Raw genomic sequence first — 64,598 nt, forward strand, 5'->3', positions numbered from 1 at the left:
CCACAACTGGTCTCACATTGTGAAAATTTAGAGAAGCGGGGCCCAATAAGCATTTGGCAACACTTCAACGGATTTTCAACAGGACAAACGTTGACTAACAAGCTATCTGCACGAATTGAACGTCTCAATCCGCGGCTCGCAGAAAGTTGGCTTCGCGGTTGGACTTGCAAGTCAGCGCCCAGCGATCGGTGCAGCTAAGCTGTCACTTTCAACGTGTCCTGCTAGAAAAACATTCATCTGCATGCACATCGTGCTGGATAATCTTGTAACATTCCTAGCAGGGGTCAATCGAACTGATAATTTAATTAAAGATTCGTTCATTCAGTGCCTATATCAGATCAATGTAGTGAGGAAGGGTAGATGTGTCCAAAATTAGGAGCATGCATCGAAGCAGCTACGATGGCAAAGTCTACAAACACAAGTTCGAGGGTATGGTCAGTCGATTTGCCAGAGCCAGCCCATTCTTTCGAACTTACCAGCCAAGTTGAAAGTCATTTGACCTTTGTCAACAACGTTGAGGCATTTTATTTGTCAGGCCTAGACCCAGGAGAGCCAAGGGTCCAGGTGGGGCGTGCCACTCGACCCGCTCTCCACCCCTAACTCTTGAAATTTCTTATTTCAACGTTGATAAACAGCCTCAACGGCCAGCGAAAATGCGACCGCCCTGTGCGAATGTCGAGTGGAAATCTCTGGGTCCGGCAAAATGTACGCAAGTGGTCGCTGCCGAAGGACGTATCCGAAATGACATAAAAGACGCTCTTTTCCCGTCGAAAAGAAAAGCAGGACTTTCCTCCTCACACTCCCGGGCAGTCGGGTTTTCTTCGCAGGATAAGCTCTACGTCACCAAGTGTTCTTCGCAGGATAAGCTCTGCGTTATCAAGTGTTCTTCGCAGGATAAGCTCTGCGTTACCAAGTGTGCTTCGCAGGATAAGCTCTGCGATATCAAGTGTTCTTCGCAGGATAAGCTCTGCGTTACCAAGTGTGCTTCGCAGGATAAGCTCTGCGATATCAAGTGTTCTTCGCAGGATAAGCTCTGCGTTACCAAGTGTGCTTCGCAGGATAAGCTCTGCGTTACCAAGTGTTCTTCGCAGGATAAGCTCTGCGATATCAAGTGTTCTTCGCAGGATAAGCTCTGCGTTATCAAGTGTTCTTCGCAGGATAAGCTCTGCGTTACCAAGTGTGCTTCGCAGGATAAGCTCTGCGATATCAAGTGTTCTTCGCAGGATAAGCTCTGCGTTACCAAGTGTGCTTCGCAGGATAAGCTCTGCGATATCAAGTGTTCTTCGCAGGATAAGCTCTGCGTTACCAAGTGTGCTTCGCAGGATAAGCTCTGCGATATCAAGTGTGCTTCGCAGGATAAGCTCTGCGATATCAAGTGTGCTTCGCAGGATAAGCTCTGCGTTACCAAGTGTGCTTCGCAGGATAAGCTCTGCGTTACCAAGTGTGCTTCGCAGGATAAGCTCTGCGATATCAAGTGTTCTTCGCAGGATAAGCTCTGCGTTACCAAAAATTCTTCACGGGAAAGGCCCCGCGTCAACAAGTTTGCCTCGCAGGGGGACGCTGCGTTACCAAGGGAGACCCGCAGGAGAGTGCTGCGTCAACAAGTTCTCCCTCGCAGCAATGAGCCCTGCGATTGTAAGAGTGCGCTCCCTCATAGCCAATGAGCCCTGTGTTGTATAAATGCGCTCCCTCACAGCCAATGAGCCCTGTGTTGTATAAGTCCGCTCCCTCACAGCCAATGAGCCCTGTGTTGTAGAAACGTGCTCCCTCGCAGCAATGAGCCCTGCGTTGTAAGAGTGTGCTCCGCAGGGACGCCTGCGTTACCAAGAACCCCCGCAGGAGACCGCTGCGACACCAAGTTCTCCCTCACAGCCTTGAGCCCCGTGATTGTATAATCTTGAGCTTCCATGCAGCCTTGAGCCCTGCGTTATCAAATTTGTGCTTGTTAGGCGACCCGTGGCGCCGCGGTCCTCGTCCTGATCCTCTAGCGATTGCAGGCACCACTTCGTGGTGTCAGAGACTAGTATTCGAGGGTACTCGAAGAAGCCAAGACCTGCCTCAAATAATCGATAGAATCAAGAATCCTTCGGGATACTTTGTGTGTTATGCCATTCAGCCTGTTTGTAGATTTCAATATCCATGTTCCGTGTTCGCGTAAAGTTTTATGCGGCCTTGAATCACGCCCTGTCTTTCGATAATGGGCATTTTCTTCACCATACTGCGAAGTAGAGCACTGAGTCATCGGGCCAGTGGGGATCTCAGTGTATGATAGCTTAGTGGCCGATCTGGGCGATGGGTGCAATCTGAAGTAGTCTCCATTTGTGTGAATGCTTGTCTCTGCTGGCTACCAGGGGTGGCAGAAGTTGTGTCGACGTGGTGAGATGCGGGTTTTCGACAGTGAGTAGGTATTGTGCTGGCGTGCTGATGGTGAAGGCGTGTTAATGGTGAGGACGCGTTGATGGTGAGGGCCAGATATGAGGGACAGATGAGTAACGGTTGAGGATTGGCGATGATCATGATCGATGGGAACCAGTGAGTCAACATGTTGATGTGCGGCGCGGCGTAACTGCCGAGCGGTGAAGTGGCTGCCAACGGTGACTACTCATCGCCCTTATAGTGGGATCTTCGTTAGCTCACCAATGATGTAAAAGATGATAGACGGTGAAAAAGGATGCAGTTCATTAAGTAGACCCTGTCATTACAGCAGATCGCAATGTAGTTATCTGCGGATAATCTTTTCTGAAAAAAACTCGACTCTGGGCTTGGAGTTGCGTGATGGTGCAATCAACATTGGTTACCAATTCAAAAACTATATTGGTGGGTAGGGCTCCGAAAAGAAATATCATTATTCGGGAATATTCTTGAATATTTGCGAATATGAATAATATGAATTAAATTGTTGAGTATCACGGTGGTCAAAGCTTATCGTAGGACTAGCGATGGACATTTAAATAGACGGCGTTCCCACTTTTGATAGTAACCTCAACAAGAACATTACAACTACCTATCGCAACAATACTGTCAGGCCTCATTCGTTTCCAGGTAAAAACTCGCTTAGTACAAGCTGGTCTGGCAATCTTACGTCTAGATATAATGAACATATGGAAGTGCAAGTGCCTTGGAGATTCAGATATCAGTTTAGCTAGGGTATCCCATATCCAGCTTTTTATCTATCATTGCCCATCCCCAAGCCCTACCTGCCTCGCCCCAGAGCAAGCCGTATGGGTCTTCGCCTGCAACGAAACCCCCGTGTTCGATACCCTTTCGAATTTTCTGAGCCGTTGCATGAGCCATAAAATGCTCTTTCTGTTCCCAATCTTGAAGTGCAAGCATGTTTCCTACAATGCCATGGCATAAGTTCGGTTCTTTCCTCAGTATCCCTTTCTCCCAGATTTCTTTTCTTCCTCGTTCAATGGCGACACAGATCCGAGCTTTCAGTACTTCGCTGACGAAAGGACATACTGCATCCAGAGAGATGACGAATCCTGGCGATCCATGACAGTAATGTACCAGGTCCGGCTCACCCAAATTGGGATCATCTGTAATGAACCAATGTCCATCATCCATCTGTAGATCTAACTGTTCAGAAATCAGGTACTCAATGGCTGCATCTCGACCCATAGCTGGTCTAGAAAGAATGATCTGTGTCAATATCCCAATGACGCCGTGTGCAGCTCCGATATAATTGTGCCCATGAAATTTCCAAGGTACGGCATTAACTAACTGCTCCACCAGGATGCTGGTACAGTCTTCGACTTGCTCGGAGGCTGAAGGGCACCATCATTTAATAATGCGCAGCAGACTCAATGTACCTGCTCGGCCAGATAGGTGTTCATTGTCCACGACTGGACAGTCAAAGTCTTTTTTAATGGCTTTAATGACCTTTGAAACATAGCGGTCGTCTTGAGTCACGGCAGCCTTCACAGTGTTGTAGGCAAGATACTCGTTTTTAATGCCCCAGCCGTTCAGCCCTTGCGCACTAGAGAGTACATCAGATCCGCAGTCAAGGTATCCATGGCACCAATCAATTGGGAGACGGTCGTTGATACTGAGATTAGGATGTGTCTCCGCCAGCCACAAGAAAAGATAGGCAATTGACGTAGAGCCCGTCCAGAGACCCTGAAGCTGATCTTTGAACTTACTCGTCCAAGGCTTTCCGGGTGGACATTCAGAGACAATTTTCATGACACAGTGGATCAGTTGCTCCCTAGGTTGCGAGACCGACATCAGGACGGGATATACATTAGGGATGTAGCGTGACTGTGTCATGGTGTCCAAACGAGAACGTGGTATAGTACTGCAGATAAAGGGTTCTGGACGGGGTCCTTCAATTTGATTCTGTCAAGTAAACTGCTCATTCAGCGGTTGGGGGAAAAAAAGGAATGTATGTTTGTGCACCGGAAGTTGATTGCGCTGGAAATGACGAGGCTTGTTCGGCTTGGCCGTGACGTGTCACCGCCGACCGACGTTCCTGCGCACGGATGCTTGTTCACTAGGAGAGAGTTTTCCGGATGTTTTCAATTCGATAGCAGCTGAGCAGCCCCGCTAAGCCATACATTTATCTTAGCAGATGATAAGCCACGCCTAGTTAGCTTACCGCTCAGGTCCCATCGGAGATACAGAAAATAGGGTGAGAATATAGAGAAGAAAGAGTCGAATATCGTAATACCTTGATCGTAGAGCTCCGAAATAGAAAAATGTCGCAAATAGTGTGGCGCAGCCCATTTCAACTATGCCATTCTAACTTCATCCTGTAAACAGTGGCACAAGTACCAAAACAGAACTAGCATCTCCACGAATAGTTTCAACCGTGGACGCCCAACTGGGTGGCAAAAGCGATTGATATTTTCGCTTATCATCCAGTGAATTGGAGCTGGATAAATCGGAAAAAGGAGTCCGGTTCTCAATCCGTACCGATGATCTATGGATGAACCGAAGATCCCCCGGGAAATCACCGACATACAAGATTACCTACACTGTACATCTTATTTTTTTTTCCTAGACTAGTTATATAGTACTGATATTGAGATGTGGAGGAAGCTCAGTATTATTTTGATTAAATATCTGCCTAACTAATGTGATCGAGTGATCCTCTCCTGTTGGTCCTCACACGCGCCTCGGGGCGGGTCGCTTATCACAGTCGCCACGGATTGTTTTACTTCGGTCAGTTCTCTCCGTATCTCTATCAGGGCTCCTTGGTGCTCCCTTTCCATCCGCGTGATGTCTTCCGTGTGTTGATCATTATTCACCCGTAGTTTATTGCGAAGTCCCTTGATTTCCTGCCGCAACCTCAAAGTTTCGACATGCTTAGCTTCAATCTCCTGTTGGAGGTATTTGTTGAGATTCTCGCTCTTAATGACCGTGTCTAGAATCGCCTGCCTGTGTCGGCTGTTCCCTTGGATAGGTTGCCACGTCTCCCGTTGTCGAGCTGCCTCGGAGGCTTGTTTCGGGGGAGTTCCTTCGGTGACGTTTCTCGAGCTTCCCAACTGCTTCCTTATTCTGTTCTTGAGCGTATGTCGTTGGCGCTTTCGTGCTTCGGCCCGACGTGCGTGCTGGGTTGGGTGGTGCTGGAGGAACGATCAACATTCCTATCGGTTCGGGTGTTGCCGCCCGCTCCGCTATCTCCGCCCCTGGGGGCATCTTGCCCTCGCAGGGTGGTGGCAATCCTACCAATGCACAACAATCGAGCGACTCCTCGGTATAAATCCTAATAGACCAGAAAAGGTCTACGAAAAGCGTCCGCGGGTCGCGGGTTGCCTAAATTACCCATAAATATGCATAAATTGTGGATAAATCTAATTAGTCACCTAGTGAAATTTTGGTAATTTATCTTTTAGGTGTATGTTACGTCGAAACAATGCATGCTGTCAGCTTGGAGATATATATCGCCAGCAAAGGGACCACCCTCTTCAACACGAACACTTCTACATCCTACATTATCAGGGGCCACACCGATGAATCCACGTGGATTCAATGAGTTCTAGCTTTGTGACCTACCTCGGGATGATTATTTGGAAATTAATAAATTAGTTAAATCGGCGACACGCGCTTACTCACCGCCCATACAAAGTCATGTCCATTTCTAATAAAAGTGAGCTCAGATTCTCTCTGATGGTTTGTCAATATAAACGGAGCATTGATAAAAATAGATTAGATCATTGGCTGCTTTTTTCAACGCAAGCCCACAACGGCGACATGCCTCTTTGTGTCTCCAACCAAGTGGTACTCGGCCATTCCCATTGCATGATGTTCAAAATGGTAGATTATCCTTTTTCGAGAAGACCAAAGTTTTTAGGGGGAAATGATTCCCAGTATGCCAAAGAGAGCAGGTTGTTTCTTCTGTTATTGGTCCAATCACCAAGTATACAGGAATCGTAGACAATCAAACAATTAATACTGCAAAAATTTACCGAACTAAGGATGAATCATTTGAAGTGGTATATGTCACTGTTAACTATATATAACACAAAATGGGTCTAATCTAGGACCTTAGAATTAGGGCTCCGAAAGGAATAATGGAATGCGAATTGTTGAGTATCGCGGTGGTCAAAGCTTATGGCGGGACTAGCGATGGAGAGTTAAATAGATGGGATTCCCACTTTTGATAGTAACCTCAACAAGAACATTACAACTACCTATCTCAACATGAATAAGGCGTTTATTCGCGCGAATATGAATATGTCGTATATTCGTGTTGAGATAGGTAGTTGTAAATTGTTGAATATCACGGTGGTCAAAGCATGTAGTGGGGATCATCAAGAGACAGATAAATAGATGAGGAGCCCCACCTCCAACAAGATAGTGAACTTAACCAATCCAACATACCTATCTCAACAATTGCGAATATGAATGAAGGGCTTATTCCTATTCCTATTATTTGTTGAGATAGGTAGTTGTAATGTTCTTGTTGAGGTTAGCATCAAAAGTGGGAATCCCATCTATTTAAATCTCCATCGCTAGTCCCGCCATAAGCTTTGACCACCGCGATACTCAACATTATTCAATTCATATTATTCATATTCGCAAATATTCATGAATAATCATATTCCTTTCGGATCCCTACGTTTCCCCAATCGTCGTAAAGATGGACTTCTCCGATATTTCATGGAAAAGGCTAGATCACACGTTCCTCTGTAAGAGACACCCTCTTGATAGTAAGATAATGCAACTTGCCAGTTATTCGCCATATACATCTAGTGACTCACCAGTATATCCTCGAAATATATCTGGACTCAAGCACCGGGACAATAGGAATGTTATACCATCAGCAACTTCTGTCCCGGCTAAGTATATCATTAAATTTCACGACCACGATAGGCCGCTAGTTGTCATTTTGGTAATAGTACTGCAGTTGCATGAAAGTCTTGTTTATTCAATAATAGGGCCAATAGCTATTTAACAAAGGTTACTGCTTTGGTAAGCAGGCTAATGACTAATTGCCAAGTAATAGGCAATGTATCCGACTAGTACCAGTGACTTTGTCGCGACATTAAATAACCTTAAACCCCGATCATACCCCGAAGCTCATATGAAAGTTTCGTGCATGCGAATGCCCACACACACATCTGCATTGCACATTTTACTATACTCCCATGCCCTTTTCATCATATTTGCTCTGCGACGGTATTGTTTTTGGCGTTGCAATTTTCTGTCCGAATCATACTTGGCTGAGGAGTCCTTTGTTGGAGCCATTGACAGCCGCTGTCGTATGTTTAGAGTGTGCCTTATTTGCGATTCGGACAAGCTGCCTTTATAGCGGGAAAGTCTGATGTCCTGCGTGCTAGTCAAGATGTCCAAATCGAGCGTCTAATTGATCACTTGGATTGGAATATCACTGGCTGTTTTGGCCTCGTGGACAGCCATCAAAAACACAAGCAATGCCAAAAATTGCTTTCCCTACAGGGTTTAAGGTGTGTGGGGCAACTACAACGTATTGCCCGTTCTACGACTCATGGTTGACAAATTCAAGCAGAAACTTCGCTTGCCCTTTGAATCGAATTCTCTTTTGATCCTTCTCCGCATAATTGTTGGTGTTGAACGATCAGAGCCTTCTCGCGACTCCATTCAAGGCGAAGTCGAACTCTAAGAATTCAGCATGTTTTCTGTGAATTTGAACACATTCGTGGACTCATTTTGAATTGAATTAAATTTGGGTCTAGGGACGTTGCTCAAACGGATGACCAGTTGTGTTCAATCAAGGTGTCAAATTCCGTGTAAGTGGATTCGTTCAGCGAGACGGGCAACGGAATACTAAAAGGTGCTCGTCAATTAGTGAACAGGTTCAAATTTAGAACTTTAGTGTTGCACGAGCAGCCACTCTCCACTAGGGCCCGTGCGTTCCCTAACACCTAGCAGCCCCATATTAGGAGAGTAAGTTTTTTCTCACCTCCAGGCAGAAGAAACTGGTTAAATCGGCGTGGCTTGGCAATTAAATCGCGATCATTCCTGCGGGAAAAGAGTGGAGAAACGACCTCCATTCAGAGATGGCGTCGGGTAGATCTATTCATTCGACAGATCTTGTGCACGCCCTGCCCATAGGGAGTTCACACCGGACATTACGTGAAGGTATGAATCCAGTATCAAGATATTATACGCCCCTACTCAGTCACTTACTGTTCGTGGATATTCTAAGTGATAATTATTCAGGTAACCCGTCAACTCCAAGTATACGCGAGCGTCTTTGAGGAGATACGTGGCAAGGGTTTGGAGTAGTATCTTTGTAAAGCATGGACTTCTCGAATATAGACGACTAGGTATTTCATTTATAAATAAGTTTAGTTATGAGATTCCGAAACAACCCAATATATTGACTTTTTAAATGGGCACCAATAGTGAGCTACGACGCGAACAAGAGATTCAAAAGGTTTTATAGGCGCAATGACTTCCCACAAATACTTTCCAAGAAGTGCAACTCTCTGTCCCAATTTCATCATCGATGGTTTCCCATTGAAGGCGCACGTTTGCGGAACCATCAGGTTCTGCGAACAGCATTTGGTTCATAGTGCCGGTGAGTTGTGAGTAATCGAGCCACAGATTTTCGACTGGACCTGGGATGACACTCAAGTCCTCGGAAAAGCGATTCTTACGAGGAAATATTCCTTATGGCTTAGGGGTTAGGGGTTAGAGGGTCTCACATATCCGTAGATGTAAATATCTAGCTCCTGATGAATGATCAGTATAAGGAGGCTGTATGATCTCAATTTCCAAAATCTCAGACCTGCCCAGTGCTATCAGGCAGTCACGAATGGAAGGAGAAGTGCAATCTTCATGATATCCCGATCCAAGGAACAGAAATTAATCGCCGAAGGCCAAATGGTCAAGGACAGAGAACTTGATGCCTGCCCGAGCTTTGGACCAGACAGAAGCTGCACTACAGTCAGTATAGCCTAGGTCGTCATGAATCGCGAGAGAGCGTTCCTAAAGCAAATGCGAAACTGCGTAGCATAGCATGGGAGTTTATGGGAAACAGGAGCTATGTCGTTCGGTGACAGCCATCTTGGGATATGCATAGAAATGGGAGTGGATTCGTGGGTGGGAACTGGAAATGGGGATACTGTAAGATGAGTGAAGTCGTGTGAATGCCATAATAAAAGCATAACCTTGGGTGAATAGTCCTATGAGAGGTCCTCCCCTGGGAGAATGTTCGTGGTAAACCAGTCCCAGTATGGCCCATTGAAGAGCACAGACGGCATAAAAAGAGTGCGGTTCCGGTGCGCTGTAGTGTTTACGATTCTGGGACTCGAGGCCAGTTCTGGAACTCAAGGCTGGTTCTGGAACTCGAGATTGGTTCTCGAGGTCGGTTCTATATAAGGCGTGTGTCGATATTTATCACGTATCTGATAATGAAGGCTTGAACGTTCTTTTCCATCTCAACGCTCGTCAAGAGATGGGGTAATCTCCGCATTTGATCGCAAACCTACACCTCCTGAGATGGTTCAGAGCTTCAATTAAGGGTGGTGAGGCCTGTTCAAGTTTAGCAACATCCAAAGTGAATAATAGATCGTAATTTTGTTCGTGACATTGAGACCAGAACTGGAGGGAAGTTCTCAGAATGAAGAATGTTCAAAATGGAGTGCTCAAAATCATCTGTGTCGACGCCGAGTTGTCACTTGCGCTGGAGATCGCTGCCAAGCTGAAGGCCGACAAGGGCATTACTGCTCGTATGGTCAGTTTCCCCTCCCAGCGTCTGTTCGAGAAGCGGTCGCTCGAGTACAAGCGCGACACTCTGTGTCGTCACCGTGGCATTCCTGCTGTTGTTATTGAGCCCTTCAGTCCGAATGGCTGGGAGCGCTATGCTGAAGCTGGTTTCTGTATGACACAATTCGGTCACAGTTTGCCTGGCAAGGCTGCATACAAGCATTTCGGTTACGAGGCGGAGCCCTTGGCGACTAAGGTAGCAGGCTACCTAGATCAACTCAAGGCTGACGAGCATCTTCGTAGTGAGTTTGTTGAGCTGTGATAGATTTAATTTAGGTGGTTGGGAATGCATTAATGTATATAGACGGGTTGGAAAGTTTGGAATGAATTGCAATGCCTTGACAGAATATCTTCTCGGAACATCCTCTTCGTTATCATAGTCTCTCTATCTGTACATAGGGCAAGCTACATCGGACACATGGCTTCATCACCATCACCATTATTGCTCTCTTCCGGCTCCAGCTTCTCCATTCTCAAGATAGACGAGCGTAACTCCATAAACAAGTCAAGTTTGCGAACAGGTCAAATTGTTGAAAGGAGTCAGCAGTGGCGTCGGGTTGCCGTTGCCGTCGAGCAAATAAGAGGCACCCACGTTTGTATCACAATGCGTGACAATTTCGTTACCCGAGTTCCAAAAGATCTTTTCGATCCATTCGATCGGTTGTCCCCAGGCGAAGAGTTCGTTCATAAATTCTGTCGAATTGGCCCACGAGCTACTCGTCGGAGCGTCACAGTTCAGCTGCCTCGGTGCAATTTCGGTGATCCATAAAGGCTTGTCGTTGTACTTGTTGTGAAAGGTGTTGATAGCAGTTTTGGCGTCATCGATGGTGTGGTTATAGATATGGACGCTGTGTGCATAGAAACGGTCTCTGCATTTGCATTTTTCATAGAACTCAGGAAGCCAGTTACTCATTTGAAAGGCTGACACTGGCGCGATGAACTTGGTATGCTTTGCAGTCGCGTTCAACAATGGTTCAATAAGTTCAGCAGCAGCTTGAGGAGTCAATTTCGTCTTTTCTGTTTTATAATCCCAGTCGGGCTCATTGAATGTGAGCAGAAATTCTGGCGGGTTTGCCCCGGTGACCATTTTAATGGCGTCCTGAACAGCATCTTTGTTGTCACCCAGCACGGGGATTTTCTTCTCGTATTCATGCTCATTAAAAGTTATCCAATTCTTGGCGGCTGGCATCTTGGAAAACCAAGAAAATAACTGAGAGTCGGGGTGCGATCCAGGCCCAATTTTATCGCCAGGCCCATTGAAAACAATATTGACAAGTCCCGCTGAGCACTTTGCTGCTACCCCTGGAGCAGTCAATATGCCATATATGGCTATTGGTAGGAGCGACGTTGGTGATGTTAATTTCATCTTGAAATTGTTGAAAAATGATCTTTCTTGTCGTTTAGTTCTAGCTGATGAGCGGTTGTGAAGACAGGTGGTGGGTAGAGACGTCAGAGTTTATATAAAAACCAGCAAGAGTGAATCATCACCCAAAATAATCTCTGGTAGCCTTAAAGTATATCCTTTCTTCTGTCAGAGCCCGTCAGCTCCATTGAAATGCTCATATCCATCCATCATAGGACACAATTTGTGTTTCCCGGGTCGCCTTAGGCCTACGAGGACCCAACGTTGCATTTCAGTTTAGATCAACGGTACTAATCACCATTTACCGCGGATGAAGGGCGGGATGAATACTCGAACCAGCCAATCCATGAATGGCCAGGTCAGGCGGAGGTCGGCTCGGGGATCAGCCCCGCAACAGTGGAGATTTGTCATTGACGCTTCTACGCTGGAGATCATTCTGCCGTCGTCGCGGTAGGTTGATGAAACTTTTTAGAAGGAAACTTTATAATCCACGGCCAGTCTGGGTTTCTTTAAGTTTTCTCCATGCATTAGAGTAAAGCCAAAGTCAAGAGGACAAGGAAGGAGCGGGAATCAGACCTTCCATTCTCTATATTTTTTGTCCACTATTCTATTATAGAAACTACAAATTCGAATCGTTGATACATTCAGTACACTGTCCCTTTTATCGCCATGATAATTCTGGGACATTTGGTACAGGAAAGAAGAGGCAATCGATAAGGCTGATTCTGAGTCCTGGGACAATTTACCTCATAATCCGCGACACCTTTTGCTGTCGGCAGGGCACGAGTAGCTACCGAAAATGAAATAGCTTGAGCGAGGCTGACTTGGCGGGTGCATCTTTGCCAACATGTCGCCATGTTTTCTCCGTTGACTGGGTCAGTCATTTGCGGTTTTGGTTTTGGTTTTCTAAGGTCTTTGTGGTTCTTGCCGCAGCCTAATCGTCACTCCGTGTGGGCGAGAATGTCGTTTCTCCTTGTCCAGAAACGACGGGCTGCGAGATATTGTTACTTGACTACGCGTTTGCTCTTGCACTTGTTTGTCCCTGTCGGTTTCATTCGTTAAGTCATGTGGGTGGTATGTTTGAGATGGTTGCACCATCGGGACGATGAAGATGATTCGCTTTATCGACAAACAGATTATGCAGTTTTGCTCGTAATTTTTAGGTATTTAGCACGAAATTAGTTACACATTGATACTATGATCTTGTCTCGAACGCTTTTGGTTTGTAATCCTTGGTCTTAGACTCTTGATTATTGGTAGATCGGGGGCCTGATAGATCGGGGGCCTGATAGATTGGGGGCCTGAACGTGGAACTTAATTCTAATTGGCGACGAACACCAACCAACCATGGAAGCCTATAGGGACCTCCTATAAAGTGATGTGCTGGGTGGCCTAGTAAAAATTAACTATAAAATGTGTTATTCATCCCTTATGATTCCTCACGTTCTCCAGAATACCCTTTTCTTACAAAAACCATCCGCATATTGAGAGGCCATCTTTTCGGTATGTCTTTCTATAATATTCTGTCCGATGACAAACACTAACCTTGAATGGAAGTTGAAACCATGCCTTCTATCCGCGCACTCTCTACTGGCCTTATTATTTTGGTTTCGAATATCGGTATTGGTTCCGCTTTTAAATTTGATTTGGCGAATGATGTTTTGGGGGGGGTGTAATGTTGGGGTCACAGACGTTTGCGGTTGTAACGCTCAGGTCACTATAACGGACAAGAGTTGCACACAGGCTTCCGGGATTGACAAATTTGATGATATTACCGGTGAGGGTGGTTGTGGGGGTACACTTGAGATGAACTGGGCAGCTCCATATTATCAGGTCTCTTACATTACAGATGATGGTCACTGTGCTCAAGGCTGCGATTTGAATAGCCAGAACCCGGGCGCTTCATGCCCCTAAGCTTAGCGGTTCTACCCCATAGGTGGCGTTATAGTCTCCAAGGAGCCGCAGACGAAGCAAACAGGATAAATCAAATCGACAGGGGTACCTGGATAGTTCAAGTTAGAGGAGCTTACATGATGAAGGACTGATACGTGGAACGCATCATGCAATAAGTTCAGAACTTGAATGTATCGGACAATGAGAAGGGACAAGATATGTAAGGACACTCATTTAGCAACATGTATTTAGTTCCTCACGTTCAATCCTAGTTTCCGCAGGTATAATTTATTTGGTTCCAGTATATTATTAGAGATATCTTTGAAATGAGACACATGAATTCAAATACACCGAGTACAATCCGCTTGTTAGATGCATTCATAGGATACATGATGGAGCAGCAAGTCAGACAGTCCCTGTGAGAGATGTGATTCCCAGCAGATCCACTGTGCCATTCACGCCAGCCGATCAAAGATACGAGATTTGGGTTAGCTGGTCAAAGTGTCTATGCGAAGATCTCTCCGCTATAGCAGCCGACTGAGCTGATCTACTGTCCCGCCTCTGGATGTACCCTCAAAGTTGAAGCGCGACTGCTCATTCTGTAGGTATGTGAAAGTCTGCCCAATTCTGTTTGAAACTGCAGTGACCTGAAAGACGCGGGACAACCAGATCCGTGGATATTCGACGACAATGCACCAGGGCAAGGACCACAGCTCTTTGCTGTCTCTTCGTTCCTGGTCTTGACCACCAGAACATGTAAGTCATGAAAGTTCTCGCCGATCTACTAGCTAATTATGGGCAGTGAACCGGTGACAGCGCATCAGAGTGAGCCCCCGAGGATCTCAGGACCCCCGTCAGAGCTCCGCGCAAAGCCATGGCTTACACAATATTCCTGGCCCCATTGGTTCAAATAATGTAGCATACCATAGGTGGAATATTGCGAGTCAGGGTAGTAGGCGAACAACACGGTGCGGACGTGCAATTGTGAAATTCGTTTCGGGGTGAGTGAGTTATCGCGCCGTCTGATGCGCTGGATCCGATTGTTTGTGCCAAGTCTTGTGCCCCAAAACACAAATATCGTTACTGATTGTCATGCAATTGTAGGAGCAACCCATCGACACCCGTGGAAAATCTTGTGACGAGTGACCAAGTATCGCCTGATCGGAGATAAAAGACCAAGGCACTACGACGCGCGTGCGTGCTCCATCGCGTCTTCGTTCTCACCGCCTTCACTCCATGAACGGCGGAGCCTCTGGTCGTCCGCATCATGATTGCTTATCCCTGGTGAGTTCGTCACGCCCTATGCTGCCTGGGGAAAACGCCCGGTGCACCCCAGCGGGGCTTTTTTTTTTTGAAGCGACACCCCGAGAGTACGACGAAACTGAACACAACATGGCATGAATGGTGATTGTGTTGCCGCAGAGATTGTAAGCAAGCTCTACGGAACAGCCAATTACAGGCGTTAATCTGGCTCAAGACTTTTAAGAAAAACACCAACGACTTGTTTTACTGGGTTATACCAAATAGGAGTTCAAATTGGAAGGGAGTGGAGAGAAGTGGGCCTTTTCGATCACATATTATGCGCACACTTCATCGAGAAGCAACGCAAAGATCAATCGACCTTTCCCTTCAAAGCAAATTGTTTGGCGCACCTTGCGCCTAAGGGCCTTTCCTCACACTCTAATTTCCCTTGAATGTTAGAGATTCCGTGTGATTTTCTTTACTGCTGGATCTTTTATACCATCAAGTTATTGAAACCAATTAGACTCAGGAGAGCCTACCGAGCAAGCAGACCTCTGTGTACGGCTCATAGCGTACGATCTGTCACCCACCGAGAACCAACGCGTTAAGTAGAATAAAGTACCGATAATCTCCGGCATCAACCGCAGAATAAAGGAGATCATAAATCTGACGACTTTGCGCTCTAAAATATAGCACCTCGATGATCCGAGGGTATTCTCAATATACCCTTTTTTTATCGCACAGTTTCATTAAAAATGAGCTAATCTCAGAGAAGCAAAGTACCCGTGGAAACTTGACAGACTTTGTGATATCTCGACCCGAGATCGGATGGGCCCATGAAAAAGGTCATCCCGGTCGGAGTCATCGTTGATTGGCAGGTTTCGGCTGAACTAACCACGATTCCAGTGCAAATTTCATTATCTGATCCCGGACCAACCCGCCATGGCTCGGGCGCATCCCAGCAGACGAATGAGACTGCAGATGTGGAGACTCGAACCACTAAATGTCCGCTCACCCAAGTTAAGCGCGACCAGAGGCCGGTTTCGCTGTCTTTTTTTTTCCTCCTCATCTAGAAGAGATAATTCAATGTCTGACTGACAAGGCGAACGCTTCATAAGGTTGACGATTCGTCAAGGGTGGGTCGACATTGGCCATCTCCAAGCCGATAGAGGATGCGGAAGGTTCGGTGCCGCCCGACAGATTGAGACCAAAAACGCCTCTTTACTGTCAATGGGTGGATTATCGCTGTCAATAAGTCGTTGTCTTTTTGAGAAACGGCGTAATTAATATCGACGTTATATGTGTGAACTCTAGTAGCGGAAGGCAGTAAATTCCGTAATTTCTGTGAGTTTTGGGACGTTGCGGTAAGCTGCACAGGTGCTGAAAATCGATGAGGTGGCGACGGTGAGAATGCTTTCGCTTAATCGAAAATTTGTGCGGAGGATTAAACGCGCAAGGGCAGGTTACACCGCAATAGCGATACAGTAGGCGCTACCCGACCGTGACATAAGAGTTGAGATCGAATGGACATCACGTTCGGTCGCTGGAGAAGCCGCTCGGCGCATTGTCGCCAGGATTATGATCATACGCGTGAGTCCCATCTTGATACTGGCTCACGGCATAGTACACATTGCCATAGGAAGGCGGATTTGCTGGCTGACGGGGAGGGTGTGGTTCGTAGTTCTGAGGCGCTCTATGCTTACTGTTGCCATTAACAACACCAATCGAACCCTGGAAGTAATCGGCTGAGGCAGCATAGCCTAAACCTCCAATTCAGTCAACGACCGAGTTTATAGTGATCCAATCATGCGGGAAGTACGATTCTTCATAAGATCAAATACTTGGTGCACAGCCTCCAACCCCAAGAGAGCAACGCAATGCCACACGGCTAAAGGTTCCAGAGATAGGGCGGAGGAATCAGGAGACTAAACTTTCTGATTCCTAGGGAATATCATAACTGGATGCTTCATGTCCATTTCGGGAGATTGAATCTCCGAGTCGTTCACATGAGTCTTGACATGTTTCTTTAAATCCTGGGGGCGCTTGTAAGAGTCATCACAGACATGGCATTTGTGAGGCTTGAAGGGCACATGGATTCGAACATGGGAGGTAATGTGGTACCGCTTGGCGGCAATAGCATTGCAGCTGTCCCATTGGCATGCCAAGCTGAGGTTGTTAGTAGCCTTTCGGCCAATATGCCACTCGCAGATGTGTTCCTGTGTCGCAACAACTGTCAGAAATTTCGGGGACCACTGATCTGTCGACGAGCTTACATATAAGGCCTCTGCAGTGAAAAAAGTTTCACTGCATCCAACCCATTGGCAGGGCAGTTCACGAAACGTATCTGTGGACGTGCCATTGACAGCCGCAGTGGCGGCCACAGTACAAACGGCGGTCGAGGGGATAGATATTGCAGTTGTCTGGATAGATGTGGCATGCTCAGTGTCCACGACAAAGGCGGAAGTCATCGAGGTCTGCCGCGTGTTACTAGAAAAGCTGATATTGCTTTCCGTCATGGTGCCAAATAGAGCGATGCTAACAGAAAGCCTCAGCACAAGTTCAGATGAGTAAAGACATTGGGACCAAACCAACCAGCCTCTAAGAGTGGAAAGGAAACGAATCGAGGTCACTTATTCTTGACAATGCGCTAGGAAAGGAAATATATTTCCAGCATACGTGGTCCAGAGGTGAATGAAGGAAGTAAGGTGAGAATCTAGGGAGAAGGAGAAAGGGAGCATGTCAGGCGGAGTTAGCATCCGCAGGTCTTGAAATTGGGAGTCATCAGGGAACTCCGCCGAGCGTGTCGCGACCCGCGGGGAGGATAAGGCGGTGAATTTACGCGGTGTAACGTGTCGTTCCCTTAGTCGCGTTGGACGCATCGGCAGAAGTCAACAAAACGTCTCCTCCATCTGGTATGTATCAAAAACAACCTTGCTTCTTTGGGATTAGCAACGGATAATTATGACCTTCGCGGCAACTGACTGACCTTGAGCATCGCAAGTCTACTTCTGCCGGCGAGTCCGTGCCCCTCGGTGGTGACATTGATGAAAAGTGAGTGTTCGGTCGGCTTTCGGGTGCATTGTGCATAGCATAGTTCGGAGGGAAACGGTCATTTTCATATCAGCGATTTGACAACATGGTTAGTTTGCTTCCAAAATGTCTGAGGGATGAGAACATAATTTGTCAGCTTTGTTTCACGAAGTAGGTTATAGTGGCAGCTTTCGATCGTCGTCTGCATTGGGAAACTGCCAAGGCAGTTCTTTGCCGGTCATACTCGAACTATCACTAATGATCAGAGCAGATGGCTCAATATGTTCGTTTGCAACTCACCGTGCTAGCGGTCTCAATGAGATCCCCATGCCAGCCATCATACAGTATCTCAATTGGATTGGTGGGAACGGCCAGAACAGGCTGAAGTTCAATTCATCTCACGTCAGCATGATTTCCTCTAACCAAGGGCTACACTTACTTGCTATGAGTGTAGCTTGACTTCGAGCACGGGCAAAACTAGTGACAAGACAGCAGGCGTCAGCTCGATCACGTACCCGAGGGTCCAGGATTAGTCCGTACCAGAGGAAATAGATGTGGGCACAGGCTCATATTCTTCAATGTATAGCTGTATGCTTTTGCTGTTTGCGTGGACACAGGCAGTGGCCAAGCAGATGTTCAATCATGCCAGGACAAAGAACCACTTAGTGGCTAGTGAACAGAAATTTTTGATGTTTCGTCCAGGGCAGGCTAGGATTTCAGCTGGTAGCGACTGCTCTCGCAGCGAGAGCTCTAGGGTAGATACAGGGCTGCGGCCTGCCTTGTCACTTGCTCAGCTGCAACCGCACCCTGACAGAGCTATTCCTCAGAATGTGGCCGGTAAGTTGACCCATTACTGGTTGATGATGCTTTCGGGGGCACCGTGGTTTCCCCCGTTGTTGTCGATGCTAGACTTCTCTTCGTTGTCGTCGGATGCTGCGATGGCTCACTCAGTCTAGTATGGGACTGGATCATGCCGTCCTCGAGGCTTCGAATCATACATGGGACAAGAGGTGCAGAGCCGTCGGAACACGGAAACCTCCTATCACAGTGACAGTTAACCTTCGATCGGACAGGGCAATGCTGAAGAGATGAAAACACTTTGGAATGTTACCGTATGGCTAACCGGAGGGCATTAAGCCTTCCTGAATTGGGCCCGCTAATAACGCCAGGCGAAGTGGCCGTGTCAACCACGTCTTCAGAAACAACAAAGGCGCAAGCATACTGGGAGTCAGTGGCTGGCCCATCAGGCTGGTGCACCTGGCTTAGTTTCAAGGACGATGGGGGAATATAGCTCGGTCGTGTCGAGTGCAATTTTGACATTCGCCCTATGACGAGAAAGAGACTTCAGCAATATTTTCTGAAGAACAGAGAGCCACAAACAGATAGACATCGCACTGAGATTCAAAATGTAGTCCCTGGCGTTGGGAATAGGCAGTGGCAACGCATGGGGCAACTTACAAGACATGGGCTGGCTCATGGTAAAACAATCGGCTTCCTTTACAGAGAGTCGTCAGCACAGGCTGTTAACTACTCTCGAAGCTGCCATAGTGATCGAAACTTACTTTGCCAGCTACTGCTGCGCGCGGCATTTTAGTTCGGTCAAGTCAGCCTGGTAGTCGATGATGTCAATCTATGATAAACCATCAGTAGGTAGCTTATGGGGGCTCTTCATAACTCACTGTCTCCGCAACCTGAGTTTATTATCGAGGCCATTCCAGTTGCGTTGATTGAATTACCAGAGGAACAGCCGAGACGGAACTGATATTAAACATCTTCCACGTTAGCATGGTCTCAAATGATCGGGTAACTAAACTTACCTACGTACCGTTAACAGATTCCAGTGTCGAGCATAGACAGACTAGGGGCGATACAACAGGTCAGTTCGATCACAAGTGCATGACAGTTCGGGGTCGGGTCAGTCCATACTGGAGGAGAGCAGCTGGCGAAGTCGAGAAGTGTTCGATATTCTTTGCTCCAGGATGACAAGGGAATGCTTGAGAACGACCGTTCTGCTGGCGAGAGTTCGGGTATTTATAGCATTGCAGCCAGCCATTCTACTTGCGTTGATCGTTGCGAATTGTGAGGGCGCCAACACAGTCGATCCTCCAGTTGCAGCTGGTTCAACATTTATCTATTGATCTGACGCAGTATTCGGAGGCATCGCAGCTTTTTGATGATTGAATATATCAAAAACCCTTCCTCACTGTTGGCACCGTTTCAACACTCCCGGCGGTCCGCAGAAAAGCGCCGACGACACGTTTCAACATTCATCAACTTGGGTCTCTAATTTATCGCTACAGGAGGTGGCACAACAGCGGTCACCTCATTCAATTATATTCACTGATCATGAGATATTTGTTTCGCTGATCAAACGTTGAAGGGTGTTTACGTCGTCGTCTTTTTTTTTGGGCCTCCGCGCGAGATCGAGGTCTGAGTTGCATTTATGTGAGTGACTATGCGCAGTGACGTATCCGCCCATTTTGACAGATTTCTTTTCTTTTCTTTTCTTTTTCTTTTTTTTTCCCCTCTGGCTTCTGCTATCGCTATCGCTACTGAGCAAAGCTTGCTGCTATCCGCATTCCTTTTTGATGTTGCTATCTGTTTCTTCAAGACCCGCAAAATACCTGCTTCGCTCAGTTATATTTCTGAGCGATAGAGGAGGGGCCCAATTTTATTACTATCCGAGGATGATGTTCTAGGTAGCACTTTGTCAGACTGGGCGAGCCATGGCCGGAGGGAATATCTCACGATCCCGTAACCCGTTTCGGGGCCATTTTGGACGCGAAGATGTGCTCGTTTCCCGCAAGTTAATCATGTCGGGATCTCAGCTCGAGTTTGAAGTGCTGACTAGTGCTGAATAGTGTTCAATCGAAAACACTGAGTTCGGTATTTGAGACAAGACCTATTGCAAAGTGCTAACCGATATTCTTCTACACTTAGCGCCTCCCCATCGTCGAAGAAATGTGGGTAATCTGTCATGGTATAATGTGTGCCTTGTTATGACCGGGGTTTCTCAAGATTTAGAGCATCTCAGGACGGTCATCTCAGAACGAGAACTCTCTCAAAACAAGTCTCTCATTCCAGTCCTTCTCCCAGGTACGGGCCATTCATGTGAAGACTGATCATTGTTCTGCATGCACGACTGTTAAGTTTTCTTCATCTTTTCACTGCCCCAGCTAAAACTCGAGAAGCCATTGAAATCAGCTGCTTCTCCTTACCAAGTCTTCCTTCGGCCGCGATCTGGTTCTCTTCTTGCGCGGAAATGAAGAAATTGGCATTGCTGCCATCGGCTGTGGCTGCACGGTAACAGTGGTCTAGACGGAGGCTGTATAGGTTCACATCGTAGAGTGCACAGGTTTTGCATGAGTACCTCAGTGCGACTCGCTCGACGGGTGATGGATCCGACCGGTCTATGAGGAGACAGTCTGATAGATTCCACTCACCTTATTCGAGTGACCAGAACTTGACTTCAACACACTGTTCGAGTGGTTGGTCTGGCACACCCTGTATTGGAGGCTGGGGATTATTGGTTCGACCACTCTGTGTTGGTATGTGGTCGGTGTCTCTGTGTATTGCTTGCGCTGGCTGGTCACCAGAGGCTGGCAGTGACCAAATTTTCAAATTTTCTGGTCGATACAATTCCTCGGGCGGAGGCCGATGATGAAGCAGATTGAGCTCTTCGTTGAGCCGTTTCTGCACTTCCAGGCTGACAAGCTCTTCTCCTGAGCAATCAAAAAGACCTGGGCAATCCGAGGGATCTGAGCAGTCAGTTTTTTTGGAATCGGTATATTCCCGACTGACTTCGCAACAGCTGACTGAAGTCCAGCGCACCGGCGAACGCCTTCATTCACATAACCTCGCTGCCTTTTTAGAAAAGTACTCCTGTACCTGGAAGGTCTCTGGTTTCTGGAGCGGCCCTTCCTGGAATGACTCAGGCTCCTCGAATACCGCTCCAAGGCCCAACCGTGCCAGTCTTATGACCTATCTAATGAGCCTGCATAATGAGAATGACGTACATTATGTCAAGCTACGTGTTGCTCGATACTCTTTGTTTCTGTTTTTTTGTCAGAGAAATCGAGTGTGAACGTCAACGGGGTACAGCAGAGACTGCTTTGAAACAAAATGTCGTTAGCACGCTATGCAACTCGAGCGGCCTGACGCCGGTCGATAAAAGAAAACTTCACAAATCATTCCACAATGAAAAGAAAATCGGTGAGTATTGGTGGTGGTGTGTGTACTACTTCGGCCCCAGCTTCCTTATTCGGTGCAGCAAAGAAGCAGGCAAAAGAATTTGTGTATCCTACCTCCAGTACAGTAAGTACCATTCCCCCTCAACTAACGAGTATATAGAAATAATTCCCGTTTCCCGCTGGATGCTCTTTCTGGTCCAAGGCTCGAGCTACCAGCCATAAAAGGGAAGAGGCCATAAGATCTCAGAAAGCGTTGGGTGCCCAGCCACATTTTTGATAGCTCCAGGATCGCAAGTACCGTCTCTAGGATCACGCTCTCTATTCCTGGGAGCTACGAGTACCCTAGGAGCCCAGGATAGAGCTCCTGGGAGCAAGCATCTTCGTGTCTAGGAGCTGCGGGAGCTCCCACCTCGTGCCGCAGTTTAGGACGGTCAAGTACTGCGACCCCAGATTGCTGCTGAGCCTTGGGATCGATTGCCTGTCAAACCTCAACGTCAGATGAGACACATGATAAATTATCGCTCTCTGCGTTAACTGAAGTACGATGCAGCTGAGAATCACAGTTCAGGCGTAGGTACGAGGTTTGGAATCTAGCATGGTCGGGTAGGGGAAGCAAGATGGGGGACAATTGGTTGCAGCCACGATGGCCGATCTCCTATCTAATCAGCTGGCACCTACGCTGTGTGTGAAACGACATTGTTCCACGTCGACCCTGCGGTGGGGCCAATTGACTTATCGTGGAATGCGATCGCCGTAACTACAGAAAAACAGAAACAGAATGAGCAACATCAAGTAGGAAAAGATGAAAATATTGTTTGTTCATTATGAGAGTTGGCGCGGATCAGCTCTTGCTCCTTCCGAGGCATACGTAAGTGGCGTCAGTACGCTTTGTCAATCCTGCCTAAATCAGTTTTGGCTGTTCAGAACCGCGAGCTTGCGATTTCGAACCGCGAAGCTTGTCCTTTGATTACGAGGGAATTGGTGCTAACGGTACCCAAGGAAATTCCAACCCAGAAGCAAGTACTGAAGGACAAACTCTGGAACAGTCAAAAAGGGCTGGTCAATTCCATCCTGAGCAAACGCCAAATAAAATTGTCCCACCTATGTCCGCCTCTCCCACTCCTTTGTGAGTTCAGCTGAAGCTTCCACAATCTATATCCTTTCCTAACTTAATAGGGGATTTATTGGTTACTGTTTAAGCCTGAGCCCCCTTTCAATACAACTCATGGGGTGGCGTGGAGCGGGGGGAATGGGTGCCGCAACCACGTTTGTGCATCCTCCTACGTGATTGGAGTGTGATAATGCTAATTCAAAGCCAAGGGGAGTCTTTTTCTTCGCTGGCGGCCTTCTTCTGATCATCACAGCGGTCTTTGAATTCATCCAGTCAAATACATTCAAATATGTGGTGTTTGGCACTTATGGTTGGTTGCTCGGCCTCTCCAGAATGCTGACCCAATTCTAACTAACGGCTAGGAGCGTTTTTCCTATCATATGGTGCGACTTTAACACCATTTTATAATACAGCCACGGCTTATGACCCTCAAAATCCGCTAAATCCGGGGTTTCATGCATCCTTCGGTACGAGACCTGCCCTAGCTTTCCTGCAGCATTTAAAAACTGATTGACCCTATGATATTAGCGTTTTACTTGCTGTTTGTGGGAATAATCAGTTTCTATTTTCTTCTCGCAAGTGTCCGAATTAATGTGGTATTTATGTCGCTTTTTCTCTGCCTCTCAGTTGCCTTGGAGCTACTAGCTGGCGCTTATTGGCAGCTTGCAAATGGACAGCCACAACTTGCGCATCGATTACAGATTGTAAGTTGATTATATTCTTCTCAACAGGATTATCAATGATAATCACCCTTGTTGTACAAAGGGTATGTGACTAATAGTTCGACTAGGCCGGGGGTGCCTTTGCATTTGTGTCAAGTCTAGCTGGTTGGTATCTAATCTTGGCCGAGGTCCTAATGGGTGTTGAATTTCCTGTCTCTCTGCCGATGGGAAACCTGAGTCATATCCAGTTCAAACACCACAAGGCCAACTGATTAAACCTCGTTTTGGTGAAATAGTCCTTACTATTGTGACACTCCACGTCAAAACATTAATTTGTGATACTATCCAGGTGTCACCTACTATAGTTGCACAGAGGCCCGTGTCTTCCCCTTTGCTTTCTTTTCTTTCTTTGGTTTCTTCGTTCCTTTCTACCTGGATAGTGCAATAGAGTTAAGAGATTTCACGCATCCGAACTGGACGCCTGACAACTATCATCTCAGTCTAGAGAGGCCAAGTCGTATTATTTGGTATCAGTGAATGGGCAGTATTCAGCATTGAGAGGTGAAATATTGGGCTGCCTCTCTACCGGCAACGTTATTACACAGCTTTTGCCCCATTTCAATTGCAGACGTTAATGATTAGGTGAGTGCTACTCGTGCTATCACTGGCTTTCAGCGTGTGGGTGCTCCACAGCCCAACGTAAATTTGAATATATTTCACCGTTTTACCTTCTACCAAGACTCCAAATATCCAAATATCACACGTTTTGCGCGTGAATTTGACGCCCCAGCATTGCGGCTTCGGGCGCGTGTTCAAGATCACCGATCAAGATCAGATCGTACGATCACCACTAAGTGTCTTACCGAAGCCCAGGAAGCAGCGCTTATTCAGTGGACTCGGAATCTTGATTCGCTATACTGTCCGCCAACCGTAGGCATGATTGGAAGGCTACAATCCAGATTCTTGTGATATGAGGCGTGTGCAGATCAGGAACAAAGTCGCACCGTCAGAAATAATTCCTGCACTATCTATACGAAGAACCAAGTTGATTTAGATTCAACTTGGATTTTATGTTGTATACATAGCCACATGTATCCCATCTGAAATAAAAACAACCAACCCTTCCTCTGAATAACAACACAGATTATCCGGCGGCACACGAGCACCATGCTACAGTACCGCCGGTTATCAACAAAAACTGGGTCTACCAGTTCATCGAATGCCTACTAAGCGAATTTAGCTTCGCCAAACAGAAACCAATCGATCGAAAGCGCTTCGAAGCAGACGATATTGCCGTAATCGCCACTAGTTCGATATGGGTTCGCAACATCAATTGTTCAACAAGGCGCAATTTCTCGGTGTTCTGCCGCCATTGGGGCTTCTCCCGCCCAGTGATCCGTTCATTTCTCGGGAACAAATGCCAGATCAGCTCCAAGTCCAATTGTTCCGGCGCGAACGCGGTCTGTGGCATTCACTAGCCGAGCAATAAGTTACCCACATGAAGAGCCATTAGCTTTTTTGATTTGGGGGCCAATTGAGACTGCAGATTTTTGATGATGCTTTCCAATCTGTTTGGAATTCGTCCAGCACGCAACTGTGAAGTTTTCTATCGCTAAGAGGAAATGACCAAGTTTTAAAATCTCCAGTGTCAAACATGATACCGAGGCTTATTGTTGGACCCTGGATTATTGGACACGCATTGCGAGAGGAAGAAGAATGCTCGTGTGCCTTTCTTTTTCGACGCTAACTCGAGATTAACCACCCTTCTGTGATCCTTGACGAGCCTGCGCCGTGGCGGGCTCCCGGATCGAGTATAAGGGAAACCAGCATTTGGTAGCCGACCGAGACACGAAAAATGCTACGCTACCTTCGCCACTGAACTGAATCAGTCCGCCATTGCTTTGCACGAACTGGCACTGGCGGTCGATGCACTCACTACGAGTCTTCCGGGAACTTCCGCGGCGATAGCGGCTCTGAAACAGAGACTTCAACGCGCTCGCTCCGACAATGCCAATGTGCTTGACTTTTTCCAGGCTCGTCTGTAGGATTAAATCATGAGAATATGGGAAGCAAGCCAGTAATTCAGCGGCCCAGTGAATTGCGAAGCAGGTTGACATTGTATGAAGTGACTATTACCTGTTCAACGTCTATCTTTCATTGTAGCGGTAATCCAAGTCACACAAGCACGACAATGTCCGAAACACTTGAACGGATTGTTGAGATATAAGGCTGGTGCAGATCAGGAACAAAATCGCACCATCGGAAATAATTCCTGAAGTGTCTATACGAAGAACCAAGTTGATTGAAAATCAATTTGGAGTCTGTCTTGTATATATAGCATTCTGTTCTCCCTCGGAAATGACAACAATGAACCTTCCTCTGAATTACAACACGGATTTGTGTTGAGAGGGGTGTTCTATTCAACGCATATTGCAACCTCCTGACGGGTCAACTTCTTGTGTATCCGACTTCGATTCATATCGAGCAAGTCATATCTTTTTGAAACACGGCCCGTCAGGTTCGGCCGTGCGAGTGTCACATTGGATGACATGATCCTCATCCAAACCGTTCGTTGAACGGCCAAATAGCAAACATAACAAACAGCTGGTCCACTATGCTACGTATGTCCCATCCCGACTGGTGAATATTGGGAACCTTTGGTTTGATCCTTTCCACGCTTCGAAACCAGCCAAATAATATCGCCGCCCTTGAACCGTGGCCAGAGCTAATGCTCACCGGTACTGCTATTACTTCTCCATTCTTTTGGCTGTGCAAGGTCCGCAGGCTGCAACAAGATGTAAAACTCGTCGCCTTTGGTTCCATCGTTGAGCGGGGTCTGGAAAGGTCATATTATCGCGGTTTCCGAGGCAGTACCGGTTGATTTGATTTGGAATGAGATACTGCAATGCATTGTGAGAAGTCAGGCTCCAGAACCCGGTTTGGACTAGAACCGGCTGACGGGAGAAGCGTAGCAGAACTGCCCCATTGGGTCCGATTCTGAGAGCACTGGAGAGAGATGCGTAGATTGCATGGTGGCTCGTCAAGGCCAAGTAGCCCCGTTTAGAGATGGAATATCTCCCCGCATATAATTTCCGAGACAATTTGGGCATGCAGAGCTCTAGTCATTCCCATGATCGAGTCTACCATTGGGGGACTCAAGAAGAGCTCGTGCTTCCTTCTCTCCAGCTTCATACACACGTTAAATATCAGTTCCTCGGAATAATTAAAGAGGCAATTTCCAATGCCACTTGCTTGAACATGAGGTAAATACAATGTCTGTCTTGCAATACAGATAAATATTTTTAAGGTGCGAGTGCCACAGTTAAGTGCAGGACGCTTCTGCGGTAAGGACCCTTTCTGAAGCTTGATGCTCAGGGACTGTAAACACGGATAACTGGAATGGAGGATGCACGTAATGCCGACCCTATTCTGATATTTATTCACAAGGTTTGATCTGGGATTGATTGATTCGTCGCAAAACGTACGACGCACATGCCATAGGATGTAGGAAGATTGACGTATCCCACATAGTCAATCTCTAATGATGAAACGTTGTGAATGTCAAAATCCGTACTGGCGAACTGGCTCAAGTATTTCCCTGTCCGATGACCCTGAGGGCTGCTAGTATTGTCGATATCATTGCCATAACTGGTGGAAGATAAGCCCTTAGCCGAGTGAGGCTTGGAGAAACTTGTCGGCTACGTACAGATCATAGAACGGGAAAAGCCAGTAACTGTCTTCAATAGTGGGTATTTCAACTTGCAAATAATTTAATGAGAGATCCATGAATATGGTCGAATACAATGTGTCAGAGTTGGGCCGAATTACTTGCAGATCGCTTAAAGCCGCCGGTCATAGTAGAGGCAGTTGAGAAACAAATTTGCCATACTCAAGCAAAGGATAACTGTACAGTACTTTAAAAAAGCTTGTCAGTAATTCATAATATACTGTATAAAATGTGAGAATTTGAATCCGTCCGAGCATGTACGCAAAGTTCAACGCACTTTGGTTTTCCGAGCTAAGAGGTGACGAGCCGGCCATATTGTTTTGACTTGCTAGTAAAATGTTAGCTTGCGGTAAGAAGAGATGAAGAAATGTTGCATTCAAATTGCTGATGGGAATCGAAATCACAAAATATTCAATCATCTTTTACACACTATACCTTGAATCATCCTGAGGATTATCAAGACGATGTTCCATGTTCGGTGTCCGGTATCTTCTTTACCGAGCGATCTCGGCAGACGGACAGTTGCCCATTAATGCTTACCGAAGTCCACCCTAGGATAAAGCAGTAGCCGAAGAGGGGAGTTTCGCTAATAGAAAAAGTTGAGGGCAAAGGGTTTTTTAGAAAATGGCGAGAGAAGCCGACACACGGATATTATTTGCCTGCTATAGAGCCACGAACTACGAATCATTTAAACGTATCAACATAACAACCCCCACTCAGAAACATATAGCACCTCCAAAGTCCAAGGTACAAACCTAGAGGAGTCAGATTTCCAATAGCCCTAGTTATCGCCTGCTATACTTCTTGAACATATTCGTCAATATGACAATTAACGTAATTCAAAATTCCCCCTTTTTTGGATTTCTACCTTTTCTGGTCACTTCAAATTGCCATAATTAAAATGCCGTTGGGATAAGGCGAGAGACTTATTGTTAGTTAAAGCGAATTATGAGTCAAAGCGAGGCCGGTGAAAGCATTCTTGCCACTGTAGATGGCGGTCTTGTTATGGCCGTCGAGATCGGAGCGGTAGACCGATCCGCCCATATCGACAAAGTAGATGTGCTTGTTCACGTTATCCAAGGAGATACCAATAGCCTACAGCACAGCACGTTAATGATCCATAGATCCATAATACATATAATAATATATATCACGTTCAAGGTGATGGCAATTTGGGACATACCTCATGCAGATGCCGGGTCAAAACCTCGAATTTAGGATTAGCGGGCAACTTGCTATCGTTGCCGCTACCGACGTAGGCTCGGTTAACCGAGTTGCCGACCGGATATTCACCGCGGTCCGTCCAGTAGAGGAGTTCAGTGACCGGGTCGATTTCCAGATCGATGGGTTCGGGCAAGTTCTCAAGGAGCAATTCGATGTCCGATCGGGTGGCAGCGGTTGCTCCGGCAGGGGTATTAATATTGGCGCGGAAGATTCTTCCTTGGCCTGCTTTGCTGGCGCCCTTTTGCGTCCAGTAGAACTTGCCGTGCTTGGGGTCGACGGCGATTCCGACGCACTGTAACTTGAGTTAAATAAAAGAACACTTCATAAAAGGCGCATAGGCTGAGACATACATGGTTTGTCTGATCACTCTTCTGGGCAGGGCTATTAAAGTTCCCAGTCTGAACCAGAACTTCATGGCCACTTCCATCAAAGTTGACGCGGTGTACGCGCATGCCTTCCCGATCAGAGAAGTAGACCTTCTCATAAACATGATCGATGGTCAGTTGCTTAGGGGTGTGCACAACACCCGCTGGGACAATAACCTTACGGTCCGAGCCATCGAGGCCTGCAGACTCGATGGTTCCATCGTTTGCAGCCGGATTGCCCATGTTGCTCCAGAACATGCGACCCTGGGACACACTGATATCGATGCCATCTGGAAAGGGTAGGTTATCGGCCAGCTTCCGCACGTTCTCGCCATTGGCGGACGCAGCGTAAATCTTTCCAGACGAGAAGAAGTTGCTGGTCACGTTTTCGCCAATCCCTACATCTAGCAGGTATAGGGTTGGAGCAGCCAGATTGTCATGCTGGCTGGCAGCACCCTTCTTCGTGGTGTAACCCGCAGGATAGAGACCGCCGTTTCCACTCTTGGCTCCAAGTTTGCCTTGGCTAACATAATTCTTTCGCAGCCACTCGACGGGGTAGCTGGGCAGGCCTCGCTCCTTGATGTAGTTTTCTTCAATCAAAGCAACAGTGTCAAGACCCACTCCATCCATCGCAGCGCAGGGGCCAGTTTTGGCACCAAACATCTCAACCTAAAATCATTTTCAGTTAGCACTCTGCTCTGGTTCTGTGAGATGGATGAGGACGCTATACAAAGAGTTCGTCAATTTTCTTCGGATCAGTGACTCCCTCCGCCAGAATCATCAAAGTCTCTCGCTTCATGGCCGCCCACAGACGGTTAATAATGAAACTGCAACATGGTCAGTATCGAACATAATCCTACCTATGTATATATTAGACGGGAAAATAGACATACCCAGTCGATTCCTTGCGTGCTGTAGCAGGAAGTAATCCCACTTCCCGATGTTTCTCCTCAAGGAAGGGAAAAATGGCAGGATCGGTAAATGTGCTGGTCATAAATTCGGTGACTCGGACGGGGGGCATGGTATAGTGGACGTTCAGGACGCGCTTCTTGTCCTCGTCATTCAGTTTTTCCACCATAAACCGCGACTTGAACGAGGAGGAGTTGGAACCCAGGATACAGTCCTTGGGGGCTTTCACGGCCAGTTCAGCAAAGGTGCTGATCTTGAGGTCGAGTTTTTCAGGAACGGCCTCGACGACAAACCAGGCATCTTTGACGGCCGAATCCATGTCTTCGTACGCGGCATACTGGCCCATTTTGGTATTAGTGTTCCCAAAGGTCTTGTAAAAGTTGGCGATGTTGTTGTCGATGAAATTAAGGGCTGAGGTCCGTTGGTCCGCACTCGGGTCCCGAATCGCGACATTGTATCCTCCTGCAGCCCACACGCAGGCAATTCGACGACCTATATATATTATGAGCGGGATTGACTGGTTTTCAAAGGGGACGGGATTCGTACCAAGTACACCGGCGCCCAGAATGGCCACCGTGCGATTGCCGATCGTAGGTGGTTTCCAGGGCATCTTTGTCTTCCTAATAGAGTATATCTGGAAAGATTCACAAGCTTCGTTGGTGGAAGAGAAGGAAATGGGAAGAGGTGTGGAGGGACAACGTTAGATTTAAGAGTGTACTTGGATGTCCTATTTATATGTTCCTAACCACGACATAAAATAATGGCTCAAACCGGATGAACTAAGTCCCAAAACAGTTGACAGCTTGCGAGTCCTGCATCTGGTGGTTACGTCAACACCCGACATCTTAAGGCCCCATTTGTTTGAAGTTTAATAGATACCACCTTCTCAAAAATGTGATACCATCACTAACACGAACAGCGAGAACCGCCAAGGGCTTTGACTGTTGAACAAAAAGGGGGGCGCCCCGTGTCATGGACACGGTCAAACAGAGGTATGAAGTGCAGGACTATTCAGGTGCTCCAACACTAACCTATCGCATCGAACTCGAACTCAGAGAAGATAATACTCCTCTGATTGGCTGTAGCTGGGTTGGGTCTATAAATACTAAGCGAGGGCGATGATGACGTAAGTGATCTGTTTCCGGAAACCAATTTGTTGCCGAGGGCCTCAGAAGAGATCGATGCTGGCATTCGGTTTAATCTACCTACGTGCTCCATCCACGGATCCAACCTAATCGAGGTGAAACGTATATAGTCGACGGAGAACTTTCTCGATGCCAAACTTCACTGTGGAGGTCGGTCGCCTTACAAATTGACATCATTGAATCTGGCATTCTTTTATGGCTCTGTGTCTTGACCTCTTCGAATGCGACCGTTCCATTTTTAACCATGAATTGATTCTCAAGGCATGTCAATCGAGTCCACGACGTAAGTTTCTCTCAGGGTTTTCCCTTATCCGGAGATTGTATTCTCATAATGAAGCAGAGTCTTGTTCCAGACCGGTCACTGGTCTGGTTAGCGACACTTCCTCCCAGGGCAAGTAGCATAAAAGGCAGACTTCCCCGGGGACAGCAAAATCCTTCCCTACTTCACCTACAAATTTACTAATTCTACACCAATTTACCCCCTTTTCGGTTACATTTTACATTTATTCTTATTATCTGCCCGTGATCAGAGACATGACCCCCAAACAGACGATCGCGATCATCGGCAGTGGCTGGGGAGGATATAACCTGGCGCATACGCTGGATACCAGCAAATATAACGTGGTGGTGATTTCGCCAGAGGCAACCTCAGCCATCACCCCGCTTCTGGCCAGTGCAGCCTGCGGTCTGTTTTACTCGCAACTAGCTCAGGAGCCTATCCGACGCAAGCACCTCGATGTGCAATACGTCAAGGCCTGCGTTCAGGACATTCAGTTCAAGGAGAAGACCCTGATCTGTCAGCCTGCATTTCATTCACTCAAAGACGAGCAATTCAAGATTTCCTACGACAAGGTGGTGGTCGCTCCTGGCTGCTCGACCAACACTTTCAATACCCCTGGGGTGGACGAACACGCCTTCATGGTGAAAAACGTCAACGACGCCAACGCCATCCGCGACAAGATCAATGAAAACCTCGAGATTGCCTCGCTGCCCTGCACCACGGAGAACCAGCAGAGGCAGCTCCTGCATATTGCCATCGTCGGCGGCGGACCAACAGGTATCGAAATCGCCGCCGAATTGACTGACCTGTTTGCGGGCGATCTAATGAAGCTATACCCACATCTACGGGGGAAGGCGTCCGTGACGGTCCACGACGTGGCGCCGAATATCCTTGCACCATTTGACCAAAAGCTCTCCGAATACGCCCAGAAGTCCCTGGAGAAGCACAAGGTCGAGATAAAAGTCAACTCGCATATCATCAACGTCACGAATGATACTATTGAGACCCGAGAAGACGGCAAGATCGCCTACGGCATCCTGATCTGGGCCACGGGGAACAAACAGCGACCCATCGTCGACCAGCTCAACGTTATGAAATCCAACCACGGCCTTAAGCGCATCCTCACCGACGACCGTCTCCAGGTTCTCGCCCTTGACGGCACCATTATCCCCGGTTCCTATGCCATGGGCGATGCTGCTGACATCGACGGCGCCAGTCTACCAACCACCGCTGAAGTCGCCGTCCAGAAAGCGGCCTATCTGGCTCATTCGATCAATGCCGCCGCTGTCGGCAGAACAATTGAGCCCTTTAAGTACCAGCAGCGTGCCCTGGTCACGTACACTGGTGCCGGTGATGGTGTGATCATGGGAAGGCGCGGCCACGAATATACCGGGTATGGAGCCTGGTTGAGCTGGCGATCGGGTAATTTCTTCTGGACTCGTTCCTGGAAGCGGAAGTTTATGATGACTTTGGCTTGGATCATGGATTGGGTCGATGGACGGGAGATGGCTCGTTTTTAAGCAAGGTCATCTATGATCACAAACATTTACATACAAAGTACTGAGTGCTTTTGTGTGTTTTTAGCATAAGGGGGGGATTTTGGGAAGTTGTAAAATAAGTTTCCTTCGCAAAAAGAGAAAAAGAAAAAAATCCCATATGCGTTAATATACGGAGAATCCATGAAGATGGACGTTGCCGAACTTCTAGAAACGAAATAATTTGATTTGCTCTGGCTTTTTGGTTCGATGTGATCAGCTCTTTGCCGGAATTATAAAGCACCGAACGCAGTAGAGTTAGGGGGTGAGTGTGCTTATCAGTTTAATAGGGTACGTATTCGATTCCGCCGTTTGCGGCTGGTGCGGGAAAATACAACAAGCCGAAGCCAAAAGACCTGACTGATTGAGTTTGTTCCTTTGGAGTCATCAGATTCGATCGCTGCTATTACCGTTTTGGGATTGATCATTTACAGAGAGGGAATTTGACTAAACTGGTAAGCTACGTTAGAAACCGCGTCAATTGTGCCATAAAAATAAGACTAACCGAACTTATGCCGAACTAAACTTGCCCAGGTCGACCAGCAATTCGTCTATCAAGGATAAAATAATTAAAGTTTTGGCGGGATATTTCAGATATTTTAATTTCGTTCGATTCCCGTGTACATACCCGACCGAAAAAGTCTTAATGGAAGTTTACAGCGGGGTCTTAGTCTGATATCACAAAAGCTTTTAGGGCCAAGCCATTATGATGAGGGTCCACGGGTATGGGTCCGGATGAACACGAGGTTCGTGCAAAGCCTAATTGGGTAATGGCATTCAACCAATCGGACCACCAATCGACGTGACTCCGATGTTTCTGTCTTCGGGAAGTTAACGCAACAGATCGCTGGTATCTGAGTTGCATTCTGTTACCTGTACCACATGGATGATACCTCGGCCCCGAGTTTTGGGCATCAACAACTACCAACGCATCAAAATTTGGACCGACTTGCGTCAACTCGTGACGCCTGGGACCATGCTTGTCTCATCTTCCTGCATGGGGGTCGACGGTACGGGAAACCGGTGACGCGATGTGGAGTTGAAAGGATACCTTAACTTTTGAAAGCCCGGTTTTGTAGAAACAAAATTGTCCTCTGAAAGAAAGAGAGCAGGTGGAGAAGGAACAGGGCGCAACCCCGATCAATGCCGGGACTAGTCATCACGATGGCAATGTTTGTCTACCCTTACGCCGAGATGCGACTAGTAGCATATTTTTGGCCAGCAGTTAGTTGATCCCATGTGTACCATGGGTTCCTGGTATATGTTTAGGTCACGTGTAATTTCTAATACCTAGGCGTTCCCCAGGTCAAAACGATTGACCCATTTGCTGGAATCAAATGTGGCCAGGCCTTGCAAGCTGATAAAACAGCGTATCCGTCATTAAAAAAGACTCAATTATTGTCCCACCATTTTCATTTTTGATTTCCATCCCCTTGTCTTGAGTTATGTCAGCTACTGTAACTAGTTATTGGTTCAGTACAAATAAACAACCTTCACGGGCCGGGTAAATGGCAATTCAGGGTTATCAGCACACTTCATTCTGAGAGTTGGTTTGAATTTAACCATGCTCGAGCAGGATCATATATGGCAAATTAGGAGTTCATCAACAAATATATTGGCCTCAATGAGGCCATAGGATATCTCCCCTTCCCTCAATTTTAACAACCCTCGCCCAGTGTTGGAGACTTTTCAGTCCCCAAGGAAACGTAAAATATTCACAGGTTGGTTATAAACATACTTTGTGATGTTTTTGCAATAAAATTGCATGTTACGACTATAATTAGAGGACCGAAATAAAACGTCTGAATAATTGGCGCAACTGGAGTTTATTACTGCCGATTGACAGAAAACCGTTATTTCTATCCAAGTAAAGACATTAATGTTCTTGGATATTCACCACGGTCGGGCCAACCGGTCTTAAAAAAACGCTGGTCGGGTGGCGATGGGTGTTTTGCACACTGACCTCTTGAACATCGTCTCCTGGATCTGTTGGTATGTTGCAGCATTCCATAAAGGTCAACGAAAACCCCTTCTCTTTTCGTCTTGGCGAAAATTAATTCATGTTTATTGCAAAATACGGTAATGTACCTTACTCGCTCACTATGCATGATGGTGGAATCGCTAAATAAATACTTCTGGAAGTAAAACCATTCTCAAAGGACCTGTACACCATTACGTTGAATCGACGACCCTCTCCGAAACTGGATGCCAAATTGACCACAACCAGGCTACAGGAAATGTTATCGTCAAGAAGTCACATCAGTGGCTCCGCAAACTGGAATTCAAATTAGGAGAGAAGGAAACTCGATTTTTGGGTAGTGGTGTCGAAATGACCTTGAGATTCATATCTGGGAAACGATCTGAAAAAACAATATCAATCGCCAGTTTCCAGACAGGAAGCCTATTTGTCAAATCCGTACGCTATTTCAAACCTCTCTCGCCAAGAGGTTCGTCATACTTTATACGGAATCATTAGACTTGTCTTTAATCAAGGCTAGCATGGAGTTGTCTCGTTTTCTCTCCTCAGTCTCCACGTCAACTTTCGACACCCATTCCTGCACGCTCCCATTCAGTGCATCGAGACTTTCAGAATTAAAGTCGAATTCATGGTTGCGCATGTCTTCTGTCCAAGCTCTCGACGCTGGCCCTAGGTGTTCAAGGAGATGCCTAAAGTCGCCGCCCCCGCCTAGAACGTTTGTCATAATAGGCCCAGTAAATGCCCAGCGGAGGCCAATGCCTGAAGTCACAGTTTTGTCTGTATGGATCCCCAGTCAGTCAGCTGATATACTTGAAAGGGAAAGGGCCACCTACCAAGGTCTTGAGCCGAGATAATTCCCCTTGAAATAAGACTATATGCTTCACCACAAACGGCAGCTTGGAGCCTATTGGCGATAAAGCCCGGAACTTCCTGTTTGACGAGCACTGTGTCCTTGCCCATGCTCTGATAAAATCCCATGGCACCCGTCACATACTGAGCACCAGTTCTAGGGTGTGGAACCACCTCTACCAATGGGACCAGGTGAGGTGGGTTGAATGGATGACCGATCAGAATACGGGCTGGATTTTTCTGGCAATCGGTTATGAATTCTGAGGAGGGAAGACCAGAAGAAGACGATGCGAGAATGATATGCTCGCGGGTATTTGCGTCCAAGTGAGCGAATAGACTGCGCTTAAAGTCCAGCCTCTCAGGTCCATTCTATATATTCAACGTTGTTAGTGTGCTCTTAGAAACGGACAGCTGGGCAAATTAATTAGAACTTCGTTATAATTACTCACCTCTTGTATGAAATCAAGGCGCCCGAGATGATCACTGATATCATCGACGAATTCATAATTCTTCAAAGATGCACCAGGGCTGAGCCCGACTTTGGACATCGTTGGCCATTCTTTCTCCAGATAGCTGCGAAGCCTTTCTTCCGCTCTCGGAGCTGGGTCCGATACAATTACCTGAAGGCCCTTGGCCAGGAACAGGGCGGTCCAACTGGCGCCAATAACACCAGTTCCGATGACGCCGACGGTCTTAATTGGAAGAGTGGCCATTTTTATGAAGTTGTAAACGTGGAGGCTGGTGTCGGTTACAATATAGGCTGGCTTAAAGACCAGTTAATTAGTTGGGATAGAGGGACTATTTTATACCCGACCGGAGGTGAAAAGCAGAACTAGAATAGATGGCAGCTGGGTCTCCTTGATGCTCTCGTACTTTAGTAGTCAATGACGCACTCCACAATATGATCATTACACGCAGGTGCAAAAGTGGACCTTTTGTAAAAACTGCCACATACAGTATGACTTGAATGTTCCTCGCAGAATCTCCTGAGTACTTCCAATGACGTTAATTGCCGAAGCTTTCCGAAAACGGTACGTGTTCTGAAATCTCTCGGACCTAGACGGAACGAAAGGTAGTGTTTTCCTAAAAGGGTATTCCGAATCCGCCTCCGACTAAAGTGGATCTCTGTATGTCAAGTCGACCCATATCTTTTAGCCCAAACGAAATGTGAGTGGAAATTGGCTGGAAGCAGGATAAAGTGATTTAGTGATATCTAGCATGATTACAGGATAAGTCTCTTCCTGAGAGATGCAGTTATTAGTAAATAGTGTAGTATTCATCCTGCCGCTCTGCATAGAGAATCGGTCTTTGCCTGGGACTCCAAATAGGGTGTTTAGCTACCAGAAAACCCAATGTACATTGTACTAGACGACGAGCAAGAAACAAGGACATATAGGAAGGAAAAGTGTTTTATCAAGACTGTGAGAAGTGAGAAGGTGAGGTCGCGCTGTTGGAATGCAGGAGGCTGCGAAATGGCGCCCGGGAAGACGATCAATTGCCTCCTTGCCGGGATGACATAACGTATTTTCCAAGCGAGCTGCGCACCCGAAAACCCAGAGTAAATATGATATATATTGCTATTTATACTGTCAATTCACATATTTGAAAAAATAAATAGGAATTTCGTTTTCGTTGAGATTTGAGGTTGACAAATATCGCTTTTATCATGGGGTTTGGGGTGCGCGGCTCGCTTGGGTGCGCGATGCTAAGGGGGGTGTTCAGTTTTCTTCTCTAGTATTCTTCTCCTTTAAATGATAGTAGACAACATGGTTGTTGTGGTAAATAGGTAATTTGAGGTTGAACATAAGTTCCAACATAGACCTTTTGTGGCGAGAACCGATGCCGATGCCAGACCGTTGTGATTGGACAATTCAGTCCGTCACTCGGCACATTCCAACTTTCCTCTCTTCCGTCTCCGTCTCGCATCACTGTGCATCCGACCGTTATGGCGAGCAGCGACAATCCACTCGGATACAATTTTATCATGGAACCCAAGGCGAAGCGGCAGAAGGTCGGAGTTGCTTGTAATTTCTGCAAACGAAGGAAAACGAAGTGTGATGGGGCCAAGCCAGGTGAACTTCTGTCTTGTCTTTACACTCTACGATTCACCATGGCTGACTGAATGACTACAACTCGCTCAGTCTGCGGACCTTGCTCCAAAAGGGGGAATGTATCGAATGAATGTGTTTATCGACTTGAGCCGAGCTCTACAACCGCTCATCGAGAAGCGTATGTATCCCAGGTGTTCACGGAGACCAATCGGGACCCTAGTGCTGACTCGCACATTAGGAATACCGAATTAGAAAATGATAGGGGAGTAGGTTGCTCAGTTCTTACATCGCACTTGAGTCCTTTCTCATCCGATTATCCAGCTAGCAAGAGATCGTCCGTCCAGCTCCTTTGGCCGCACCGGACCTCAAGTGACCGCCTCTGTAAGGCCTTCGGCAGTTGCGCAGCCAATTTTGACTCATGGGACTCCCACGGGAAGTAGATCCGCTACAGCTGCGGATACAGATACAACAACAACCGAAGCATGTCATCTCATGCCAAGTGAGAACCTCATTGACGCATCGACTGGTGCCCAGTTCGTGCGTCAAATTCAGAGCGCAGCAGCAGGCACACCGCCGACCCGCCAAGAGACTAGGAGATGGTCAACGGGAAATGGGCATGGGACGCTACCCAGGCTGCCTCCGCTGACCGAAAACAAAGAGTTCTACGAGGCCCTTTTTGTTCTCCCCACCAGGAAAGTGGCCGATGATTTATTTCAAGATTATTGGGAACACGTGGATCCCATCTTCCCATGGTTGGATCGGGAAACAATCACCGCTGGCTATTATAGCCTTTGGTCTACAGGAACCGACATGACGATGAACGAGAAGGCTCTCCACTGTCTTCTAAATTTGATCTTTGCTACTGCTTGCAAAATTGGGTCCCCTGATGAAGCGAACGCCCATACCCAGTCCGCCAGTCTCTTCTATGGGAGAGCAAAACTGCTCATGTCCTTCAATCTGATGGAAATGCGCCACCTAGAAATCATTCAGATACTTTTGCTGTCTGCAGTGTATCTTCAGCATACGAACTTCTCCGAGGCGTTCTTGCAAAATATTAGCTTGGCTATTCACATTGCTCAGACTCTAGATTTACACTCCCGGGAGTTCACGGAGCTTCTCGCAGATTCAAATGATCGAGAGCTCGCCAGGCGATTGTGGTTTGGATGCATTATTTTGGACAGGTCTGAAGACTGTGCGACGGAATTCGGTAACATATGCTGACGTTCGCAGAATTGCCGCCATGACCTTCGGGTCCAAGCCCAAAATATCACAAGATGTGGCCAACCACGCCTCAATTCCACTGTCAGCCGCGCAGCAACCACAAGCGTCCCATCAGTCACTCGAAGCGACCAAGGCCGACTTTTACAGCGCATTTTGCCACTTACACGTTGTGCTTGGGGATATACTAGAGTCATTTTATGCCCCGAATAGCACTCATTCAACGTCACCGGAACTGAAGTCATCTACCGCAGCCAGGAACAATGACCTTCTTTCTCCTGAAACGCTGGCAAACTTATTTCGACTCGAGTCGGATCTCTGCACTTGGCATTCTACCCTAAAACCCTACCTCCAGGTGAACATGAACCGTGAGAACACGCGACCGGCCAACGTTCTTCATGCTCGGTGAGTCCTCATTTTCGAAATTTGTATATGTAGGACTAATATTTCTTCAGGTATCTCTCTGTACGATTACTCCTATTCCGGCCGTTATTTTTCCAAAGCTGGAAGCCAGGAAACATACTACAAGCTACCAGCGGTAGTCGTCTCGGGGAGCAAATTGTCGAATCAGTCGTGAATGGTTGTCGGCTAAATTGCATTAGTGCCGAGCGAGATATCATCGAGTTCTTCAATTATCTAAGCAACCAGTCTCTCATATCTGGTCCGAGTATCCTCCCATCACATTGGTACATCATCTCATGTAAGCCAAGTCGCTCTCGCTGGCCAGAACCTGGCCAGAAAGCACCCAGGAATCAGCTCATACTTCTAGACATCTACATGGCGGCGACTGCTCTCATTGCCGAACAACTTTTCCCAAATACTCAAGGTCATATTCCCATCTCCAAATTGAATGATTTACTAGACCAGGTGGATCGCATCCTCCAGAGCTGCGAACCGTGTACGAATGTTGCTCAGAAATGCCGAGTGACTCTCAATTTACTGCATGAAAAAGTCAAATCATCATCTAGCGCCAACGAGAGGCAAGTTCCGAGAGTGCAAATACAAGCACCTGACTCTCCTAGGTCTGGAGACGAGCTACTCCAGGATCAGATTGATTATGACTTTGGGCCTACGGGCTTCAACATGAACACTGTTGATGAATATCCTTTCAGGTGGAACGTATGGCCCGTTTCATATGGAGACTTAGGGAGCGGGGGATTCGAAGGGGACACATTGTGGGCAGCTTTCTAGGCCGTCCACCCTATAGATTGGTCGTTTGAGGTGCATTTTCAACGTTATTGAAGTTTACCAATATTACATTCATACTCTTCTATCGATTCATCATCTTAAAAATGCAAGACCTGGCTTTCTAATCGCTAAACGCCCTATTTGAAGTCCTATACAAAGACCGATTCTCGATACAGAGCCGCAGGATGAACAATACAATATTTAATATTAATTTCGCCTCTCATAGGGCTGGGCACGAATAAGGATTTTGCTTATTCGTATTCGTACATAACTAGAGGAGGCTTAAGTTTTCTGAATATTAATTGAGCTCGGCTCGACCTTGACGTTGCCAACCGACTGTGCTGAGTGGGAAGCGCTGAGAACTACCGCCAAAAATATATGTCAACGAAAATTCGCGATATAGAAGGCTTGAAAGGGAACGGAAATAGTTAACTAGTCTTACGAATATTTATAAGCAAGAAATTCATCATTTATTCGTATTCGTGTGCAGCCCTAATCTCTCAGCAAGAAACTTGATGTGTCGCGTGATCATGCTAGATATCACCAAATCACTTCATCTCGCTTCTAGCCAATTTCCACTCACATTTTGTGTGGGCCGAAAGCTATGGATCGGATTGACATGCAGAGACCCACTTCAGTCGGAGGCGGGTTCGGAATACCATTTTAGGAAAACGCGTCCCCCCCCCCCTCCGTTTCGTCTCGGCTCGCCGAGACCAAATTCTGAATTACAGTTTCCTCGGAAGGCCGATCGTCTCGGATCGATATGGCTGGGATGAAGCAGGGTTCGGATAGGGCATTCGAGGCCACTTCGGCCTGCCGGCTGTGCCGGGTCGGAAGGGGCCTTTTTGGTATTCGCTGATTCTATATAATGAGCGTCTTCGTTGAGAGTTATCTGCTTCACTGCAATCAACCAAGACACTCCCACGGTATACCGACAAACTACAAACCCCAAGCCTAATTCATTCTTCTTTGCTTATCTCTTCCAACAATGCAACTGCCCTGGATTGCCCCAAATATTGGATCTCGACCTCTGGCCCTCCTCGGTGCCGGAGTTCTAGGTCGTCGAATCGCCTGCGTCTTCGCAGCGGCCGGATACAATGTTCAACTGCGAGATCCATCAGCCGATGCAAGACAAGCGGCCCTTGATTATGTGGCGGAAAACATCAAGTCTTATTCAAAATATGCAAAGGGCAATCGTGTTTTCGGCCAGTGCCAAGCATTCCCCGACCTCGAGAGTACGGTACACAACGCATGGCTGGTGATCGAGGCAGTCCCGGAGAATCTACAAATCAAAATCGACACAATGGGTGAACTCGACAAGTTCACTCCACCAGATTGCATCCTTGCCTCCAACTCCTCCTCCTTCAAGTCCCGTTTCATGCTGGAGAAAGTTAGCGCCCAGCGTCGCCAGTTGATCTGCAATATGCACTTCTTCATGCCACCCGAACTTCGCTGTGTGGAGCTCATGACAGACGGTGAAACCAATCCCGAGGTATTCCCGTATTTGACGAAAATTCTTGATGATGCTGGCATGGTTTCGGTGACTGCACGAAAGGAATCCACAGGGTGAGTAGCTGTCAATTTTCATAAGGGTCTTGTAGACACTAAAGACTAACTATATGTTTAGATTCGTTTTCAATCGCTTGTGGGCCGCGGTCAAGCGTGAGATCATGACAATCCTGGCTGAAGAGGTCTCGGAGCCCAAAGAAATCGACAAGATCTGGCAGGAAATGTTGCACAGTGAAATTGGACCTTGCGCAATGATGGATCAGGTCGGCCTTGATACAGTGGCGTATATTGAAGACAACTATATCAACGAGCGCCAGCTGAACCCCCTGGTGACTGTTGACTGGCTGCGCAAAAATTACATCGAGCAAGGCAAATTGGGCAACAAGAGCGACAAAGGTGGCCTATATCCTCCATCCACCGCCAAAGCCACTCGGACCAATGGCCAGACTCTAAAGCTTCCCATAGCCTATTTCCTAGATGCTGGACTAGGCTTCAATGTCCAGGACCTTGCACTAGTCGGCCAGTGTGGTCAAATTTTACGCCGAACAGGCGATGGCCGGTGCATGACAGTTGTCTCTGGATTGAAATGCCCCGATGGCATTGATTTCTCACCCTCCACAGAGCGCATGTTTTGGACCAACATGGGTCTTAAACCATCCACGAACGATGGCTCCGTAATGTCAGCGTGCCTTGATGGGGCCGATGTGCAGACCGTGCTTCCCGAAGGCGCAGTCCATACTCCAAAGCAGCTGGTCGTTGATGAGACCAACCACAAACTGTATTTCTGCGATCGTGAGGGCCTGAGTGTTCATCGCTGCGATTTTGATGGCCAGAACCACGAGGTCTTGATTCGCACGGGGGGATCCTCAGACCGCTGACCAGGCCGATTCCACGCGATGGTGCGTTGGCATCGCCGTGGATCCAAAACGCGGGAAGTTCTATTGGACCCAGAAGGGACCGTCCAAGGGAAGCCAGGGTCGAATTTTCCGGGCTAACATCGACATGCCTGTGGGGCAAACGGTGTCTAACCGGACGGACATCGAAACCCTGTTTGAGGGCTTACCCGAACCGATCGACCTCGAGATCGATTTGCAGATGGAGACTCTCTACTGGACCGACCGCGGAGAGCATCCTATTGGCAACACCTTGAACCGGGCGTCTGTGGGGGAGAAGAAGTCTCAGGTGCTGATTTTGGCCCGGCATTTCCATGAACTGATTGGGATGAAGATCGATTGGGACAACCAGCACATTTACCTGACCGATCTTGGAGGATCTGTGTATCGGGTCAATCTAGATGGAAGCAACAAGACTGTCCTCCATAACGATGGGGGTTCTTATACGGGAATCACTCTAGTCTGATGGTATCATATCCTCAGGTCAGTATTGAACATGGTGTATAATACATTTATGTTGGATCATTGCATATGTGTCGTTGGAAAGCTGGCTGAATAAAGTCCATAAGCCGGCCGCCGTAAATCATGGTCCACTTCAGGAGCGTGCACACATAATGCGACCAGTATTTTGTTTCGGAATTCAGAGGGGTATATAGGCTGGCTTGGGAGGACTTTAAGGGTTGTTTATTTCAAAGTATGCAAACTTGCAATTTCGTGAATGGATTAAGATAGATCCTGATAAAAGTAAAATATATTATCCCAAACTATTAGGAGAGCAGGCAACATTCTGGTTGGCATTGTACAATAGACGGAAGACACGGACTACAAGGATTATTGTGACCTGGAATATTCTTCATGCAAAGAGAATAGATATTAATTAACCCTTTAGAGAAATCTGAAGACAGACATATACGTTGGTGCTACTTAGCGAAGGAGCTAGTACAGCGACCGAGCGGGCTGTGGTTAATTCCCCCCAGTTTTCTCACCCTGTAGAAATGTAGATTACTAAAATCAATCACTTCTAGTACGAGATACACTACAGCCGCTTCCCGTGGTGAACGCTTCCATAGTCATATTCGGAGTCTTTTTCATAACACCTTAATAAGACTTACACTATTACATAGTATTTATAGTAAGCCTTGAAAAGGAATAAGTGAAGAATATATAGTTTAAAGGTCTACAGGTGTACTATCTCTATTCCTGTACAGTCATATAGTAAATAACCAATCTTTCTGTCAGGCAAAAACCCCTGTTCGCGCCCATGCCCCTGGAGTACGCCGTAGCCAGACTCATATACCGCATTATATCAGGCACGTCACTATAGCGCTCATTACAGTATGGCCATGATACCAATTTTCGCTAACAACAAACGTCAGCTACGGCGAAAAAAACAGTGAGCACGCCTTTGGAAAATAATTATAATTTCCACGAAATCGGTCAAAACTCAAACTGCCGGATTTGAGTATGTTGTAGAGCATGTTTAGTAGTGAGATCATTGTGCTTTACCGAAATCTCTTGCATTTTTGAGTCAACCATTATCGCTCTTCCAAAGTTATCAATGAAATATTTCACGGAGCAAAATTAGACAATATCTGAAAAGAGAACTGACGATATCACGCAGAATCTACGCTTGGAGATTCTTCTACCCTCTCGACAGCCACCAAACGCTATTCATTATTCCCTGGACACATCCCGGCCAAAAAGTTGAGCTCTAAGCCAATCACCGATGATGAAATATTGGTTGCGAACTATGACCGTGTTAAGCAGGGTGGGCTAGGGGATATCAAAGCCAAAGGAATTGAGCACATACCACTGAGACACATCTTAAGGTAGGCCACACGCCAAAAGAGGAAAGTCCATTGTCCACCACTTGCGATATTCATACCCAGGATCGGTAGATCCGCAATGGCTCGTTCGTTGCCAATATAAGCCAGGCTTCCTCGGTGGATATAATCAAACGCCTTGGTTGCCTTTGATCCAAGGAGCGGCTGGTGGACTTCACCGGCAATATTGTCGAGCGATTGTTTCTCTGCTGTTGCCAGGGTGTTGAGTAGTTTACCCAAATAGGCACCCTGCTGGCTAGCAACCTGGGCTGTTGGCGCGTAACAGGTCTCAGTACAGTCACCCACCGCCCAAACCCCACTAGCACCTTTGACCCGAAGGTAGTCATCCACAACGATTCCTCGGCGAGAAGTTGCTTGGGCTGGAAGTTGGCCCATGAAGTCCTTTACAATCGGGCGTACTGCATTGCCACCCGCCCAGATCAAAACTCCGTAAGGAACCACGTCCCTTCTGACGGTCCCATCAGGCTCTTTGGACTCCACTTCGATTCCCGTGTCTGAAACCTTTTTAACCATCGTCCTTTTCCGGATCGCAATGCTTTCTTCCTGAAAAGTCGACTCGGTGAAATTGATCAATTTCTTGGGAAACATTGGAAGCACCTAAAGATTGAAATTAGTATTGGACTAGAAAGAGAGCATGGTTGCGGGGTGCACACAGTTGGAAGGGCTTCAATCAAGGTGACCGTGAGCTTATCCGAAAGTTCTGGAAGCCATTTCTTCAAATCGTGTTTGAAGAAGTCTTGCAATTCAGCCGCTAGTTCAACCCCCGTGGGACCACCCCCCCCACAACAACCATATGTAAAAGTCGGTTGATTTCCTCTTGCACTTGGCCCTTGAGAGCAGCTTGTTCGACGCGGCTCATCACCTCCCTGCGAATAGTTTTCGCATCTTCTGCCTCCCTAAGGAAGCAGGCATGGTCCTTCACACCCTCGATTTCTAGGCACGTATCAGCATGTATCCATCAATCACTAGCTTTCAGTAGAACCTCGTTGACATACCAAAGGTAGCATTCTCCGCACCGACCCCGACAACAAGCAAGTCGAACGGGATTTCGCCAGCGGACGGGTCGTTGGAGTCACTCTTAAAACGCACCAACCTTTTTTCATAATCGATATTCGTTGCTTCCGCATCGTAGAATTTGACCGTTGTCGTTTTGTGACGTAAGACATTCCGAATGGGTTCCATCAGAGACCGACTGTCTAGTAAACCGGTCACGCAAGACGGCAGCAAGGGAGTGAAGAGAAAATAGTTACGTGATGATATCACCACGACATTATAGTTGGAAGAACCAATCTCTTTCAGCAATGATATCGATCCCCATCCTGTTCCCAGAATTACAAGTGTTTTCTTGCTGGGATCTGGCTGGAGTTGTTCTGGGGGATTGTTGAAGTGGTAGATACTGTATACCACAATTGAAAAGCCTCCAAGAAGCGAGACCAATGCGATCCGCTTTGTGCTTTGAAAGATTTGGCTGCGTGCTCGCGTTGTGGTTCCAACTACTGGAGTTGGGTCACCGTGATGTTTCAGGGTCAAGGCACGCCAGGAGACCCGGAACGATGGTGGTTGTTTGTTCGAGCGGCAATAGCGAAGGCTTTTCGAGTTCAAAACCCGGCGAACAGGAAAACTCGAAAACAGAGTCATTTATTTCTCTCTTCCAAGTCCCCGCCCCTAATGGAATAATAAAAGAAACCCCCCCGGCGTTTCTAGGCTTTCAATACAACCTTGGAGGCTGGCCAGAGATGAACGAACACTCGATGAAAGAGCCAAATTGATTGGTTTCTTAAAGCTCAAGTACTGCTTGGCCAAGGCAACCACGCTATAATTCTTATATGCAAGACTGATTCCCAAATGAGGCGCTGCCTCACGTGTTTTGCCTGAGCTCGGAATACCAATCGAGTCATCCGAGCTGTGCGTCTCGACGTTCCGATGTCCCGATGCGACCGGTTTGCTTCCGACCCGAGGCTCGGCGCTGCCGGCCTGGGTTAGGGAGTCCAAATCTGAGTAAGGCAAATTTCTTTTTAGGTTATTCAGGGAGGAAGCACCAGATAAGGAATCTGGGCGGAACTGAGCAACGCGCTCAGCCACTTTTTCCGTATTTAGAGTTCCGTGTCGGACACTGGTTTGTTTGGTTTTATATAAGGCTTTATGATGTGTCCTTGAATGATGGTCAATTTGGGCTGATTGAAGATTGTTTTCCCCTCTATCTTTCGTATGCACTGTATTTTCTGTCCACGATTGAAGACAGCCAGTATGATACGTGCACGAGCGGTAGGGATCCCAAAAGGGCTCCCTAACCCAGGGGCTTTAGCCGATGCAACACCGACCACTGATCCTTGTCGAATGTGGTCTGTAACGTCGTTAAGACGAGACAAAAAAGCCAAAGAAAGCCAGCATGGTACCTTTCTGGCCCAGAAAATGAAATTTTCTACCTCCAAGCAACAGTCATTGAGCCTGTTACCCCCACCCGGTAGCAGGAAAATCAAGGAAACCAAGATCATCTGGCATCATCCCATGTATGTTCATTTTACCTGCGGACGGATTCTCTGACGATTGCGCATCTTCTTTGGCAACCATAATGACCGCAACTATAGTTATTCAGAGAAGGAAATCCGAGACATTTGCGTCGCTCATCGCGACGCCAGTTGCATGTCTGACAAAGTCGCCCTCAGCCTTGTGCACTTACTCCGATGGGGTACTGACTTTGCTACTGGGTATCGGTACCCCAAAGGAGACGAAAAAGTTGCTGAAAGGTTCCTTATGGATGAAAGAAAATGGTTAATTCGATTCATCTTCTTGGAGTCGGTAGCAGGGGTTCCTGGGATGGTGGGGGGGGATTTTGCGACACCTGAAGAGCATTCGGCAGATGAAAAGAGATCATGGATGGTAAGCTTACCAGAATTCTTGCCCCTCTTTATCCACGAACCTGTTGTAGGCGGATAAGTACTGACATCGGCACCCAGGATCGAATCGCTGATTGAAGAAGCCTACAACGAACGTATGCATTTGCTGACATTCATGAAACTGGCGGAGCCGGGCCCTTTCATGCGCCTAATGGTTCTTGGGGCACAGGGAGTCTTCTTCAATATGTTCTTCTTGGCCTACTTCGTCTCGCCCCGAACCTGCCATCGATTTGTGGGATATCTCGAGGAAGAAGCCGTGATCACGTATACACATGCCATTCACGATATTGAGGCTGGAAAATTGCCCCTTTGGACTCACCTAGCGGCCCCCGAAATTGCGGTCAAATACTGGGAAATGCCGGAAGGGAAGCGTCGGATGGTCGACCTCTTGCTTTATGTTAGGGCGGATGAGGCAAAACATCGCGAGGTCAACCACACGCTAGGAAATTTGGATCAAAGGAAAGATCCGAACCCTTACACTGCCGAGTACCATGACCCGAGCCAACCACATCCAATTGATGGGCCTGATTCAAAACGGTCATGTGGCTGGGAGAGAAACGATGTAATTTGAGCTCTCAAAGACTGCTGTGCTGTTTACAAAGCAAATAGAGCGGTTCTAGATCCGCCCTGTGGTGTAGCTAATCTAGTTCTGTCTGCGTCACATCACTCGCCATTGCAAAATTGATGCGGCTCTAATGACTTGAGACACGTCATCAAATAGTCACGCGAACTATTTATCCCTGTCGGTACCAGATCGGTCAAAAATCAGAGGAAAGGGCTAGGTAGGTATCAAAGCTTCTAGCCGCTGGTTTCTTCCCCCAAAATAAAAAGAAATTAAGAAAATTAAGAAAATGCTCAATGATTCATCTTTAGAGAGACTGCTCTAAAAAATCCGGCAGTGCTAGGATTGGAAAGCCCATTCTACTAGCTGTCCAATTCCTCGAGGAGCGAGCGAACTATCAGTCAAGAAGTGAACGCACGTATGCAATGTTACCCCGCGCCAGATCACTCGCATTAAGCATGTCTGGCTTGAAATCACCGTGGCACTGCCTGTTTGGCCAGGCAACTAGTCTATCAATAAGCTGCACTTTTGTAGGGCCCACGAAAACAGATTTGCAACCCTTGTTCGCCGCGATGAGTGGCGAGGCGCGAAGACTGAGATCCGCACTGACGCTGAGCGAACTTTTTGTAAGATATCTGTATAGTTATATGAACATCCTATAAATCGCTCATGATGCCCGTGATTTATCTTAAGTTTCTACTACATGATGGGGGCTCCGCCTGCAGGTCTTAGAGTAGTGACTTTGCCTATTTATAGAGGACATACCACGTACACGACCTTAGTGACGCTAGAGTCAATCTCTTCGCCAGAACAAACGCCCTCCGTGCCAAGCGAAAATGCGTCAAACCCTGTGGAAGCCCAAGGCACTGAAGGCCAGAATGATGCTGCTGTTGTAGGTGCATCGATAGGCATCACGGTTGGGATTCTTATAGTCCTTTGTTGGTGTGTATTTTTCAGACGATGTGCGCAAGGCCCTAGTGGCGCATTGGGTCCAGCCGGCAAAGACGGAGACCAAGGTCCCCAGGGGTCTTCCAGGAACTCCAGGCTTTGCTGGAGCAGCCGGTATGCCTGGCCCAATGGGCCCTCCTGGGCTTCCAGGCCGTGATGGGCCCACCGGAACTCAAGGCAGACCCGGATGCCAGGGTTTCCAGGGCCCACAAGGTCCGCCAGGTCCATCATGTCATGATGGCGAGGATGGCCGCGATGGCAAGGATGGCCGCGATGGCAAGGATGGCCGCGATGGCAAGTATGGCCGCGATGGACGTCATGGTCGCGGTGGAGAAAGAGGAATTCCTGGACAGCCTGGCATGCCTGGGAGAATGGGTCGCGCGGGGAGAAGAGGTTCTCGCGGGCCACCGGGCCGGGATGGGCGAAGTTGCGACCGCAGACCAACTTCCACGCAAGGGCTTCCGCATGCACGATATCATCGACACAATTCGGTGCCGGGAAATACGACAGAAAATCGGATTGTTGTCATCATCAATTGAAGCGTACGATGTTCTTATTTTTCTTCTTATCGGCATTGCTGTTTTCTAGCGCGACGCCCTTTCAATAAATGTATGATCGTCGATTACATCCCATCTTATGTGAAAATTGTTCAAAATTTAGGACATGCTTGACTTTGGATACTTTTATGATACTGTAGGCCTTGTTTTAATCAGATCGACTCTAGGAATCTTCACCTTTAAGCTCGTTAAACCGAAATGGTCAGAAAGGAGGTCAACGAACACTTGGACTTTCAAGAGAGATTCTGGATATAGTATGTTGTCCTAAAAATTTCCTGTACGTACCAAAATCCTTGAAGCTCATCCGACTGGCCGATTCAAGTCTTCCTGGCAAGTTCACAAATTGTCATGCTGTTCTGAGGAAAAATAAAAGCTCAATGTGGTCACCAATTCATTCGCGCATCTTGGAAATCCCGTAGCGAAATCATTTGCTTGCTACGTGGAGGTAGCGGCATGTGTTAGAAGCGAGCAGAAGGACATTAATGAGCCCACCGTTGTCGTTCTTCAAGAACTGAAATATGTGTATTAACCTCTCAGCCACTAATCAGCTCGTTTTCAATTCGGTTGATATCGGCACCGTGGTAGCTAAGGGCAAAAATATGACAACGGCGGAAATCGAGACACCTTTCAAACAGCAGTTTAGATAACAAAAGTGCACTTGTAATAGAAAGGAAAGTGTCCATTCCGTACGTATACCCACGAGGTCTAGCCTGGTGGGACAGCAGGCCGCATATGACCTGAGTTATGAGGTGTGCAGATATTACCACCACCAAATTTGATAGCGGGATGAATCTTGTGGAGCCAATGCATCTCCCAGGACTTGCTTGTACTATAGCGAGAGAGTATGGAAAAATTTAATTCAAGAGAAAAAGCAACAAGCATATCAGTGTATTAAGCCGAAGATTTTCAGGCTCTACGAGCACCAAGTGATCCAAACCATACCGTAATGGCAAAGGAGATTGTAGTCCGGGGCGTGGGGATTTATTTCCCTCTCATGCCTCGCTAAAATCTGTGTTGGGGCAAAAACTATGGTGAAATCCATTTTGAATGAACTGAAAGGTGTGGTATTTTAGACGCCCTTGCATTTTTTGGTGGATATGAAACTGCACTCGGATTGTTATCTGCACCATTGGCGACCTGAGGAGATTTCACAACTTCTGTTTCGAGAAGTGAGCATCGGCATTCCAAGTTCCAGGTTTGGCGTACCAAAGCAGTGAGTGACACTCATTCTTTGGAAGTTTTCAAGTCGTCTCAGAAATATTGGACATGTTGGTTAAATGACGTAAAAGACTCAGAGGAATCCGCCAAGATAAGTTACCAGTGGCCTATCAGTTTTCCACGCCAAGAGAATTGGGCAGCAATTGATTTTGAGCAGTTTTTGAAATTTGAGAAATTATTGCCCCGAAGGTGGTATTTGAATCGACATCTCTTTGTCAATAGTCCAGTTCTAGCTTGATTCTGTGTAGACAACGTTGATGAAGCGAATGATTTGCCCGGCCTAGCCCTAGAACAACCACGGAACCCCTCCTCAGTAATTCTTTCAATTACAACTAATAAAAATGTTTTACGCCACGAATTCGTTCTGATTTCGGATGAGCCAAATACTGATCTCATCATTGTCGTCAAACACGGATTTCTGCTGGTGCCAAGAAGGCTACATTCTCCATCAACATGGCAACTGAGAAAGTGCTCGCGTTGTCTAAATGTCTGATATCAATCAACAGCATCGCATGAGCAACTCGATCCACACACACACAAGGTATCCAGAATATATTGCAGTATTATTCTAAAATTTCTCGAAGATGATTGATTGATACGTGTACACGCGAGCAATGGACTACTTTCTTAGCACTGGTCCCGCCGCGCGTATGAATTTGTTCTCATCTTCAAGGGTCGATGACTTCACAAGAAGCGACTGAGGGTAGATTTCTGGGAGGGAGCCTTTGATCCAAAGGAAATTTTAAATTTTACAAAAGCAGGTCAAGGAGCTCAAGACTGGTAGGAGAATCTTGCTCTAGGCCACATGTGCTCTCTGAACTCAATGTGTACAGTACAGAGCGCTTTCACGAAGACACTTAATTATTTATCGTGAATGTTTTAAGAAATTCGAAACTTCTGCATGAAATACTTACAGAGTGTGATAGGCATCATTAGAATTTCTAAGCCAATTCATCAATATCATCAATGCAATCGGCCAAATTGACTTCGGTTGCTAAGCTTCATGATTGAATGACACTTCCATGTAGCCATTAGAACTTTAATTATCGACAATGCCTACATAAAGACAGTGACGAACCCAGATCTAGACCAAAGCGCTCTTAATTACGTCAGTAATCATGCTGTAGGCCAGTTCTAGAACCATGCAGCCTATTCTCAATCCGGTCTCAAGTTCACTGGTTTTTTCGTAACATTCATACGCCACTTACTCTAATTTAGTACATACCTGCAAACGGTAAAGAGACTGTCATGAGATACTGTCGAAGCGTGGAGCATTTAAGGATAACCGAGAAATTATCTAATGGACGCAAAACTTATCAATATCTATCTATACATAGTTTTACTTTCACAAATGGAGCAAGAGCTACAGCAAAAAATTGACTATCAATTCAAATCACCGAATCTCCTTCAAGAGGCCTTACATCCTGCAGGCACTGCACCACTTCAAGGCAATAAGCGCCTGGCCCTTGTTGGTGATTCTGCATTGGCTCTGTCTATCCTCGATAGTTCCTACGACCACCATGATTCTACCAGTGAGTAGCAGTGCTTATAAATGAATACAGAACGCATGACTTTCTAATCTTAGGAATCAGCGGAGGGTACCAGAATTCTGCAGAAGCATGCCTGCAACTCAAATCTGAGTTCGCAAGGGCTCAAATCTAATCTTGATGGTTTTATCGAGAAGCACCCTGCCCAAAAAGGATATATTACTGAAGGTGTGCGTGCATCAACCGTAGAGGCTATTCTGGGTGCTGTGTGGGTTGATTCAGACATGGATATGCGAGCGGTTGATCGTGTGCGCAAAAATCTTGGCGTCAACCCAGAATTTAATTGATGCAATACTAGGATGTGCAATCAGAGGATCTTTCTTGTCCATTCGTGTACAACCGAACCTGTGATGCTATACCTTCTTTCCATAAAAACCGAGAATCAGCAAACGATTATTGATAAACACAGCGCACGATGATTAGGAGGAGGAGGGGGTTTTCATTCACAGTAATCTCTCACAGAAGTTGAAAACAGGAATTGAAGTAAACCTATGATCTTAATTGAAGCTATGAGGAAGCCAGCTATTTGTACCTGCAGTGGCTCACCATGAAATTGTCTTGATGTATTATGTCACCTAGAAACCAGCCTTAGTGAGAGTTCAGTGCAACTGGTGACGCGCGCCGCGCACGCTTTGGCCCCGAAAATATGACCATGAAGGGTAGGGACGAGAAGGTACTACAGATCTGCTGAGGGTGATAGCAATAATAGCATCCCGCGTACGCCCAAATTCATCCTCCACGCCTTCTTCGACCGTCCTGAACGGCCGTTCGCCGCACCTCAAAGAACCGTACGGCGAATATTATGTCACCGTCCTAAATATAGTCAAAAATCTGTGATTCTGGTGTTTTTATTACTGGTTATAAGAACATACAGGGGATTTCGAGAACAGGTTACCCACAAGAAACACACACCGAACGCCCCACTCCGATTGTGCTAAGCCATCTTTGGACAGAAAAGGTTCCCTTTATGGGGCTTGAAGTGTATGGTTGGCTGTAAGAGACTGAACCTGGGCGATATGGACCACTCTCAGTTCGTTAGTAAGCCCTGGATCTTTCGAAAGTGGATAGACGGCGCTTTGGTAGGACCAAATAGAAGGGTTGATACATACCCTGCCAAGGGTCTGGCGGCGTCTTCTACAGTCGGAGTCTGCGCACAGCTCCAAGTGTTTCTAGCGCGTCCGTGGTGCATGAATCAAGTTCAGAGAAAACTTCAATTTTTTTTTGAATAATCGTAGGTAATTATCGAAGCTACATGGTCATAGAAGGCATTGGTCGTTCCTGATCAAGTTGCCACTTCGTCTTGACCTGTCGGGAGTTTATCGTTAATGGTGCAGCTTTGTTCCTGCGTCGGGCCATACTAAAACAGGCCCCGTGAAACCTCCTTAAGTACATTTTACAAACAAAACATTACTGAAAGCTTGTCAATAGTGGCTTTAATAGCCCAGCTTTAAATCATGTTATTTGAAGTTTGTGATTGCCAGACTATTCCATGTTGTGCTTGGACATCCCGCCCGGTACGTGCAGCAAGGCTCTGCAGAAGCGCAACTATCTCGATGTTTCCCCTTTCCCTAGCTTGGCCCAGAGGAGACACATCATCATCGTCGTGAATCCCGGGCTCCAGATCTGGCAGCTGCGCCAGTTGAAAGGTTAGTCTTTCATTGCCAGTGTTTGCTGCATGTCACAGCACCGAACGGCCTCTTTGGCCTTGCGCGTTCACCACGGTCTTCGAATATGAAAGTAGAAGACCTATGAGCTTGTTTCTCTTGGATTCCAGGCCGTCATAGGCCGTGGCAGCTAGAAAGAGTGCGCTATTCCCCGCGGAATTGAGATGGTTGACGTCAACTTGCGTGTTATTCAAGAGGATTTGTACTGCAACAGGTTCGTCGTATATCACGGCTAGATGAAGTGCGGTGTAGCCTTGGCCATCTTCAATGGTAATATTGAGTCGCGGGTCTTTCAGAAGGATCGTCAAGATCTCGTATTGTTGATACTCTAGGGCTATCAGGATTGGAGGTTGGACTTTCGGACTCCGACCATTGACATCTATATCGTGTCGGCAAAGTAGCTTTCGGACGGTTGATAATTTTCCTTGCATGATAGCAAAGGACAGGGCAGTCTGTCCAAATTGGTTGCAGTAAGAAACATCTAGAGACTTGTCGCATTGTAATCGACCAACTGGACCAGAAGCTCCCTGGAGGGCCGACATTATCAGACGGGTCAGCTGCCTTGAGTTGTATTGATACTTGTATGTGTGGTGTTGACTCACGAATGATAGGTGGGAGTTGCGTCATGCTTTCCGAAGAGGGTACGGTTATCTCGCTATTTCGGTACCTCAACAATCGCGGTGTTAAAAGGAGAGAGAGAACTGCTGTATTATGGAATAACTGCTTCAGCATGGAGACATGCAAGGCAGGTTTTATAGTGAGACATCGTCACGAGCAACTTTTGATCTCGAGAATATTAGATCTGCATTCACACATTTGTATACGTGAGTTCCCATAGTTGGGCTGATCCGATTACCAACTTTACTTCGAGTTCACCACGTACTTTAATGAATACGCTGCAGTCCTGAGAATAAATGTGTTCCGCGGAGCAAGCGGTTTGCTCCTAGGAGTGTAGCTGTCAAGGTCCCATGTATCTGTAGCTGGGGCTCGTGTCTTCCAGAAGATGAACAATCAACGTTAATAAATCTATAGTCGAATCTAGATACAAGAAGTGGCGCGAGGAAGCAAAAGAAAGATAGCTTCCTTGCGTTCAAGGGAGCCCAGATGCACCATGTGGGACCGTACTCCACACTTGATCGTTTATACTCCATGTCAGTCCCTGGCACATATTTAACGAAGCTCCCAGAAGGTCGATGTGGATATTGCTTTACGCAAGCTCAAAGCTGATGGCAGAGGCAAATGTTCTATAGAAACATAATAATGATTCGCCTCTTCCAGGGATATCTCAAGGCTTTCCTGGCGTTCAATTAAGCGTCGCCGTATTTAATAGCCTATAGTTCTGCATCTGCGCCTTTTTCCCACCGCGACAAATCTATTTCGATCTGCCTTTGTCATGGCGTCCGAACTGTCTATTGAATCACTGGTCATCACAATTCTTCTATTTGCCTTGATTGCCAGATTATTTTTGCTGTGGGTCTTCGAAGACAATTGGCCATTTTATAAGATGGACTTGGCACTATACGTCTTATCTTTTCTTCTGTTCGCCGTGTTAACAGGGTTGTTCTGGAGCAAGAAGCCATCGATATGGATCGAAATCCTTCTTGGAATTCTTTCAATCATCCCTTCCACACAAACTGTAGGTATGGGCTTCGTCAAAAGGCTAGCGCTGAGCTAAACTAGCCTAGTTTCTCCGCATCGGTTTTCAGCAGCTCAATAATCCATTGATAAAACGATAAACACGTATCGCATTCCGAGTTTATGCTTTGGCCTCTACGATCTCAAAGATATTAGTGACATTTGTCGGGGAATTTCTGCTCCATCGCATTCATTACATCACCCCCTTCCTGCTTTTCTTGGATCACCTTGGTGAGATGGCATGGTACTTGTGGTTAATAAAAGGCGCCACGTAGGGCCGGAAAAAGCTGCGTATTATATTACCTCATCTATCAAGCGTGAGCATTCTCTTGCTAGGTGCTGCTATTCTAGGCGTAATTTCAAGGATATGGATCATTGCACTTGAGGTGATTTTTATAACTCGTCGAGCCCATTTGACGAGAAAGCTGACACAAGTTAGATCTCGATTATAATTTGTACTATGTGGGCAATAAACAAACAGTCCATTGCGTAATGTGCAATGAAGAGTTCCATGTACATCCTTGAAATTAAGTTAGATGATAATTTCAAATGGTCAATCCCGAATCACTTATACTGTAGGTCCCAATAACGAGAGGCTCGTAGGTGAAGAAGGATGTGTGCTTAATGACTGTAAGGCTTGGGTCTAGCTTAGCTAAATGGACCGCATATGTGTTTTTCCAATTCATGATTTGACAATGGAGGGTTTGTAGGAGTCAAGACAAAAAAGGCGTGTGAAGCTGATACTCCATGTACAACAACAGCCCACTTGCTTCCATTCTCTCGCGAACGCTTGACATGTGGGAATGAATGTATCTTCAGGGTTATTACAATGCCACGACCGATTCAAGCAGCAATTCCATAGGCGCTGTGCTCATGTCATTTTCCAATCTTCCAGGGCTTCTGAAATCCTAGTAAAAGGAGAGTCGGCAGGAGCAGGCGAGAGAACAAGGGGATCTGTTGTGATATGGGGGCTGTGCAGATCAGGACCACGCTGCACCATAGCTTGTATCTGCCTGATATTGTGTAGGTGTGGTAAACGTACACTGATATGATGAGGTAGACACCGATGCTGAAGGAACATGAACAATTCTGCGGTTGGGCTAGTAGGTAGCCAGAGGTGCAATATGGCTTGATGTTCGTATAATTTGGATGGGGCGTTCTTTGAGTGAAAGAAAGCCCTCATCATCGGTGAGTGGAATGAAATGGCATGATCAGTTGCCGCCCCCGCCCCTCCCTGCAATATAACGTATGGACCCATGGTGGTGAATGTTGAAACGCATCATCGATGCTTTTCTGCGGCATCTCCACGACTGTTCAAACGGTGTCAACAGTGAGAAAAAGTTTTTCATATACTGGATAACCAAGAAGAAAATGCAATGCCTCCGAATGCTGCATTAATCCAATGATGAAACGTTGAACCAGCTGCAATCGGAGGGTCGTCTGTGTTTGTGCCCTCACAACTCACGACGATCATTGCATCGACGCAAGCAGAATGACTGGCTGCAATTCTATAAATACTCGATCCCTTGCCAGCAGAATAGTCGTTCTCAAGCATTCCTTTGTCCTTCTGGGTCAAAGAATATGGAACGCTTTTCGTCTCTGCCGGCTACTCTTAAGATGAGGTTGTTCAACAATCTGAAACTTTCGACGGCTGGTAGCCGCAGTATCACTGTCATGGTTATCCACTCGACCGTCTGGTACACCTCTCAGCCACGTCTTGCAGTGAAAGAGGTTGTTGGATACCGAGTTTGTCTCCTTAAGTATATCCTTCGTCTCCGGCTGTGGAATCTCTGGAAAAATGTCTGCGACAGGGGAATGAACACAATGATGGAATGCCGGTGAAGTGGCTGGGACTGGGATAATTTAAGTTGGAGTAAAAGGCAGCTTCGAGCTATAGGCGCTATCCTGCCACGTCTGGTTTGAGTCTGCCTCTTGACAACATGAATCTATATCAGCGTGGTTGGCGTTTTTGTATATGCCATCAAATTTTCCCTCTTGTGGAACAAAATAGGCTTGATAGCCAGTCTTCCCCTTCATTTTCTCTCCTTTTCTTTGAATATGCTGCCGAGAAAGATTGTGCGATGTTTTCCCTCGGATTTTAAACTTTCCTTTGGATAGTTTGATTGCTGTCATATTCATCGGGTGAAGCATTCGGCTTCGTAGATGCGGGCTTATATGGCAGGTTCGGATGCCTATAAAATAGGCCAAGGTTAGCAATGCTAGTGGGCATGGGATGCTGATTGGAGGTCCTTTACGATAAAAGCCTTGTGAAGAGCGTGTATACCTTAGCGATATGGGGGTAGATGCCGACGACCCCTTGTCTGGGGACGACGCTACTTTTGAGCTTTGTAATTGAAGGTTTGGGCATGGACTGGCGGGAGGCGACACCGGAACCAGTGAGGTGGCCCACTGGCTATTTATTTGGGACTGATAGGTTGGAAACCATCGACAAGGCGAGGGGATGGAATTCGGTAGGCCCGGGGCGTCAGGTCTCGACCGCCAAGATGGACTGGAAGCTTCGGACCCCAAATATTGCTCGACTTGAGTTTGAGGGTAGACACGGTCAGACATTTCAAGTACAGCGTCGTAGTCTCTGGCTTATGAAGAGTAGTCTTGAACACGACTCTGAATAAGGCTGGAAAAGCAAAGAGCATAGATATAGCGCCGAGTGAAAGGTAAGAAAGGACGAGACCTACGGTCGTTATAAGGATGGTGCTGGCCAAGTAGTCCTCAGGGGGATCGTGATCACTTGGGATAAACATCCCTTAATAGAAGTCATGTTCTGCCATATCGAAATGAGAAATTGGCCGGTCAGAAAATTTTTATCTACTCTTCATTGCCCTTACCGGTACGATTTATGGTTTTTGCTGAGAAAAATGAACTCACATTCCTTCTGAGTTCGTACTTGCTCCCTATCAGAAGGGCAGTTGGTAGCAGTCCCAAAACCAGGGGTATTTCAGCGCATCTTCAGTCGCACAGACCATCTTCCCACCGCCTCCGATTGACACGGCTCGTTTGGGCGGCATCACAAATGAAAAAAAAGTGAGATCAAAATGGGAGGTACAGTTGGTCACCTGTAGTACCATAGCTCATAGTAAATCTACAGGCAAACTAGACTGTAGGCAATCAATCAGTATGATGATTTATCAAGTGCAACAGTGCATGGTGACCAGACATCACAGAAGGGTGTCCAGGGGCAGTGGGCGAAAAGTTCGCGGGAACGAAAGGCAGCCAACGGATATTTAATCCCATTCAGGCACTCAGCCAATAACGTGAGAACACCTGGGGCACCATTATGCCTGAGGGTGGGCCATGCGCGAAACAAATCCTATGCCTAGGAGAGATAGTCTGGCATACTCTTGAAACCCAGTTAAGAATTACTCTAGGGATGCATACAATACCAGCTGGGATGTATTGTAGAATTGGGTTTCTCATTTCCAACCAGGTAAGTCTAAATTGGGAGATTTGGTCGTTTCTCCAGCTCGTTGCTCGGCCCAATGTGGAAGAACTGTGCGGTTAGAGGTGAATCACATTGCTTAATTTAGATTATGGTGGGGATGTTCGTGGCCATGCAAGTCTTGACAGGTCTGTAGTACTTAATAGGTTTGGGGAGTTATGGCCCGTAGATTACTCTTTTGTGATGACGATTTCAGTGTACCTTGTCGAGCAGCAGCTAGTGACTCTGCCCAGAAAATCTGAAATCAAAATGTGCGGCCCAATCAACATACCACAAATTTTCTCCCAAAAGCTTTTCTCCTAAAGACCCTAAGACTTCGCCATATGCTGTGTCCCTAGGCCATTATCGATTTGAATGAATGCTGCGCATTATGTTGTGGCTTTCGGAATATCAGGGTATCCGTAGCTTAGCGTAACTCCTGAATAGCCAGGGATAGCGAATCTTCTACAGGAAGACAACATTATTCTAGAGATAAATATTTAGTGCGTCATGGTGTTCTTGTTGAAGGGAAAGCGAGGGGCGGAATAGGACGATCTTGACCCGTCCTGAAAGGGAAATGTTGTGCGAGTAAGAAAGGGATTAATCCCCATCGCATCAATAAAAGCCTACACCGATCAATTGAATAAATCCCGGGGAATTTGGATCCACAGGTTTACCCCATTGCCCTAGTTTCTGGATTTACGCTTTCAACTAGTTGAGCCATCTTTATTGGCTTCAGACATTGACGCGCCAAGACTGCGTGCTGCCGGGCTGAGGCCCACCCACCTACCCCTTTGGAGTCTGGATATCACATTGGTAGCGTGATGTATCAAAACCTAATTTGCCCCCATCGAGACCATAGAGAGGCTGAAGTGTGGCAGTGCCTTGGAAATTTTCTTTATCTGGAGATGCTAAGGCTTGTACGATTGACCAGAAGGCCTTCCGAGGTAGTGAGGCTTTATCTTCTTACCGGACAATGATGTAACGACCAAATAACGCTAGGAGTTTTCTGATCTAAGGGGGAAATTGGTTCAAGAAATCGGGGCCCCGGCTGTAGTCTGTGGCTAGTTTTAGATATTTTGAGAAATTAAATCGATCTACTTGGCTACGATTGGACAGCAATGTTAGTATCGTTCAGTCATGCAGTCCCGCTTAGGGGTCGAGAGCATTCAAAAATGAATAAAGACTCCTCCCACCCCATTTGTTTGATCGTGAAGTTTAGTGAAATAGGTTATCATATACCCCGTCGCTTTGGTAGGCAGTGCCTAATTCTCCAATATATCTCTTTTTTTAGCCTGAAATGGATCAAGTTGAAGTGAGAGACTTCGACCGCCCGAAAGAAGCCATTGCTCACCTTGCATATTATGAGGCATGCCAACGGCAATGGAAACATCTAAGGGAAAGCTGCCAACCAGAGGAGGGACAAAAAAGTAGTGTTTCATTGCTTGAGGGCTATCAAAGCCAATGGCAGCAACTGATGGAAGCGACGGATAGAGAGATCCAGAAAATTCGAGGTATGGGCGAAATTCCAAACATCAAAGTGATATAATATATGCAGAGATCCATTTAAAGCTCACCTAACTAATGAATATAGATGAAGAAGCCAGGAGTCCGTCAGAGACCTGGAGTTGTGGATGCATTTGCCATGACCTACAATGAAGTTGGCTCGGTGCCAGCAGGTACATGTGTTCCACTAAAGATAACGGAGATGCAGTCACAAAACAGTCGGTACGTCTTTGAAAGAAATTACAGTTTCCACGGGTTGCGTCGCTATAATACCGACAGAGCGAAGGTCGTCGTTGCGTGCTATCAGTCTCACCTTCGGTGATTGGTTGCCATCCCGCCGTTATTCGTTCACACAAGTTCTCGCAACATTTTGATTTACGACTAGTGATAGCACCAGTGATGGCGTTGATGATAAATATTCCTTAAGACTATGAATTCTTTTAAAATACTCGCTCTTCTAGTCACTTGCGTGGATCTTTGCCTTTGTTTTGAAAAAGGCCCCGAGGAGTTCGAATAAAGCATATTGCCTACCATTATACGTATATCGGCTGTAGTGTTGTCTCTTATAGGTACAGTGATCGAAGTAGGCTTAGAATTCTCCTAGTCGCAGTTGGTAATTACGCCACATTCAGCTCAATTACAAATGCATGTATGAGGAGGTCCATCACGAGGATGGGATAGCAGTTTTCTTAACCGGGGCTCTCCAGAATCCGATGTAGTGATATCTGAAATTGGCTATTCCGTTAGCTCTTATGGCTTGTGGCCTGGGGGATAAACGTGAAAAAGGCAAGTTGTGATATTCTCATACTAAAAGACCATGCTCCCAGACCTCTTTCTAGTCGACTAAGTTTATCTGACATTAACGAAATAAGATATCACGGGATGTGCTTCAAATGAAAAGCCCATACCTTTTCTACCGGGCGTGCCCTCCGGAATTGATTGCAGGAGAAAAGAGCCCTCTTGATGTTGTTTGGTATAACAGGCAAGGATTGCCTACCAGTACTGCGATCAGAATAATAATATCTATGGAAGTCATTTACGACAAAAATATCGCATACTAAAAACGTCACGATGCGATTGTTATGTGAAGGGTGAATTTTCGGCAATTAATCATCATTCCCTTGCTGCTAATCGGCAACTTGCTCTCACGCTCGGCGTTCTCTGCGCTTTCCATAGGCGAGCCACAGATCTATCATAATTTTATTTTTCGTACTAAAGTTTTCCCGCGCGGTAGCAATGATTTAGCCATCCCCTTCGAACCTCAAGGATGTTTGCCTCTGCATCCATCATGAGCGCACAAGCGAAGTTATCTTTGTCCTTCATCTTTACGGCTGGAGCTCACTTTCGTTGAAGCCTGTCTCTGCTACGTGTATGTGTCATTTAAGCTGATCTCAATCTTCTTGTACCTTCAGTAGAGTGAATGAACATAGCTAGCAAGCATGTCGAGCCAGGTCCCACAGGATTACACGTCTGCTCAGCATTTTGCCCTCATCTATATTGATCAATATGGGAAAATTCGCCATCAGGTGTCCCCTTCAATCGTCCACTATCGCGACACTATCCTCAGCCCTCAAGTCACCACGGAATTCCTGAAAGCGGTGGCGAAATCCACTCAAGTTGGGCTGCGAAAGCCTTCCCTAGAATTCCCTTCTACTCAGCTACTTCCTAGTCACCTCGTGACCTATGACTCTAACGATTCCTGGTTACCAGAGGACAGGAATATCGAGGGACATATTACACCCATGACGAGTGGATGCCATTACAAACCAACGCCATAGCCAGGAACTGGCAAAGCTGGCTCGGCCATCTTAAAAGATAAACTGTTTCACATGGAAAGCCCTTGCATCCAGAAGTACAGACTGAACCTTCAGGAAGCCGTGTTATCTATCAAAGATACAAACTTCCTTCCTCGATACTACGAAAAGGTTTTCCAGAATATACAGGAAACCAATTGCCGAATCCTGGCAAAAGCCTATGTGAAACTTGTTGAGCCCCAGAAGCAAGTTTACCACCCATACAATGGGTGAAGATTCGCGGGGGGAGAACTGCAGCAATCGAGTCCCGGTGAGAGTAAGCCACCCTGGTGGCCTCCTGGAGTACACCATCGAGAGCCCGACCATTTACTCAAAGCAGGTAATAGGACCCCTTCCTGCGCATGGTATGCACTAAAATCAACATTTTACTAGAACGCATCGCTCTTCTTCTCCATATTCTTTGTGATTTGCACTGGAGCCACGGAATTACTTCACAAAAATTGAAGAATGCAGAGCAGACTGTCCGGTCGCAGATCATCCCGGTCGAGTGATTAGAACTCCTAGATGAGTTGTATCGTGTTAGAGGAGAAGAGGAAAAGTTTTTGGAGGGCTTTCTTGGTAGGGACTTGGGACCGCCTATTATTCACAATCTAACGAGGTATATCTAGACAAAGACGCATATGTTCTTGTTTCGCGGATCAATTTACCCGTTCCCGATGAAATGCCCAGCAAAAAGGGCCGACCGAATAGTCGGGTCTCTTCGAAGTACAAACAGGATACAGCAACACACAAATCATCATCTCGTAATCGAGTTGTGTACAATATGCCTATATACCTTCAGCATAGCTTCGCAGGATACACCACTGGCCAACAATCTGTGACAAGTTCTTCGCGAGCCTCTGCAACGTCGTCCGCTCCCCTTGAAAACAACTGCTCGGCGATTGAGGAGGCATGTTCTTCGACAGCCATTGTTAATCCCACAGAGTTATTATCCTCTGATTGAGCCAACAGCCCTTCTTGGCTTATGAAATTTCCAGTAAGGGAGTGTTATGTGGCACTTTAACTACAAAATGCCAGACTGGTTCATTTTGAATGGCAGTATTTTTGCAAATCGCATCTCAATTTACGAAATTGGAAGGTAAACACCGACATTTACTCTGCTTGATGCTTGCCTGTTATATATACTGTTGTCACCACACAACATCAAGGGCTTCTACCTTGAGACCGACCGAACCAGGCTAGCAGCATTTTGCTTACTGGCGCTGTGGAGCATGGATCCTGTGAGACAGTTGTAAAGCTTTCTGCCCAATACACACTTTGCTACTGCTCTCATTATAAGCCAGTATGGCCGGGAACCATATTCTCATTCCAACAAGGAAGCAATTAGCTTTTAACCTTGCCAGAGCACTGCCGTCACGAACTCTAAATCGGTTCCGATATCATCTTCTCACACCTCTGTGTCTGACGTGAAATCAGACCAGCCTTTCTCTGGCCGTTCAAGGAATGAAATCAATCGTTATCTGGTATCAAAAGGGAAGCAGTAGTGGGAATGGACAATGAAACTGACCACCGAAGTGCCTGAGATTGAGCGTCGGACGTGTTTGTGTTGCCATGGAAACTTTGGTCACCTCCAATGACCAACAAACTAGTGGCGAGACATGGCCTTTTAATGTTTCGAGCGATATAAATGGCAATATTCCGCTGCTTTTCATGTCCTATACTGGTGGATCTTGGGCTTAAATTGTGGGGATCAATCAAAGAATGCAAATAGCAACACCAGATCCGAGACTTTCTGTACGTATATATAGGGTGCACCGCTTCTTAATATCGCATGTAGTGTTGACACAGCTTGTCGTGGTTTAACTGGCGTTCATGGTGTTAAGCTGTCCCTTTTGTGCACGACTTCGGAGGGTTTGTGTTTAGTCACGCGTACTACATTTTCCGAATCCGAACAATGTTTTGCCCTGGCCTGCATTTCTACGAACCTGCGAAAACTTAGTCAAGCAAGCTCGGCCTTCGACTTCGATTCAGCCTCTTGATTTCTATGATAACCTTGCAGGTTTGCAGTTTAAAAAGAACGACGATCTACAAGCAGACTCATTTCCAAGATTTTGGTACCATACTACAAGAAGCAAAGCTGTTGAGCAAGACTACAGATGCAGAAAAAGTGTCGATGTGAATTGGTCCATTTGTCTGGTTCTGGGGATGCAGGATTTGAATTTTGGCAACCCGTCTAATATTCCCTGCAGTCAGAATGTAGGCGTCCTTTCATCAGCTTGTTCATTTTTATCATGCTGAGTGAATGGCAGCAGCTGTGTTACGATAAGCAGAGCCGAACGCATAAATCATAGTTTCTTTTGCTTTTTGTTAACCTGAACCATTTCATTGACCAGAGTAGGCTCAGGTCCATATTTTACATCTCTTTGGTATCTCACTCGCCCGCTTAAACCGTAGATGACGATAGACCAGTC

At 46.8% G+C, this 64,598-nt stretch overlaps 15 protein-coding genes across 15 annotated transcripts; 7 read left to right on the plus strand and 8 right to left on the minus strand.

The window, feature by feature from the left end:
• Nucleotides 1–3,138: 3,138 nt before the first annotated feature.
• On the minus strand, nucleotides 3,139–4,269 carry N7481_001384 (lanthionine synthetase C family protein; the record flags this gene model as incomplete). Its single annotated transcript, XM_057260603.1, has 2 exons — nucleotides 3,139–3,767; nucleotides 3,813–4,269. 2 exons carry the CDS (start codon nucleotides 4,267–4,269, stop codon nucleotides 3,139–3,141), a joined length of 1,086 nt encoding a protein of 361 aa, XP_057128435.1.
• Nucleotides 4,270–5,352: 1,083 nt separating this feature from the next.
• Nucleotides 5,353–5,640, minus strand: N7481_001385 (uncharacterized protein; the record flags this gene model as incomplete). Its single annotated transcript, XM_057260604.1, has 1 exon — nucleotides 5,353–5,640. One exon carries the CDS (start codon nucleotides 5,638–5,640, stop codon nucleotides 5,353–5,355), a length of 288 nt encoding a protein of 95 aa, XP_057128436.1.
• Nucleotides 5,641–10,051: 4,411 nt separating this feature from the next.
• Nucleotides 10,052–10,459, plus strand: N7481_001386 (uncharacterized protein; the record flags this gene model as incomplete). The annotated part of the gene is made up of 1 exon (XM_057260605.1): nucleotides 10,052–10,459. One exon carries the CDS (start codon nucleotides 10,052–10,054, stop codon nucleotides 10,457–10,459), a length of 408 nt encoding a protein of 135 aa, XP_057128437.1.
• A 243-nt stretch (nucleotides 10,460–10,702) lies between these two features.
• On the minus strand, nucleotides 10,703–11,563 carry N7481_001387 (uncharacterized protein; the record flags this gene model as incomplete). The annotated part of the gene is made up of 1 exon (XM_057260606.1): nucleotides 10,703–11,563. The coding sequence occupies one exon, from the start codon at nucleotides 11,561–11,563 to the stop codon at nucleotides 10,703–10,705; it is 861 nt and encodes a 286-aa protein (XP_057128438.1).
• Nucleotides 11,564–16,620: 5,057 nt separating this feature from the next.
• Nucleotides 16,621–17,211, minus strand: N7481_001388 (pH-response transcription factor pacC; the record flags this gene model as incomplete). The annotated part of the gene is made up of 1 exon (XM_057260607.1): nucleotides 16,621–17,211. The coding sequence occupies one exon, from the start codon at nucleotides 17,209–17,211 to the stop codon at nucleotides 16,621–16,623; it is 591 nt and encodes a 196-aa protein (XP_057128439.1).
• An 8,231-nt stretch (nucleotides 17,212–25,442) lies between these two features.
• Nucleotides 25,443–25,805, minus strand: N7481_001389 (uncharacterized protein; the record flags this gene model as incomplete). Its single annotated transcript, XM_057260608.1, has 1 exon — nucleotides 25,443–25,805. The coding sequence occupies one exon, from the start codon at nucleotides 25,803–25,805 to the stop codon at nucleotides 25,443–25,445; it is 363 nt and encodes a 120-aa protein (XP_057128440.1).
• Nucleotides 25,806–28,351: 2,546 nt separating this feature from the next.
• N7481_001390 (uncharacterized protein) lies at nucleotides 28,352–30,523 on the minus strand (the record flags this gene model as incomplete). The annotated part of the gene is made up of 6 exons (XM_057260609.1): nucleotides 28,352–28,510; nucleotides 28,599–28,931; nucleotides 28,990–29,673; nucleotides 29,735–29,831; nucleotides 29,898–30,405; nucleotides 30,460–30,523. The coding sequence occupies 6 exons, from the start codon at nucleotides 30,521–30,523 to the stop codon at nucleotides 28,352–28,354; spliced, it is 1,845 nt and encodes a 614-aa protein (XP_057128441.1).
• Nucleotides 30,524–31,592: 1,069 nt separating this feature from the next.
• On the plus strand, nucleotides 31,593–32,858 carry N7481_001391 (disulfide oxidoreductase; the record flags this gene model as incomplete). Its single annotated transcript, XM_057260610.1, has 1 exon — nucleotides 31,593–32,858. The coding sequence occupies one exon, from the start codon at nucleotides 31,593–31,595 to the stop codon at nucleotides 32,856–32,858; it is 1,266 nt and encodes a 421-aa protein (XP_057128442.1).
• Nucleotides 32,859–35,332: 2,474 nt separating this feature from the next.
• Nucleotides 35,333–36,413, minus strand: N7481_001392 (uncharacterized protein; the record flags this gene model as incomplete). Its single annotated transcript, XM_057260611.1, has 3 exons — nucleotides 35,333–35,628; nucleotides 35,685–36,069; nucleotides 36,150–36,413. 3 exons carry the CDS (start codon nucleotides 36,411–36,413, stop codon nucleotides 35,333–35,335), a joined length of 945 nt encoding a protein of 314 aa, XP_057128443.1.
• A 953-nt stretch (nucleotides 36,414–37,366) lies between these two features.
• N7481_001393 (fungal specific transcription factor domain-containing protein) lies at nucleotides 37,367–40,160 on the plus strand (the record flags this gene model as incomplete). The annotated part of the gene is made up of 8 exons (XM_057260612.1): nucleotides 37,367–37,395; nucleotides 37,576–37,711; nucleotides 37,842–37,929; nucleotides 38,215–38,932; nucleotides 38,982–39,374; nucleotides 39,572–39,669; nucleotides 39,739–39,867; nucleotides 39,922–40,160. 8 exons carry the CDS (start codon nucleotides 37,367–37,369, stop codon nucleotides 40,158–40,160), a joined length of 1,830 nt encoding a protein of 609 aa, XP_057128444.1.
• A 985-nt stretch (nucleotides 40,161–41,145) lies between these two features.
• On the plus strand, nucleotides 41,146–43,025 carry N7481_001394 (3-hydroxyacyl-CoA dehyrogenase; the record flags this gene model as incomplete). Its single annotated transcript, XM_057260613.1, has 3 exons — nucleotides 41,146–41,723; nucleotides 41,785–42,508; nucleotides 42,549–43,025. The coding sequence occupies 3 exons, from the start codon at nucleotides 41,146–41,148 to the stop codon at nucleotides 43,023–43,025; spliced, it is 1,779 nt and encodes a 592-aa protein (XP_057128445.1).
• Nucleotides 43,026–44,233: 1,208 nt separating this feature from the next.
• Nucleotides 44,234–46,041, minus strand: N7481_001395 (External alternative NADH-ubiquinone oxidoreductase mitochondrial; the record flags this gene model as incomplete). Its single annotated transcript, XM_057260614.1, has 5 exons — nucleotides 44,234–44,307; nucleotides 44,370–45,000; nucleotides 45,057–45,116; nucleotides 45,179–45,336; nucleotides 45,399–46,041. The coding sequence occupies 5 exons, from the start codon at nucleotides 46,039–46,041 to the stop codon at nucleotides 44,234–44,236; spliced, it is 1,566 nt and encodes a 521-aa protein (XP_057128446.1).
• Nucleotides 46,042–46,740: 699 nt separating this feature from the next.
• On the plus strand, nucleotides 46,741–49,398 carry N7481_001396 (alternative oxidase; the record flags this gene model as incomplete). The annotated part of the gene is made up of 7 exons (XM_057260615.1): nucleotides 46,741–46,913; nucleotides 46,992–47,117; nucleotides 47,361–47,862; nucleotides 48,174–48,280; nucleotides 48,397–48,488; nucleotides 48,645–48,754; nucleotides 48,841–49,398. The coding sequence occupies 7 exons, from the start codon at nucleotides 46,741–46,743 to the stop codon at nucleotides 49,396–49,398; spliced, it is 1,668 nt and encodes a 555-aa protein (XP_057128447.1).
• A 2,538-nt stretch (nucleotides 49,399–51,936) lies between these two features.
• On the plus strand, nucleotides 51,937–52,419 carry N7481_001397 (ribonuclease III domain-containing protein; the record flags this gene model as incomplete). Its single annotated transcript, XM_057260616.1, has 2 exons — nucleotides 51,937–52,117; nucleotides 52,178–52,419. 2 exons carry the CDS (start codon nucleotides 51,937–51,939, stop codon nucleotides 52,417–52,419), a joined length of 423 nt encoding a protein of 140 aa, XP_057128448.1.
• A 9,393-nt stretch (nucleotides 52,420–61,812) lies between these two features.
• Nucleotides 61,813–62,678, plus strand: N7481_001398 (uncharacterized protein; the record flags this gene model as incomplete). Its single annotated transcript, XM_057260617.1, has 4 exons — nucleotides 61,813–62,122; nucleotides 62,156–62,349; nucleotides 62,378–62,531; nucleotides 62,560–62,678. The coding sequence occupies 4 exons, from the start codon at nucleotides 61,813–61,815 to the stop codon at nucleotides 62,676–62,678; spliced, it is 777 nt and encodes a 258-aa protein (XP_057128449.1).
• Nucleotides 62,679–64,598: the final 1,920 nt, after the last annotated feature.

This window comes from Penicillium waksmanii (genome assembly GCF_028829765.1).
Source record: "Penicillium waksmanii strain IBT 27052 chromosome Unknown utg000001l:1.0-4852451.0:1.0-4856178.0, whole genome shotgun sequence".
NCBI classification, from domain to species: domain Eukaryota; kingdom Fungi; phylum Ascomycota; class Eurotiomycetes; order Eurotiales; family Aspergillaceae; genus Penicillium; species Penicillium waksmanii.